Raw genomic sequence first — 72,089 nt, 5'->3', positions numbered from 1 at the left:
AAGCACGAGGTGTTTGTTAAACACATAATGCTGTCAGAAGCAACTGGGTATGCAGTTTTCAGTCTGAATTATGCAATATGGCTTTGTGCTCCAGTCTTCATGCAAACAAAACAATAGAGGTTTCAGCGGCTAAGTGCAACCAATCCATCTAAATTTACGGCGGGAGGACAGCGTTCTCAAGTTATTGATCCCAAACCGTTTTCAATCTTTCCGTGACCTTGACCTTTGACTAACCAGCTGGTCAACAATACGAGTTATATGAGAGTTTTTTTTTAGTTCAATGATCTTTTACCTAAATGGGTATAAACAAGAGGAGTCATCATCCGAATACGGTCCATCTTCCCGTACAGTTTGATGTAAGATTTTGTGAGAAATGCGAGGTATTAAAAATGTGACCCTGCCTACTATATCCTCTAGCGATTGCATATATACAATATGCCTTGCAGCTATTAAAAATTAAACGTATTGTGTGGTCCACTTTTTCTGTAACAAGGCTTGCCATGTTTTTTCATTATAATATGAGATTTACTATTAATTTTATAAAAGATTCTTAAGAATTCCAATGATGGTAATAGTAGTTGTTTTATAATTTCATAATTTCTTTGTTAGGTTTTAATTTATCGTCTGAAAACGACTTTGATGCTGTGTTTTATTGTCAAATTTCAGATTTGTTTTTCTTACAGAAAATACATTATTTGTAAATGGATAGTTATAAAAAAATCATTATAATTTTATCTTTATTAGCATAAAAACAACATTTTCGTAAAACCATTTCGATTCTATTAAATTGTGATATCAAGTTTTCATTTGGGAGAGATACACTCTAAAGCGACCTTAACTCCATCATCTGACAGATTTAGTTATTTCAGTTTGACCTGCGGCTGGGATATTGAACTCGTGGCCAGTGATCCATTTAAGTGTTTTATACCAGATTCTCTGTCAATAGGAATGATGTTTGTATAGCAAAGCAATGTTCTACATAGCGACTCCTTAAGATTTTGTTAATTCCGTATAATACAAAATACTTGAACAAACGTTAAATTTTATTTGTTTTTGTTTGTTTTGGGTTTAACGCCGTTTTTCAACAGTATTTCAGTCATGTAACGGCGGGATTAACTTTTATAGCAATTGTCCAAATACTTCCATTTAGGACGGGAAGTCAGAATAAGAAAACGTTACAACAGAGCTGTTTTGACATAAACATTTGACACTCTATTAAGAAAGGTGTTCCGTTAGAACCGTTGTTGTTTCGCCCCTTCGCATTGTAGATTGACAAGGGCGATAAGACGCGACGATTTGACTGCGCGATAACGCAATAACACGATGCGAGGACGCGCCATTTGCATCGCTCTTTTTCATCGTCCTTGCGTGAGTTAGCGTCCTGTTATTGCACTGTTGTACATTATATTTAACGGCGAAATATACGACGATGCGCGGACGATAGTGTGCAAAGAAAGCGAAAGAATGATTTATCTCAAATAAAATAACTAAACGAAATGTTAGTATCGTTTCCTCTTATCATTATTATCACGTACTTTTTCCGTTTTGGTTTAACGGGTCATGTAGTGGGTTCCAAAATATGCAATTCATATTCACGGCCTGGATGGCTTTGATGTTTGTCTTCTGTCTGTTTTGTTGGGGTCATTCATAATAAGTAATTCATTTAAAGTGTCATTTAGCCATAATTATGATTTATGTAAATATGGAAGCAGCTTTCTGTTTGTGGTAGCAGTGAGAAATCAGCTGACACGTGCACATCGACTGCGCCAAGGTATTTTGTCTTAGTTGTTTTTATGTTTTACTTTGTCTTTGTTTATTGTGCGTATAATAATGATGTAAACAAATGTAGGCAGTTTCTGTTCCAGGTAGGTGCGTCCTTGTGCTTTTGACGGGTTTCAGATTTGACATGTAATCATATAAAATATCACTAAATTACCAATAATGTTAGGTCAACATAATAGTAGAACATTCTTGAAACAAAGTAATTTATCACACTGGCCGTAGTTAATTATACGTCAGGATTTGATAAAGAGTGTAATAATTGATTGCTTCGATGAAGCAGATGGTTGAGTAAATATTTGTTTGTTTGTTTTGGGTTTAACGCCGTTTTTCGACAGTATTAAAGTTATGTAACGCGGGCATGTTCCTGAATTATGTACCAGTACAAACCTGACCTCTGCAAGTAACTGCAAACTTCCACACATGATTCAGAGGTGGGGGACGAATGATTTCAGACACAATGTCCTTTATCAAAACGTCACGGAGAACATACGGCCCTCCCGAGGATCGAACTCGTGACCCCGCGATCCGTAGATTTGCGCTCTCCCTATTGATCTTAGCGGGCGGGTTAGGTTGTGTGTATAATAAATCTTAGGTTTGTCACTTAAATGTAACCTAACATTTTCAAATAGTCACATTCACCATTTATTTTGTACGGAAACAAAACAGCATTTTACTTTCGAATAAACAACATTGCACGCGCAATCTGACGTCATTCACAGTAGAACATAACAAAAAGGCATCGTCCATTTTTTTTTTAATTGGGACACCAAGATTTCAAAAATAACATTAAATTATCACAAATAGTAATTTTTCTGAAGGTAAAGGTCGAGATTGAATCGGCAGGACAACTGTATATAAATTTTCCATTAATTCAACGATATTTTAAATAAAAAAATCGGGACTGTATTTTTATTGGAAAGCGAATTACATTTTAACGTGGGCGGGCCTTTTTTTCACGAATCTGCAAGAAGTCTGAATGTGGTTTATACACGTATCATACAGCCGTCTAAACTATAGAATCTTTAGTAAATGTTCAAGTAAAAGTGGTAATAGGTGTAAAAATTGGCAGTTTATCTTTAAACAGTATATTGCCTCTTTAGAATTTAATGATCTGTTGACAAATGTAAGTTACATGTCAGATAAAGCTTTTTGTAAAACTATTGAAGAAAAGTCCATGAATAATTATGTTAACACATGGAGAAATTCTGTCAATAATATAGCTGGTCCGAGTAGAAATGGTAGCAATAAGTTGAGGTCATATAGATTATTCAAACAGGAGTATGAAACTGAGTTTTTTTATCTCCACAAATAGTATTCCAGCCAAACATAAGCCATCATTTGCCAAATTCAAGTGTGGTGTAGCACCAATTAGGTTAGAAACTGGAAGGTACTAAAACTTACCAGTTAACTCTAGGGTGTGCCCAGTATGTAATGAATGTGTTGAAACAGAAAAACATGTGCTCCTTATATGGCCAGCATATGAATCTATAAGAAATATTTATTTCAAAAAGCATGTAATATTTGTCCAGAGTTTCACTCTTTCAATGATGATCAAAATTTTTATTTGTCCTGTCTAATAATAACATTGTTAAAGAAAGTGCCAAAACCTGTTTCTAAATATTAAAACATAGGTCTGATCTTTTGTATTTCTAATATTGTGTATTTATCTGTGGATTTAAAGTTCTAAGCTTACATGAACCCACAATGAATATAGGTTAACACTAGGGGCTATACATAAATTTATGTCTGTCAGCTCACCTTTTTAAGTAACTACAGTTTTATTATAGAGTGCATTTTATGTACAAATTTTGTGCCTTATATAAAAACTGTATTTGTTTTATCAATGCTAAAAAGTCTTTTGCTAATCAATCTAGTGATGATCTGATCATAACTGGATCATTATCTTAAAACCATTTTCTATCCTATGCATTTGCAATTCTTTTCCTTATTCAGTGTCTTACAGTATTGTTTCCTTTTTATGGCAGGTTTTAATTAAGATTAGCAAGGGAAATTTTGGCTTTTAGATTTTACAGTGGTTGATTAAATTACTGATATTCTATGATGTTCTTGTAGACTACAAAGTCTCTTATAACTCTATGTAGAGTGGCAATGTGCTTTCTCTTTAAACTAGTTTTTATCAGTGATATTTGTAAATTTGCATGTATTGTATTGTCACATTGAAGAGACTATAATAAAATAAAATATAATACAAACGAATAGCATTCATTTCTTTATTATTCCAAGAAATGTCTGTAAAGCGACATATTCTGTTATGTTTGTACGATATATCATGTTCTATTTTTTTTTTTACAGAATTGTTGATCTTAATTAAATTGTAATGTTAATCCGTTTTATTTTGAAATAAAAATACAGGCACATGAGTTTCGATCAATATATGCACTCAGACATTGGTTTCTGTTAGTGCGTTGGTTTTATCTTCAAATATTGTTTATATGCACATCACTCTTTCTTTTGGTCACTATTCTTTGCATCCTTTTACAAAAACATGAAAGTGCCAACAGAAAAATAAAATTGTTCAAAATATGTAGATATACATAGAGTAGTACACAAAAATGAAAAGTAGACTGTCTGGAAACATTTAGCTCACCAAATGGTATCATTGTTAAAAATGACTATAAGTGAAATGAAAATCTTAAAACGGTAATATAAGGCATATTGTAAGGAAACATAATTTGATAAAAGATACTTAGTCATATTAGTTTTTGTTCTCAGAACTCCTTTTTCCCTTTATATTTTGCATAATATTTATACGAATACTTACCTATATTACACAGTATACATTTTTGAGATTTTAAGAAAAGGCATTTAGAATAAAATGAACCAGAATGAATATAAGGGATCTATAGAATTTGTGTTTGAGAGGGTTGTAAGAAGAAGATAAGACATTCAGCAGTACCTTACATATGTACATGTTTGTCCGTTCTGTTATTGTCCATGAGAATTGACCTTGCACTCATTTATCTTCGCCAATATTTTCGGGCATTTTCGTTACTTTTGTACTGAAAATATCTATGCAACTAAAATAACCTAGATAATTAACATTGACACGGAAGCGCAGTGGTAAAGTGTCTGACTTCCACGCACGTTAACACGGGTTAGAAATCACCTCAGACATATATTTTTATTTCAATGTAATGTTTTTAACGCAGTTTTTCAACAGTATTTCAGTCATGTAACGGCGGGCAGTTAACCTAACTAGCGTTCCTGGATTCTGTACCAGTACAAACCTGTTCTCCGTAAGTAACTGCCAACTTCCCATCATGAATCAGAGGTGGAGGACTAATGATTTCAGACACAATGTCGTTCATCAAATAGTCACGGAGAACATACGCCCCGCCCGAGGATCGAACTCGCGACCCCGCGATCCGTAGACCAACGCTCTTACCTACTGAGCTAAACGGGCGGGCTCAATGTAATGTAATGTAATGTTATCAAAACTGCTTTTAATTCTTACATTATTTTATGTAACATATTTCACAAATTTTAACTGTTTTCTCTTGTAGTATTTATTTGCTGGATGTGCTGGTGACAAGTAATACATTTTTTTTTAAATCTTAAGTACATTCAAAGATTTTTGTTAATGGTTAAATTGAATACAAGTGTATTTCTTTCATGAACAATTATGATAAATTTGATCAGATAAGTGTGACAATTTTCCTGCCTATTAAGTTTGCAGATGAAATTGAAAAAAAAGATATGGTCAAACGTAGTACTCGAACCCAAAATCCCGAGTTTGACAGCTAAACGTGTTGTTCGCACAACTACCTGCACATGCGACATTATTTCAATAGATTTAAGTTTGCTATGCCCGGTTTCACTAAACAGGCGTATAATAAAGAAAAAAAATGTTGTGGATGGACTCTTTTTCGAAAAAAAAAAGAAAAAGAAGAAAACGTTTCATGCAAAGTTAACACTTCATTAGGACATTTATTTCATGTTACATATACTGATGTTTGCTATTTTACTAACAGAAACCACAAAACAAAAGTCCTGGTAGTTTTTCAAATCTGTTCGTTCCTACGATTCAATTGAATGTGGTGGTTTCATTTTCGGCGGACATCTCTTTTTCTTGTTGTTTCTCAGCACCCAGCGGTGTTTGCAGCCTATCACCACATTCACGCATGAGCTGTCATATTTGTAGTTGAATGTTAAACTGTTATATAGCAAAATAGATACTAAGATACTATAATGAAAAGTGAATGTAGATATCTTGAAAAATGATACAAAGGCTATTTCAATAGTATTACACGTTCCAGGTTCGACAACAGCTGCTAAAAGTTCAATTACACTCTTCAATCAAAAGTTTAAATTTGTAGGGGATGTAACGTAAAACTGCATGTTAACAAGGATGTTTTCAATAAAAGGTAAATCTGATAGTTGTCTTATTTATGGAATGCGGGGAGGGACATGCCAGTTGCTAGTTGCTACTTGCCAATTGCCACTTGCTATTTGCAAGTTGCTACTTGCCAGTTGCTACATGCCTGTTGCTACTTGCTAATTGCCAGTTGCCACTTGCTACTTGCCACTTGCTAACTTGAATGATCAGAAAATGAATTTTGCAGCTTTCGGCATGTGTCAGACATGTTTTGTATCCTTTTGATCATATACAATACTGATTACAATTTGGGGAGAGAGAAGATAAGACAGTAAACGAGCATATTTTACATCTATTTCATGTAAACTTTGGTATGAAAAATATGGAATGCGGTTAGGGACATGCTAGTTGCTACTTGCTAGTTACCACTTGCCACTTGCTAGTTGTTACTTGCCTGCCAGTTGTCAGTTGCTACATGTCAGTTGCTAGTTGCTACCTGCTAGTTGCCACTTGCTAACTTGAATGATCAGAATCTGAATCTTGCAGCTTTCGACAGACATGCTTAGTATCCTTTTGATTATATACAGCGATGATTATAACCGGGGGGTGGGTATGGGGGTGGGGTGGGGGGTGGGGGAGAAGATAAGACAGTAAACGGGCATATTTTACATCCATTTCATGTAAACCAGCAACTGGCAAGTAGCAAGTGCCATGTCACGACCCGCATTCCATACTTATTACTAAGATAAATTTGTCCAATAGAGCTGTTAATATGTCTTGCAGGAAAGTAATGCATTAGACCATTTACCGTCAGAGCAATTGAAGTACCCATTGTTTTGTAATTAACCAAAGAATTTTTAAGGATAAATTTGGCATAGTTCGTCTCTATCTTGCCTTTATTTTTTTGCGGGTGTCTGATTTCTAAACTGTTTTACCTTTTTAGCATAAACAGTTTATTGAATATGAACAGAGATGTTGTCACCGGCGCCTTAAAAGAAATGTACAATGATGTTTCTATTCGTAAGTCATGTGACCAGTACAGTGCATTGCATCTCTCCAAATTAGTCACAGATATCGGCAAATCGTACCTGGACTAACAAAGTATAAAAGCATAAAACTGTACAATGTTTAAACATACTAAAGTACAATACAAGGCAAATATAATAATATATTTCAAAACGTTGAGAATGAGCAAACTTTTCTTACGTTGTACAACTTAAACTACTAGAGCAAACGCATTTCACGCAATCGTCGTAATCCTTAACTACAGATCTGGGAAGCATTCTCATTCCTCTGTAGGTGCAAAACCTCACTGTCTTCCCGAACACTATAATAAATAAATATGTAAAACGTTTGATTTTCTTAGGACGGCCGGTACATTTTTATGCAATCCCGCAATCTTTATTTTTTGCTAATGGGCTGATAATTTTCAGTAGTTTCTAACAATTTGGAAATACCTGGACTTAAGCATGACATGTCAGCTTTTCATCTACGAAAAGATATTTGCACTTGGAATCAACACAAATCTCAGAGGGATCCGTAACGGAACAAGGTATATGGAGATTTTTGGAACTTCGTTGTCAAATCTTTCAAAAGGTCCTTTTTGATGTTGTCTAATAGTGTCAGTATATACCTCGAATGTCAGATATTCGTATTTGAGAGTTGCAGACCTAGACACTTCAGAAATATTTTCAAACTGAATTTCGTTTAATAAATGTTGATTCTAAAGAAGCGTGAAAGGGCCATCAGACGCTAATACGTTTTATTACGTTACGGCCGCAGAAAGGTAAAGTACATTATAGCCACTTTTGTTTCAAACGTCAGTTGTCGTACAAACGTGAAAAACATCTTGAAAAAAATAACCCCACTCATGTTTAGAAAAAAGTGATTTTTTTTTTAATATCCTTAGGACGACCGGCAGAGTTTTACACAACCTTACCAGGCATACGTATGTTTCTGACAACACAGAAAATGTCATTTTTTACCGGAAGTAAAGAAAATGAAAGTACACAGAACAAACTTGAAAACGAAAGTCGGACATTTCATAAATACTTTTAAAATGAATTTCGTGTAATAAATGTTGATTCTACGTAAACGTGGAAGGGACATCAGACGCTAATACGTTTTATTATGTTACGGCCACGGAAAGCATATATTTCTGTCTTGTTGTCATAGATGCTCTTGGAAAAGACGCCTTTGTTATAACTTAAATTGTGCAAAGTTATACGATTTATCCTTGATTTTCTGTTTAAACTTGCTTAAATGCATCCAGAGAAATATTTAGCAATTTTGTGAACATAACTGATCTTCTACGTAACATTTCAAACTGGTCCAGTTAAAATCACGTGCTTGGGTTTTATGTTCCGGTTGTGGAGTACAAGAGCCTCCTTGAATATGCCATTATGAATGTTCAGGATCAAATAAGATTTTGTTTGTATAGAAGCGATAATACACATTCTGTAACTATTTTCCCGTCAAATTTTGAAGTCGCTTCTTGTACCACATGACCTAATAACATAGTAATTCTGTTAGTGTTTCGTACGGTTCGGGCAAGCGCCTCGTGTGATCAGTGCCTGGCAAAACCTACGAGGGCCGAATGCATGATTGTAGATTAAGGGACTGTTTTAATAACCTGTCTTTCATGTACCTCTGCTAATCTGCTTAGCCATATTTTACTATAATGTTAAACACACGTTTGAAACGTCGAGATAATATTATTAGTTACACTGTTTGTTGGTGACAGGATACGGGATATACGCTGTCGAGGAAATCCATATGGATTTTCGAGACAGCGTATATCCCGTATCCTGTCACCAACAAGCAGTGTAACGATTTTATCTTGCCGACTACCTTTTACATCCTCGCTTTACTGATTGACACAATCTTTATATTAATAAAGCTACTTACAATGCAGACTGGAATCCTGAAATCTTCCCTGGTTTTCAGGCTTTGATTATATTTTATTAACACCAGCCATAAAATGAAAAATGAACTGTATTTTGTCAGAATCACAAAACACAGAAGCTCATTTATACAGGTTATGAACTGGTTTTGAAAAACTTTTACGTTCCATCCTTTCGAAAAATCATCAGATTAGACGATGATTAGACGATGTCAGAAATGTCAAAACTTCCGCTTTAGTCCCGTTTCCTGTTAATTGTTTTATCTTGCAGGTAGATTAAATGATCCTACAACAAACTTCTGTCTTACAAATGTGTTAATTCCTTTACTTTTCGATGATTTTACTAAAACAACATTTCAACCTGTCAACGGTCAATGTCAATCGTGGCCGTGCCATACAGAGTTACTGTTCTTCTATATAATTTGCACTCACTTCACCAACCTAAATTAGATAGGAAAAATAAGAGCGACAAGAAAACACTATTTTTTTTTATCTCGGAAATGATATCTATAGCTTGGGCTTATAATCTGACTTGTTTTAATTACCCTAGCGATGCGGCAGCCATTTTGTTTTTAATCAAAATTCATATCTGTAATGTACTAGCAGGATATGGAATATATCCTGTCTCCACGTGACGTCTGTTGACCAATAGAAATGCAAGAATCTTGTAGGAGGCGAGATAATACATTATTTCTGACGTCATATTTTGTGTCAGGACTAAAGCAAGTCGTCTATTTATCAAATGTTCACTAATACCCTAAAAAGCTAAGCTACAATATATACAATACATAAGTTTAACAGTTATAATTAATGAAGTCCCATTAATATGAAACTAAGTGTCATTTACTACCATATTACTTTTCAACAGTACAATGTTTAAGTTATGAAACAAAAAAGTAGCATGCATTCTGCCAAATGATCACTAATACCCTAAAAAGCTAGGCTACAACATATACAATACATAAGTTTAACAGTTATAATTAATGAAGTCCCATTAATATGAAACTAAGTGTCATTTACTACCATATTACTTTTCAACAGTACAATGTTTAAGTTATGAAACAAAAAAGTAGCATGCATTCTGCCAAATGATCACTAATACCCTAAAAAGCTAGGCTACAACATATACAATACATAAGTTTAACAGTTATAATTAATGAAGTCCCATTAATATGAAACTAAGTGTCATTTACTACCATATTACTTTTCAACAGACAATTTTTTAAGTTATAAAAAAAAACAGCATGCTTCTGCCAAATGATCACAAATCCCCTTAAAAGCTAGCTACAACAAATAAAATACAAAATTAAATTAAAATTAATAAACCCATTAATAAAACAAGTTCATTTACTACCATATTATTTTTTAAACATACAATTTTTAAAATTAGAAACAAAAAAGAGCATGCTTTGGAAATGACAAAATACCCAAAAAGCTAACCACAACAAACAAACATAATTTAACATTTAAAATTTAATACCCTTTAAAAAACTAGTTGTCATTTAAAACAATTCTTTTTTACCAAAAAAAAAAAAAAAAATTTTAAATTTTTATGAAAAAAAAGCACATGCATTTGCAAAATATACTATCCGAAAAAAATTAGGCTAAAAAAAAATACAAAATTTTAACAGTTAAAAAAAATTTTAAGCCCCATTTAAAACTAATTTTTAACCAATTATTTTCAACATAAATTTAATTTTTAAACAAAAAAGCCCTCCCCTTTTCCAAATGTCACTAATACCCTAAAAACGGGGAACAAAAAACTTTTAAAATAAAAATTATAATTAAGAAGTCCCATTAATATGAAACAAGTGTCTTTTACTACCATATTACTTTCAACAGTACAATTTTAAAGTTTGAAACAAAAAAGACATGCATTCGCCAAATGATCACTAATACCCTAAAAAGCAAGCACAACAATACAATCAAAGTTAACAGTTATAATTAAAAGTCCCTTTTAAAATGAAACAATTGTCTTTTACTCCAATTACTTTTCAACATACAATTTTAATTTTATGAAAAAAAAAAGAGCTCATCTCCAAATGTCAAATAACCCCCTTTAAAAAGCAAAAGGGCAAAATAACAAACATAAGTTTAACAAAAAATTTTTAATAAAGTCCTTAATAAAAACAAAGTGCATTTACACCTTTATTTTTCAACAGTACAATTTTACGTTATGAAACAAAAAAACATGCATTCTCCCAAATATCACAAACCCCTAAAAACAAAGCACAACTTTTAAAATACATAATTTTAAATTTTATAATTAATGAGTCCCTTAATATAAAACTAAGTGTCATTTTACACCATAAAACTTTTCAACAGTACAAGTTAAGTTATAAACAAAAAAAACATGCATTCTGAAATGATCACAAAACCCAAAAAGCAAACTAAAACAAACAATACTAATTTTAAAGTTTAAAAATTAATGAAGCCCTTTTAATATAAACTAAGGTCTTTTACTACCATATTACTTTCAACAGACAATGTTTAAGTAGAAAAAAAAAAGAAGCATGCATTTGGGAAATGATCACTAATACCCTAAAAACTAACACAAAAAATAAACATAATTAACATTTAAAATTTAATGAAGTCCCATTAATATAAAACTAAGGTCATTACTACCATATTTTTAAAAAGTACAATGTTTAAGTTAGAAAAAAAAAAGCATGCTTCTGCGAAATGACCCAAAATCCCCTAAAACTAGGTACAACTATCAAACATAGTTTAACAGTTATAATTAATGAAGTCCCATTAAATAAACAAAGTGCTTTACCCCATATTACTTTTTCAACAGTACAATGTTTAAGTATAAACAAAAAAAAAGCATGCATTCCCCAAATGACCATAATACCCAAAAAAGCAAGCTACAACATAACAAAACAAAAAATTAAATAAGTGAACGCTTTTTTTTGATAATCAATACCTTTTAAACTAACCAGTGTTTTTTGGATCGTACCAGACAAAACCTGTTCTCCGCAAGTAACGCCAACTTCCCCACAAATTATCAAGGGGGAGGATTAAAAAATTTTAACCACAAGTCTTTATCAAATAGTCAGGAAACAAACGCCCCGCGCGAACGAACTCGTGACCCCCCCCCCCATCCGAACCAAGCTCTTCCTACTGAGCGCGGGCGGGCCTATGTTAAATGAAGTCCCATTAATATAAACTAATGTCATTTTTTACCAAATTACTTTTCAACCATACAATGTTAAGTTATGAAACAAAAAAAACATGCATCTGCAAATACATTTACCCTAAAAAGCTAAGCGCAAAATACACAATACATAACTTTAACATTATAATTTAAAGAATCCAAAAATATAAACTAAGGGCATTTACAAACCAATTACTTTTTAACAGTACAATCTTAATTAGAAACAAAAATAGCATGCATTTTGCCCAAAAGATCACTAATAACCCCCAAAAAAACAACTACAACCCTACACAATCATAAGTTTAACATTATAATTAAAAAGTCCCATTAATGTAAAAAAGTGTCATTTTTCTACCAATACTGCAAAAAAAAAAGTTTTAAATTTTAAAACAAAAAAACGTCATGCATTTTGCCCAAAAGATCACTAATACCCAAAAAGCTAAGCTACAAAAATATCAATACTAATTTAACATTATAAATTAAGAATCCCCCTTAATTGAAACTAAGTTCACTTACCCATATTACTTTTTTAACAGTACAATGTTTTAAATTTTTAAAAAAAAAAAGTCATGCATTTTGCCAAATATCACAATACCCTAAAAGCAAAACTACAAAATAACAATCATAAGTTTAACAGTTTTAAATTAATGAAATCCCCCTTAAATGAAAAAATAATTCCCTTTTCTACCATATTTTCTTTTTTAAAAGTACAATGTTTTAAAATGAAAAAAAAAAGCAGCTGCTTCTGCCAATGATCACTAATCCCTAAAAACTAACTACAACTACACAAAACATAAGTTTTCAGTTTTAAATTATAATCCCCTTAAATTAAACTAAGGCAACAAAAATTTTTTTCAACAGTACAATGTTTTTAAATTATAAAAAAAATAGCATGCATTCTGCCAAATATCACTAAACCCTAAAAGAAAGCTACAACATATCAATCATAATTTTAAAAGTTTAATTATGAAGTTCCATTAATAGAAACTAAGGTCATTTTCACAATTTTTTTAACAGTACAAGTTTTGTTAAAAAAAAAAGAGCATATTTTTGCCAAATGATCACTTATCCTTAAAAGTAAGCTACAACCTATACAATACAAAGTTTTTAAAAGTTTTTAATTAATGAACCCCCTTAAAAAGAAACTAAAGGCATTTCTACCATTTATTTCAAATACAATGTTTTTAAATTAAAACAAAAAAGAGCATGCATTCGCCAAAAGATCACTATACCCTAAAAAGCTAAGCTAAACAAACAATACTAAGTTAACTTTTTAATTAAAGAAGCCCATTAATATGAAACTGTCATTTACCCCCATATTATTTTCAAAATAAATGTTTAAATTATGAAACAAAAAAAGCATGCATCGCCAAATGACATAATACCCTAAAAACTAAGCTACAAATAACAATACATAATTTTAACTTTAAAAAAATGAAATCCCCCTTAATATGAAACTTGTCTTTAACCATATTATTTTCAACAAAAAATGTTTTAATTATAAACAAAAAAAGCATGCTTTTGCAAATGACACTAATACCTAAAAAAAAAAGGGTAAAAATATACAATACATAATTTAACAGTATAAATTTAAAGAAGTCCCATTAAATATAAAAATAGTCATTTTATACCAATTTCAACAGTACAATGTTTTAAATTAAAAACAAAAAACCCATCTTCGCCAAATGACAAAATACCCTAAAAAGAGCTAAAAAATAAAACATCTAAGTAAAGTTTTTAATTAATGAATCCCATTAATAAACTAATTCCCCACTAACCCTATACTTTTCAACAGTACAATTTTAAGTTATGAAACAAAAAAAAGCATGCATTTGCCAAATATCACAATAACAAAAGCACAAACATATACAATACAAAGTTTTAAAAATAAATTAATGAAATCCCTTTATATGAAACTTTTCATTTTCTCAAAATTTTTTTCAACAGTACAATTTTTAATTATGAAAAAAAAAAGCATGCATTCTGCCAAAAATCACAATACCCCAAAAACTAGCTAAAATAATCAATACATAAATTTTAACATTAAATTTAAGAAGTCCCATTTAAAGAAACTAAGTGCATTTACCCAATATTACTTTCAACATACAAAGTTTTAATTAAGAAACAAAAAACACATTCTGCCCAAAAGACATAAAAACCCTAAAAAGTAAGCACAAATATACATACTAAGAAAAAAAAAATTTTTTAAAATTTAAAGAAGCCCATAAAAAGAAACAAGTGCATTACTACCTATACTTTTCAACAGTACAAAGTTTTGTTTTGAAAAAAAAAAGAGCATCTTCGCCAAATGACACAAAAACCCCCAAAAACAAGGGGTACAACATATACAATACATAAATTTAACATTATAATTAATGAATCCCATTATAAGAAACTAAATGTCTTTATACCAATTACTTTTTAACAGTACAAGTTTTTAAATTTTAAACAAAAATACAGCATTCTGCCAAATGAACACTTATACCCAAAAAGCTAAGCTCAAAAATCAAAAACAAAGTTTAACATTAAATTAAAGAAGTCCCCTTTAAAATGAAACTATGTCATTTTTACACCATATTTCTTTTCAACGTACATTTAAGTTATAAAAAAAAAAGAGCAGCATTTGCCAAAAATCACTAATACCAAAAACAAGCACAACAAACAATACATAAGTTTTAAAAGTTATAATTAATGAAATCCCCTTTAAAAGAAACTAATTCCCTTTTCTACCATTTACTTTCAACATACAATGTTTTTTTTAAAAAAACAAAAAGACAATTTTCCAAAGACACTAACCCAAAAAACTAGGCTAAACAATACAATCAAATTTTAACATTTTAAAAATTAAGAAGTCCCATTAATATGAAACAATGCATTTCTACCATATACTTTTTTAACGACAATGTTTAAGTTATGAAACAAAAAAACATCATTCTGCCAAAGACATAAAACTAAAAGCTAACTCAAAATACAAACATATTTAACAGTTAAATTAAAGAAGTCCCTTAATATGAAACAGTTCTTTTTCTACCCAAAAACTTTCAAAAGACAAAGTTTAATTAAAAAAAAAAAGCACATCATTTGCCCAAAAGACACTAATACCCAAAAAGAAAGCACAACATAAAAAACTAAGTTAACATTATAATTTAAAAAGTCCATTAAATGAAAAAAAATTGCTTTACACCCCATATTACTTTTCAACATACAATGTTTAAATTATGAAACAAAAAAGCACATGATTTTTTTCCCAAAAGATCACAAAACCCCAAAAAGCGGGGTAAAACATATACAATACATAAATTTAAAAGTTTATAAAGAAGTCCCATTAAAAGAAAAAAGTGCATTTACACCCAAAACTTTTCAAAATACAAGTTTAAATTTTTTGAAAAAAAAAATACACTTCGCCAAATGAACACTAATAATCAAAAAAAATAAGCTACAACATAAAACAATACATATTTAACAGTTTTTAATTAATGAAGTCCCATTTAAAAGAAACAAAAATTTATTTACTACCAAGTACTTTTTCAACATACATTTTTGTTATGAAACAAAAAAGACAGCATTTGCAAAATCACTAAACCCAAAAAAAAAAGGGGTACAACTATACAATACATAATTTAACATTATAATTAAGAAGTCCCATTAATAGAAAAATGTCTTTCTACCAATTACTTTTTAACAGTAAATGTTTAAGTTATGAAACAAAAAACAGCATGCACTGCCCAAAAAATCACAAACCCTAAAAACTGCTAAACAAACAATACATAAATTTAAAAATTATAATTATGAAGCCCATTAATTAAACAAGTGTCATTTACTACATATATTTTTAACAGTCAAAGTTTTAAAAATTTTGAAAACAAAAAAATACGCATTCGCAATGATCACTAATACCCCCAAAAAACTAACACAACATAACATACATAAGTTTAACAGTTATAATAATGAAGCCCCTTTTAAAAAAAACTAAGTGTCATTTACTACCAATTACATTTCAAAATACAATGTTTAAGTTAAAGAAACAAAAAAAAGCACATTTTGCAAAAAACCCCAATACCCTAAAACAAGCTACAACATATACAAACAAGTTTAACATTTAATTAATGAAATCCATTAATATAAAAATGTCATTTACACCATTACTTTTCAACAGTACAAGTTTAATTTTTAAAAAAAAAAAAGCATCAAACTCCAAAAGATCACATACCCAAAAAGAACTCAAAATACACAAACTAAGTTTTAAAAAGTTATAATTAATAATCCAATTTTAAATAAACTAAGTGTCATTTACTACATGACTTTTTAACAGACAAGTTTGTTAGAAACAAAAAAAGTACATGCATTCTGCAAATGATCAAAATACCCAAAAAGCAAAACTACAACAATTTTCAATAAAATTTAACATTTTTAAAATGAATCCCTTAAAAAACAAGTGCATTACTACCAATTTTTTTCAACATAAAATGTTTAAATTATGAAAAAAAAGACAGCATTTTCCAAAATCCTTTACCCAAAAAGCTAACTACAACAATATAAAAAAGTCCCCTTTTAAAATAAACTAAGTGGGCATTTTCTACCCTATTACTTTCAACATACAGTTTAATTTTTGAAAAAAAAAAGACAGCATTTTGCAAAAAAACCCTAATACCCTAAAAGTAACTACAACAAAACAAACATAAATTTAAAAGTTATAATTATGAAGTTCCATAAAAAAAACAATGTTTTACTACAAATTTTCTTTTAAAAAGTACAATGTTTAAGTATAAACAAAAAAAAGCATGCATCGCCAAAGATCACAAACCTTTAAAAAACTAACTCAAAAACAAAACATAATTTAACATTATAATTAAGAAGCCCATTAAAGAAACAAGTTTCATTTTTCACCAATTTTCTTTTCAACATACAATTTTTAATTTTTAAAAAAAAAAAGTACAGCATCCCAATGATCTAGCGACCTTCTTTAACATTTCTCAAGGTACAGCCTTCAAGTTTGAAGTACATGCATAGTTTTGTGTACCGAAAAGGACGTTGACCTTGAAATTGATCTAGTGACATACTTTCACTATATCAAGCTACAGCTTTCAAATTTGGACCACATGCACAGTTTTGTGTACCGAAATGAACTTTGACCTTGATTTTGACCTTGAGCTAGTCTTGAAATTTGAAACATTCGAAAATGGCTCAATGGTGGGCGCCAAGATCACTCTATGATCTCTTGTATAAAAATGTGCTGGCCGTTCTAAGGATATACCAGTACTTGTCCATACTTGTGAATAAAATATATCAGATATTTTTGATTCTATTCTTAACAAATGTTTATCGAGTTACCATTCCAAGATTGTTGAAATTATCACAGATCGTTAGTCAAAAATGCAGAGCCGAAATAGAAACATGTTCAAAAAACTTTCCATCCACTGGTCGGATTTTGAAATGATTTAAAAGAAATGTTAATTGAATGCCCCTATACAAAGGGAGTATTAAAATGATTAACATTAACATTAACATACCAAAATGTCCTCTACCATTATAATTTAAGCCTATCTAATTTCTAAACAAGTGGTTTCTAGCTTGCTGTTCGTAGTTTACCTTATATGGAATGATTAAGAAATCGTCTCTAAAATGCAGGCCAGTTTTTAAAGTTATTTGTTAGATATGCTTTCTCGATGACATTGTACCAAACTTTTTACCTATCACAGCTGCTAAACTCATGTGTGTAATCTAGTGTCATCATGACCCTCTTGTTATAATTTCAGGTCCACTTAACGATCGATACATGTGCCCTAAGATTAAAAGTACTGTGCAGTGTAAGGAAACATGTGTGTATAAGGATTCATTCAACTTTGATGAAAATTGCATTGAAGGTATATACGAAAGACTAGTGGTAACTCGCTGTTCACACTTCATATTTCACACATTCAAGTTCACACTTCGCACTTCTTTGTTAATTGTACAGTTTAGTATTCTATAGCATAATATACTGACTATTTTTCATAGTTTATACGTCAATCATACGTCAATAGCGCTCTTCTTGCATTACAACAAATGGAAAATTAGTATTGAGAGTACATCCTAATATGGAAGATGTAGACAATTTGTATATGTATCATATTACAAATTCTTGATCCAACAAGACATCTCTAAATGTATTAAATTCATTTTAATATTTCAAAATTTGGTTGTATTCGCGTAGGCCTAAATTGAGAGAAAATATATAACAGAACTATGTAATCAATACGTATATAGTGGTTATACGCCTGCGGAATAATCTCTCGATATAACAGATGAGTATTAAACATGCCTCTGTTATATATTATATTCTTACACGATCCGATTCATTTTCCTGTTAAACAAAGAAGGCTGAAAATAGTGAATTAGTGAATTATTATACAACAATTCACTGTTCTGACGTCACAATTATTACGTCACAGCGTCAAACGGCATAGCGGCGCGCTCGAAAAGAAACCGATTAAAAAAGGTTTAATATTTAATGAATGCCATCCAGGATGTACCTTAAAGTCTTTGGTAACGTGTTAGACTCGAAATAATATATCTCATTTAGTGATTATTTCTTGAATACAATTATTGTTTGTTGTTCAGATGCGTATTATTATATCACGCGGGCTGAGCCTTTTCGCATCTGAACTCCAAACAATGATTTATTCAGCGACAAATCACTAAATCAGATATATTATTTCTTAAACAAATAGATGAAATAGGAAAACACTACTTCACGGGTCATGTATGGCGCCAAATATAGTAGGACGACGTGACGTCAACGCGTAACCATGTTTAAATGATGTTAAATTACGAGAAGTAACATATTCCTCAAAATAATTTATGAGTATTGTTATATATTATTTAGAATCTAAAATGTCTCTTATATTATGTAATAAAATATGAATGGTTCAACGAATTATATAACTGTTGCAAGATATAAATTCATCCAGGTAAATATTTGACATATTTAAAAATTACAAAATGTATGTTTAACTAACCCTCATCTATTTTTAGAAACATAACGAATCTTCTAAAGCAACACTAAGTTTTTTTAAGTTATCTGAGGAACAAAGTGTTTTAAATTAAGCATACGTTTAGACAAACATATTGTTAGTAAATAAATTTCGTATGATTAAATAACTCGGTCAAATTTTATGGTAAACTAAAATAATGTGACATATTTCTTTCAAATAGCATTTCTAAAACTGTCATGCGAGAAAGGTTTTCCGACATGAACTTTTTCAATTTGACCCTGATAAGATTTTTTCACAAGGGGAATACTTCAAACATGACACGTCTGATCGAATGATTAACATAAGCATTTGCATATGTCTGACAAGTTTTTATTATGGAATTTCACTTCCTTTTTAATTTCCAATGTTAGTGATACTTTCTACTTCAGACTATGCAGTAAATTAACTATACTAAACAGCAAAAGAAGCTATCCAGTTTTATAACTGCGGTATTTTTATTTAAAAACTTTAATTTATAAATAACTTGTGTTTTTCGTATCACAGTACACTTGGAGAACTTCATCTGTAAATTTTTTTAAAAAATCAACCAACCATAAAGTAGTCACACAATAGTCGTTTTGCACGAAATTCACGTGCGCCTGTATTTAACATTTTTCTTTGTGAAATTTTATTGTCACTAGAAATACTGATAATTGGCTTACTCGTAAAACAGCATAAAGTTTAGAAAATATTGTTGGTTACGGCGTACGACTGAATCAAATTTAGCGCGAGCGCCCAATTGGGATGTTACAATGGCAACTGTCGCGCAGAGGATATAGTCTTTCGAACGGCTATTGTTGGACTACTGACCTCACGGTTGATTGATTTTTAAAAAATTATCACGTGAAGATCTTTAAGTATAAAAAAAACAATTCAAAATTGAAAAATTATTTTTTTTTATTTCAAAATATACCAATTATACATCTGGATAGTTCTTTTGCTGTTCAGTATATATATATATACTATTATGTATAAGTTATGTTTGCAGATTTGCCTCTTCCTACGACATCATCTAAGAAAGAAACGCAGAAAGTCGGCAGTGTTCTTGAGGATGATACGGATAGTTGCCAAACCGAGGATGGCAGTACAAGTAGATATAATAATTATCTGCTAATATAATTTGACACAGAGTTGTCAATAACAATAATTTGTTCAATAGAAAGTAAAAATAAGATATTGAATATATTATACAGTACGTACAATAAGTAAGCTGAACCTTGAAACGTTCAGTAATATTTATTTACATAATGTGCTGTGTGGTTTTCCCTTTTATTACACCTTTACTTGTGTATATTTAAAAATGCCTTGTTAATGAATTTAAAGTAAAACTTTCCGAAAATATTTGAAATCATTTTAGAAGACGTGAATTCGTAACATTTTTGTCATAATTCTAATAACATTTATTTAAAAGTCATAATGACCCGTCTACTATATTTAGAAACCAGTATTTAGAGCAAGCAGGAATGTTATAAGAAGTCTATTGGAAAACAATTAGCGTTCTTTAACCATTTTGTCTGCATGTAAGTAAACACATGCAATGTAATATAACAGAAATATTACTAATTATTCTTATCATTCTATCATATAGAAAACAATTATTGTATAATATAACATTTCAGTATAATATATTTTCAAACAACATGTATAACTGAGAATTTTAAGCGAGGGATGGGAGCATTGGTGTGGGCAGGGGTGGGAGATATTCTAGAGCCTAAACATGTGAGTAGGTTCAATGACAAGGTATACTACATCCTTCATATGACATATAAACATCCAAAGAAAACAATGAAACCGTACAGGTAACAGTAACCATGATACTTTTTAATATTTTGAAAAACTGACCGCTGATGCATCAATTTTCCTACTGGTTTACATTGGCAAACAACTACTTTAAAATGATACTAAAATATATTTCTGTTTAATTGTATTGATCTTATTTGGCAGATTTTATATTTCTTACCAAAACTAATATTACGCGTATATTAAAAGTGAATATAATAATGCCATTCAAACTATGGAAATGAACATGTAAACATTTTGTTTTATTTTTGCACAGCTACGATAACTCAAAATAGCACACTCTCTGACGCAAGAAATGACAAAGCAGTATGTCAAGACAGTTCTTTACGTCTCAAAGAAATCAGGTAAGGCGTTGTCTTCTTCTGGAATAAAATTTAAGTAGAAACCACCATTACGGTATTGTTCTCCTTTTATGTTAGTTTAGCGGTATGTAAAACAGATAATGTCTCGGATTGTTTTTTTATCAACGCATGCTTTTTCATGTTATAACCTATTCATAATTCCGAGGAGGTGGTTATAATATCAAATAAAGCATATTACGTGACGAATGTCGAAACCTTGTGATCGTTAAATGGGGAAGCGCTTGGCAATGTCTGGTAAATCAACCTACAAGCAAATGAACATGTATGTCATAACCTTTAAGAATATAATGAATGTATTTAGGCTGTTTATGTTTTGATTTAAGCGATTCGTCAACTTCTCCGCACAAAACAATCGAAACATAAACTTTGTACAACAAAATAAAAAATGAATAGATATTAGTCGGCTGAAATTAAGTGCAATTTATACGTGATTGGGGTGTGCACTGTTCCGATAATGGAGGCTAAGACTGTGTTTGATTCTGTGGTTAAGCTGATCACCTTGAATAAGGTAGTCATATACATGGTAATTGGGAAATGTTTAATCCGTTCTAAATGGTCTGTAATATTGTGGTGTTTTTTTTTCAAATAGGTTCTGCTAAGGGCTCAACTCATAATTTAATCACATTATGTGCGGAAGGAAAACGACTCGGTCAGGCTTATTATGTTCCCGTTTTGCGCAAATAATAAAAAAAAAACTTGTTAACACAAGAGAGGATACATTTTATTCTATATGTCAAATAAAGTTTGAATCCTAATTTAAAAGTAAAGCCCACGTTAGAAAGTGTGTTATTTAAGCTCAAAAAACTAGGACACAAGGTTTCCTCATAGCAAAAACTTTATTAACAATGTGCAGGCCATATTTTCTACTATGAAAACATGAAATAATATTTGTCGATATAAAATCTAGGTTAACTTACAGACTGGATTACTTGAGATCAACCATTAGATCACTAGGCCAATTCATAGAAAAATCCTGTGTTTAAAGTGATAAAGTTTCCGACAGATATATCAAACAATGTTAATATGTTTTTCTTTATTAAATCTTTAACAAGTTCGAAACTGGATCAGCTGGAGTCAAAATTCAGTCATAGAAAAACATTCATAACACTCTACATTTTCTACTTTCTATTTGTAAGAATATTTTATTTTGACTTTATGAAAAGTAGATTAAGTGAGGAATCGGGTTATCTGGGGTCAATAGATAATATCTCACTTGCTCAAATCAGGTTTCTCAGTAGTTTATTTAGGGAAAACCATTCTGACAAAGTTGATCTCATATATTTGGATCTTTTCAGATCGTCCAACACATGTTATGGTATTGGTACTGATTAGTTATGAAGCATGGGTGGTTCCAATACTCCCGCTTTCATAATTTTAGGTATTGTTTAATTACCCATTGCATATGGTCCCTGCTTTTTAATTTTATCTTTTGTCAGTTTCTTTTATATGAAGGCTTCGTAAACTCAGCCCTCGTGTTCACAAAATATTTTTCGGTCTCAGCTTAGTTTAAGTTTGAAATTTTGACATCAATTTTACTAAAACTGCAAGGTTAATTTCCAACCGTTACTGACAATCACTATTGAATAGTCGCTTGAAAATATTTATAAATTCAATTTTAGTTTTAAAAATGCTATTAAGATATAAATAACAAATAAAGTTTCATTATCAAACTCAGCCGAGACTGAAAATGCTTTCTGAACACGGGGCCTGATCCCCTTTCTGAATTCCAGTTTGTTTAGATCTGTCCATCGTTTTCTCGTTAAGAGCAAGCCCATCATTTTAAGTGGGAACCATATGCCGCTTTTGTATTTAATTACTAGTGCATAATTGAAGGTTTCATGTACTTCACCTTATGATCTGAACACATCTGATGTCGCTAAATTGGTTTTGGTCTTTGCTACATGGGTAAATGTTAAGTTTTGCTCAACACTATGTTAGAGGGCGTAGTCGGTAGCATGCATCTAATAATAAGAGAGGTACAGATAAAGTGTATCAAAACACTATATAAGTATAATTCTAAACAAAAAGGGGGCATAATTCAGGAAATGTTGGTGCAAGAGTTATGCACCTTGTCTCATATGATATGGGTGATAATATGGAATAACAACCTTAAGTTGTGGTTGATGATGTGAAACAATATTTCAAGTTTGAACCAAATGCATTTCTTAATAACTGAGATATAGTGAAAATGCATCAAAATTGTATTTTATGATGTTACATCTGTGTACCAAAAACTGTCAAGAACTGTCACTTGAGTGTTTAATGACTCCAATGGTGGATGAATATTCCACAATAGCTTGAGTCTGTGTTAAAAAATATCAAATAATAAGTGAGGTACAGATACAGTGTATCAAAAAACTATAAAAGTATAATTCTAAGCAAAATGGGTGCATAATTCAGGAAATTATAGTTCAAAAGTTATGCACCTTGTGTCATATGATGTGGGTGATAATATGGAATAGCTACCTAAGTTTGAAACAAATGCATTTCGCAATAAATGAGATCTAATGAAAATGTTGTCAGAGTTTTGTGCCTTGTGTCACATGATGCGGGTGATAAGGAGGAACATCTATTTTAAGTTTGAATCAAACCCATTTATTAATAACTGAGGTAGAGTGAAAGTGTATCAAAACTTTCACCTGAAATTCTAAGTAAAAAGTGGGGGCACAATTCATTAAATATTGATGCAACAGTTATGGCCCTTGCGTCATATGATATGGGCAATGATGTTAAATAACTATTTAAAGTTTGAATCAAATCCATTTAGTAATTCCAGGCACACAAAAGTTATGAAGCAAAAACCAAATATCTAACCTTTGACCTTGAATTGTGACTATGACCTTTGACCATCAGGCATAGGTGATTTCTTCAACACGTTTGAGAAAGGAATAATAATGTAATAATATGAAGTTTAATTAAAATCCTTTCAGGCATATAGATTTTGGACGCGACGGGACGTGACTGGACTGGAAGCCTTACTATTAAGAGGAGACGCGCATGTTATCTTCGAGATTATGTTGGATGATTTTTCAGAGTAATGTCCTTCGATTATTCAAAATTAGTATACTATAGTACCATTGCTTTTCCGGAGTATTCCTCAGGAGCCGCATACTGGATTCATCGAAACTTCATAGGAAGCTACACATTCTAGAGCAGATGTACATTTCGTCTCCTTTGTTCCGATAGGAAAAATTTTTTATGAGTTATTGTCCTTTAGTATTCAACATAATATACTATAGTACCGTTTCTAGTGCAAAGTCAGTGAATTACACTTTAGTTCCTTTAATATGCAGTATCATATTTCGTGGAGCATCGGCCGCATTTACCGGTATTTTCTTGTTTAATTATTTAGCTTTTGATATCCTAAACACACGTTGATTTTTACATTTCGAAACAATACAATATCAATTTAATTAGAACATCTACAAGAAACAATGGAAATTAGAACATCTGTCGGAACTCCAAGACAAGGCAACAATGACTTTACAAGTCTTTTGTGATTTCATTTAAATATAGTGATCTAGAATATTTTGTAAAATAATCACTTTCTAAGGAAATAAACGAAAAAAAGTTAATTTTTACAGGTCATAAAAACATGTGACAAAATAAATTCACAGCATTTTTTCATATTTAGAGTCGACATTTCTGGAAAGATTTTTCCCAACATTGTTGCTTTCCAAACGGAAAATACATAATTGTAACATACCGTTGTTTGTCTTATCGGACTGACGCAGGAATGCCTTTGTTGCCATCGTATCCTCTTTTGATAAACATTTTAACCAGTTTACAAAAATTTGATTAAAATAAAGGGTATGTTTAATTTTCTGAATTTTATAAACTACATCTCCATAGTATTCCGGGTGTGTCAGTTTGAAAAGTGTTTTAAGGGGCGTATTGTATTTTTCTAATAGTTCAGACGATCTGTAGTAAAATTTACTAAAAGCTTTCCGTAGCTTATGAAAACGGTAACCCTGTAGTAACAATTTCTTGTTGATATGAAGATTTCTGTCATTAAAATCATCTATCTTTGAGCAAGCTCTTGCAAAACGGATAAGCTGTGAAATATAGACACCGTATGATGTTGCTCGAGGGACATCTCCATCAAGATGGGGACAGTTGACAATTTCAAAATTAAAATCGTCCCTTTTATCATATACTTTCGTTTCTAGATTAGTATTCACACTTCTTAAATTTAGATCCAGAAATAACGCTTCTAAATCTGAAGTATTAGCCATGTTAAGCTGTAACTCTTTAGGGTAAATATATTTCACCATTTCTGAAAAAATATTGGTTGTCCGTATTTAAAATATCGTCAAGATACCTTGAGTTTCCATTAAAAGCTTCAATAATTTCAAATTGTGTCTCAGGGGTAAACTAAGCATGAAATCTCGTTCATGACAGTATAAGAATAAATCAGCAATGAGGGGGACACAGTTGGTTGGTTGTCTGTAAGTTTTATTGCCAAATTTGATAAATATATTATCTAGTAGAAAGTTTAGAGCTTCACGAACTTGATCACAACTCCATAGGTTGTATCCCTTAAATGCACTGTTAGAAAAGAATGCTCTAGTTTCATTGCAAGCCAGATAATTAACGTTTTCTCTTGCAAATGTTTTCTCAATTATAGCTACTAATTTGTCTTTAATAAGATTATGTGATAAATTAGTATAAAGTGTAGAAAAATCATAAGTACTTATCATCGAACATTTGAAGTGTTTTTTTTTAGCTTTTTGATAACATCTCCAGAGTTCTTGATGGACCAAAACAGATTAACACCCGAGTTCTCATAAACCTTGGAGCAATACTTCTGTACATGGTCTTCAATTGTAGTAAGACAGGAAGTCAAAAGTACAGAAATGTTTTTCTGTAGTGTATAAGGCTGAATTTGCAATGAATCGAGCTTTATATTGAGTTTTGTGAAGTTTAGGGATCCAATAAAGAGTAGGGAGCTTCAATTGACTGTCGTCAAGTGCGACATTAAAATTTATACAATGATTCGCATGACTTTTTGCAATAGTTTCCTCATCTAGTTGTGATAACTGGTAAGTTTTTGTATGTTTCAGTTTATTTTGTAATACTTCTGTGTAATAAATGCGTCATATAATAATAACATTATTTGAAGCTTTGTCTTCAGGAGTGGAAACAAAATTCGTATGTACCTTTGATAAAGTTTTCTTTAAACTTCGAAGTGAAAACTTGGGTTTAGGAGGTAATAAGGAAGGATTTGATTCATAAAATTTAACTCGAGTTTTAATGATTTTAAATATATTCCTTTTCCATTCAATGAGAGCGTTCTGAGCTGCATTTTTCTTCTATATTTTAATATAGTCATCAATAGGCTGAGTTATTTCAGAGAGACATTTTTCAAAGTTATTGGACGAGGGAATTCTATATTTTGGACCTTTGGAAAAAAAATATTTCTGATTCTTTTATCATAAAAAATCTTAAAATTACCCGTTATGACATGGCCAGCTGGTTGGTAACAGTATTTAGATTCTTTACAGTTACAACAATTTTTAGAACATTAAGTTCTATATCTAAATCCGAGACAATTTGATTGTAATTAAATATAAAGTTTCTAACTTGTTTATTATATTTGTAACATATTATAGGTGTACAACACTTTATATCTTTGTATTTTATTATCAAACATTTTCGAAATATTTGCTATTTATAAGTTTCAGTCATTCTAACGATGTGTACGGGAGAAAGCGACTGAAACAACAGCCGTATGCTAGAATAAAGTATTTGTTGTTATTTGATACAATTGTCATTAAAGGTGTGTTTTCCACATTGCCTAGTAAATAGATTCATTAGGTGGTTTATGTTTCAAAATTGACACAATTTTGTATGTACATGACTATTATACTAATTACCGTACTTCTACGATTTCAGAAAACATTTTCATATAGAAGGTTCAGAAAGTGGCATATTTTCCGGATCGGGATTTTGTATGGAAGATACCATCAGTAATGACGGAGTTTTGGACTACGAAAGAAAAACATCTGACATTGACAGAAGTAAAAGGACAAAAGAGTGGATTGAATCACATTCTAAATCCAGTGGGTAACATTATATACTTTCTTAATATGGAATTATTCATTTTTCAAGTATGAACAAATGTAAGGATTAGGTTTTGTAAAATATGGAATCACTTGCTAATAAATGTGTATTAAAAACACACATAAAATGAAGACACAATGTACGTTTGCACAACAAATTCCTGAGCTTTATACAGTTATTTAGATGTGTATGTAACAAAAATGCAATGTGTTTTAAATACATGTGGTGATTCTAAGAACATAAAACAGATTAACAGTCTAAACGCAAACGTATTACAGCTAATGACAAGAATTATAACAACAAAGATTTGTGCAGATATCGATTAAGCTGTAGGTTATTACATTTTCCTATTTTTCCTACACAAGAAAGTGGTAAATTGACTCCAGACGGTCATTGGTTTTGATTAAATGTAGAGCTGCTCTGTTTGAAAATAAAATCTGTAAAAAGATCCCTTGGAAGCAAAGAATGCAACCAAGGAGAACAAGTGAATGAAGTATTGCCATGCAATACAAAGTCCCCTACTGGAAGGCACCTAATTTTCTCTACTGCAGCATAACATAATGAACTGATATCTGTCAATGATGTGTAAACAATATTGTACTACATATACAATATGTTATAACAACACACTTGGATTAAAATGTGCATATATAAAAAACCCACAGCTGTTTTCATATGGAATTTTTTTGGCTGATTATAGAAATGTTATCATGTAAGTTATTTATAGTAACAACAAAGGGAAATTAATCTTTAAAAAAAAAAAATCAAAAAAAAATCTATATAATATAAGTCCACAAGAAACTCTTTACCAGGTAGAGATAGGTCAAAATACACCTAAAATTGGATGTAACATGCATGCTGTAAAGTGGTTTCGATTTTTCTCTACCACCAGTAATAAAAAGTTACAATAAAATCTATTTATAGTAAAAACAAAGGGACGTAATTCTAAAAACAAGGGTGCCTCATAGTGGTGAACATTTGGTCCAAGTTACATCAAAATCCCTCCATGCATGAAGAAGAAATGTTCCGTACAAAGTCATTCTTGAATTTGACCTTTGACCTCTAAATATGACCTTGACCTTAGACCTAGGGACCTGGTTCTTGCGCATGACATGTTGTCTCATCCAGGGGAATATTTGTGCCAACTGATATTTAAATCCTGCTTTGAATGACAAAGTTATAGACCGGACAGGAAAAAAATCCTCTTGACCTTTGATCTCAAAGTGTGACCTTGACCTTTAAGCTAGGGTACTGGGTGTTGCGCATGACACGTCGTCTCATCATGGGAAACATTTGTGCCAAGTAATATTAAAATCCCTTCATGGATGGCAGAGTTATGGATGGGACAGGAAAAAAACTCTGTTGACCTTTGACCCCAAATTGTGACCTTGACCTTTGAGCTAGGGGTCCGGGATTTGCGCATGACACGTCGTCTTATCATGGGGGACACTTGTGCTAAGTGATATTAAAATCCCTTAATGAATGTCAGAGTTATGGACCGGACACGAAACAGACCCTGTTCATGCTATGTTGACATTTGACTGCTAAGTGTGACCTTGACCTTTGAGCTAGGGGTCTGAAAGTTGTGCAAGACACATCGTCTTATTATGAGGTACATTTGTGCCAAGTAATATTAAAATCCCTTCATAGATGGGAGAGTTATGGACCGGACAGGAAAAAAGCCTTGTTGACCTTTGACCTCTAATTGTGACCTTGACCTTTAAGCTAGGGGTCCAGGTGTTGCGCACGACACGTCGTCTCCTCATGGGGAACATTTGTGCCAAGTAATATTAAAATCTCTTCATGGATGGGAGAGTTATGGACCGGACAGGAAAAAAGCCCTGTTGACCTTTGAGCTCCAATTGTGACCTTGACCTTTGAGCTAGGGGTCCGGACTTTGCGCATGACACATCATCTCATCATGGGGAACATTTGTGCCAAGTAATACTAAAATCCCTTCATGGATGACAGAGTTATGGACCGGACACGAAATTGCGGACGGACGGACGGACAGACGGGCGGACGGAATGACGGAAAAGTGCATTCCTATAGTCCCCGAAACTGGTTTTCAACCAGTAGGGGACTAATAATAGCAGGCTCGGTTTGATTTAGTCTGTTCATGACAGGTAATGAAACGTGCAACATCTCTCACGCCCCCTAGCACCGGCTTAAGCGGAACTCTATTACACATATGTTGAATGGACTCCATGATCCCAAAGGACCAGAAAATATAATAACACTAAATCCAAGTACGGGGATACTTTTTACAGCCGCGGCACTTAAATATTGCTGTTGTGATAGTTGATGAAATCTGTAAAAAGATCCTTTGGAAGCAAAGAATGCAACCAAGAAGAATAATAGCAGACTCGGTTTGATTGAATCTGTTCATTTCACTAAGTTAATGTACATAGACATCAACTAGCCGTGTCGGTGGAGGTCGGGAAACCAAGATAATACCAAAGTCACACATACGGCGCAAATAGCTACGTCTAGCTACGGATAGAAACGTAGTTCCCCGTATCGATCCGTACCTGAGCCGTACGGATTGGTACGAATTGATACGGATTACTACTTTAAGGTACGTCTCAGGTACGTATCAATACGGATAGATACGGATTACTACGTTTTTTTATCCGTGGCTAGACGTAGCCTTCCGCACCGTATGTGTGACTTGGGTATAAGCGGTACTTTATAAGTTAGATAATGTCTTTTTATTAGCACTATGCTATATTCATGAACATTTTAAAATGATTTTGAACTTGCTGAAACAATCGTCCCATTTTAACTTTCTATGTATTGAACAAGTGGTAATTTATCTTCCAATATGTACCAGTCACGTTTCTTTAATATTTTTTATCTTAGAGAAACAACGCACAGTTTACAGTTTTTTCAATGTTACACATAAAACTTGGTTGAACTTCCCTAGTGAAGTTCCGGTCTAGATTACAAAACCATTCTGATTAGCAGATGTGAAAATGTTATGTCAGTCGTCGTTTAACTACACGTGTACGCTAAAATGTGTATGTACAGCATAAATGTGTGATATGAATAACATAAACAGTATAGATGTATACCAATGCATTACTTCAAATTCAAAATCATATCTAAGGTGAATTTCATTCACCATTTCGAGTTTGTTTTATTGTTGAACTGTGAATGTTTTGTATTTAGTTTTTGTTTGTTTACATTTCGCCAAACATGTGCACACTGCTGTGACCTCTAGACCGGATGTTCATTAGGGAAGTTTACGCAAGTCTTCTTTTTTGTGACGTTGACGAAAGCATAAATTATGTGGAGTATCTCTGCAATGTGAAATATTGAGACAATGTGACTGGGGCACAATGGAAGATAAATTACCGCTTGTTTAGTATGAACTGTGCGTTTTAGGTGAGAAATGTACGATTGAAATGGGTAAGTGAACTTTCACGTTCATGACCATGGTTCTTATAGAATTTCCTAGGGGTAGGGTATAACATGTACAGGGGCATTTTCTTCCTGGTCTAGTTCCAGTGGTTTGTCCGTCATATTTCGTATCTTGAGCATAACTTAATAGTCATTCAAGGTATTGACTTTAAAGTTAGCCTATCATTAGATGACCATCAGACTAGGCTTGTAGGTCTAAGGTCAAGGTCCCAAATAACATATTTTATGGATATTTTATGGTCACAATGGAGCTCAAAGGTCAAGTTTGTCGTTCACGTTTCGTGTCTAGAGCATACTAGACAAATTCCGGTTAATATCGCTACTTTTAGTGATCCGTTAAAATTTCCATAATTTCTGGTCGTTTCCGAATATAGTTATGAAGTGGAAGACTGATGAGTATTTCCAGATCAGTATGTAGTTCAATGACTTTGAACAAAGCTGCTTATAGTGGGAAAAAAGGAAATCCTTACCCGTAGTAGGTGCTGAATAGATTAATTTATCTGAATCTTTATCTATTTGTTAATAGTATATTACATGTAGCGTTAAAATTTCATTTCTGTTATAAAACTATAATAATAAAGTATTCATTCTTTACCTTGATGAAAATGTCCACGAGAGTGAAACTTATGGATTAATAGAACTTGCCATGCATATGATTTTAGGTATATTTTAAAGAAACACATGATCTAGAGTATTCGCTTTCGAAATTATAAGCTAAACGAAATGCCATGAAATTCATGTGATCTACATTAAGGTGGGTGTGCAAATTGAAGTGATGTTAAAATTAGAACTGTTTCAGAGGTCAAAGAATGCCTTAGTATGAAATGTATCATATTTATAAACATATCTGAAACATAGGAAGTCATTGAAATACCTACAATCGGTGTGACGTCATGGTTGTAAATCATTGTTTACGGTCAGAGAAGATTCGTGCTAATGCAAAGCGTGAGAAATGAAAGATCTCTTACAACAGTTTAACTTGTTCATATCGGGACACAGTTCTAAAAATTGTGTGAATGTTGGTACCTCTCGGGAATTTTATATTAGATATTTGCGAATGAAGACTAATATCTTGAAAATTAAATATTTGAAAGGTTCGTCTAATAATATTATTATGTTATATAAATGTGCAGTAGTTAAATGAGTATGTATTAGTCATAAGGTCGGGCATAATATGCCTCCTCTCTGCGATTAGGTTTTAACCTATCGTCGTGAAACCATTTAATGATGACACTCAGCATTAACGGTTGTACACCTGAGGTTATGTCATTAGCTCACCTGAACATAACATGTGAACTACTGTGATTACTAGTTTTAAACTGGACTTGGACACATTGTATTTGACTAGACAAACAGTCTGGCAAAGTTTTTATGAAGATCAGATAAAAATGTAATCAAGGTTTTTCTATTATTTGAACCCAGTGTGACCTATTCTTGTCCTCCGATACACAAAACATGTATCCTGGTTTTAAATTTACGATTTCATAAAGACAAACATTCTGACCAGTTTCCACTTATATCTAGTGGAGAATAAAAATATTTTTCTTTGACTTGACCTAGTGACCTACGTTTTGAGAAGAGACAACCCAGTTTTAAACTCACTCAAATTTTATTAAGACAAACGTTTTAATCAACTTTCATTACGACTTGGTTAAAGTGTTAAGAGTGAAATGGACAACGACGGGCTATGGACACGTAGATAACGCTTATTTTCAGAACTTTGTGTTCAGTTGAGCTAGAAACAAAATCTCTGGTGGATGCCTTTTGATTTTGAATAACAGTCTTATAGCGTTTATGAAGGTAAGAGAAAGTCGGACGGGCGGACAAACAGACAAAGGCTACCTATTTCCTTGATAGCAGAGTTGGGGTATAAGGCTGAACTTATCACCAGTATGGACGCATGTTTCCTCCCGCACATTCATTTTTAATACAATGATTTATCTTGCAAAACCTATTATCCTAGCAATTCACAGTCTCTTGCAAATGTCTATTACTAAAGCAAATGGAAAGAAGGAAATAAAGAAATGCAACATAAATAAATCAACGAGTGTAGTCTCTGACTGCGGTGAACATATTTTGACGCGGATATTAAAAGTAATCAAAAGCTTGCTCATGTCACATCTCACAGAAATGTCTTGTTTCACCTGACGTGGATAACTGCAATGTGACGTTTGAACATGGTGGGGTTAAAAGTGAGGTTAGGTACACCACAAACCGGTTTAAACTTCCCTTGTGGTGGTTTTGCCACTGACCGTTCTGAGGTGGTGCCCCACAGTGCTCCTTTATTTGTTTGTTTAGTCCTTGTATGTTTGCTTTGTGTGTGTGTTGATTGTGTACGCGGTTGGGGAGGCTGCGGTTTTAGAACGGGGCTCTCCCTGTTGGATATTCTTCCTTGCCTTTTTGCTTTCATTGGTCCCAACAGGTAATTGTCAATAACCTTAGAACTCATTTGTGTTGTATAATATTTGCATGTACCCTGCTCGGTCTGTGTCAAATGCAACTGGGTGAAACAATGCGTCGGCAGTCCGGAGCAGGAACCTGACACCCCTCGATTTCATGGCGAATGTTGCATCGACCGATCTAACTGGCTGCCTTGCACATGTTCTTCCCTCTAATGTGTTAAATTCATACGGAGACATTCATCCCCAGAATTTGAAATTTGACCGTCGACACGAAAACAACACAAAAACTTTCCAGCCATCTCTCATAAAACGTAGTTATTATAAAGCCAGTGGCAAAGTGTTTAGTTTAATCATATTTTATTGCATATTTTCATTCTATACATACTATTCACATATCTAATACAGAAGTATGAAAATAGCAAATGAGTTGGACTTTAAGTTATACCAACATTATAAACAGCCCTTCCCACTGCGTCAAATAATTGTAGATTAAACTAATGGCGGTTTTTATAATTTAAAGAAATAAAGAAAAACACATAGAAAAATGTTTCAATTACACAAAAAAAAAAAAAGAAAAAAAAGTGGAAACAAAAAAGGGAAAAAATGATAATACAAAAACTATGGTTGTACTTCTGTTACAATGCCACCAACGCGACCGACCGCACCCCTCCACCCCACCCCTCCGCGATGCTCGACCCCTGTTGAACTAGGTACTACATGTAATATGTGACCAGGAAGCGCTATAATTATACTTGTTGATGAAATCGTCCTGTATTTTTTATGTATACCTGTACGTCATTAAAGATCTTTTCATTTTGTGAATCAGTCAAAGTATCCGCACCAAAAAGAAATTTGCATGGGCTTAATGGATGGAAAGAGCGAGTACTTTGAAAGAGTTGTAGTCTTGCATTTCGAAACCGGGTACATTTGAAAAAGAAGTGTTCTGAATCTTCAATTCCATCTCCACATGCGCAAATAGGATCTCTGAGATGGTTTGTAAAAAGGTCAAAATTTAAGTTGCTGCACCTATTTCTCATGCGTGCGTGATGAACTGAATGTAATCTTTCTCCGTATTAAAAGGTATTTAGGTACGTTTGGTGGTTTGAACATATTTTTTAACTGGGTTTTGAAAGAAGCAAGCGTCGGTGATTCACGGATACTATTATCGAGTTCGTTACATAGATTCAGTGATGACGGAACGACAGATTTAGAGTACATTTCAGTACGTCTTGATAGCGTGACGAAGTCAGAATTGTTTCTTAAGTTATATGGAGTCGAACCTTCAACAGAGTTGGGGAAAAGTTTCCTAAGGTATTCTGGCAATAGACCATTCTTATATTTGTAAATCAGATTCAGTTTTTGAATTTTTCTACGATCTGACAAGGAGACCCAACCTATTTTTTGTGTAAGACGTTCTATTGATACGGAACGCGTGAGACCTGTCACTATTCTGGCAGCTTCATATTGAATTTTGTCCAGAGAGTTCTTTTCATATTCCGTGCAACTGTCCCAAACAATTGATGCATATTCAATAAGAGGTCTTAAGTAAGCTATATAAATTTGATTTAGTGTAACGCGTTTCAGTTTGTATTTTAATTGACGCATAGATCCGAGCACTTTCGATGCTGATGCCAAAATATTATTGATATGGTCATGCCATTTGCCATCTTGGCTGAAAGTAATTCCTAGATGTTTATGATGGCCGACAAAACTAAGCGGTGTATTTTCAAAAATAAGGGATGGTGTCATGGAATTAGATAGTCCGAAAAAACATCACTTCTGTTCTAGCTTGATCAGCCATTGCTAAGGGTTTGAGAAGCGTTTATATTTCTATTCAAACGAACCGTCAGTTTAAAATTTATTTGTATTCACTAAAGCTGCATTAGAAGATTTGAGATTATAAAACAGTACAATGATATGTCAGATGTTCATTTATCGATTTAAGAATACAAATTAAATGTATATCAGGCCCGGATTGGGGTTGTGGGGCACCTGTTAAAAATGAAAGCAGCATCGGTGAGCCGAGTGGTGTTAGGTATGGAAGATGATAATCTCTCCTGTTAGGTTGGTCATGGCATGCATATATGTCCGCCTGGAAATGTTTGAAATATAGGTACGAAATGGCGACCTCTGCTGCATTGTTTGAATCCAGATTTTGAGGTACGGGAGGGGTTAATTCTTTCCTGACAGTGGGGTCACAGTGTCTCTCCCTTGTATTTTTTTAAATAAAGGTATTAAATGGTGGCCCCTGCTGCAATTTTTAATCTAAAATTTGAGGTACGAGATTGGGTAATACTTTTCGGGTGTAAAGGGGATATCCCCACGTAAATGTTTTAAAAAAGGGTATGAAATGGTGGCCTCTGATACAACTTTTGGTCCAAATTGTGTGAAAATATTATTACTCTGCCAAAATGTATGGGTGTCCCGGCCGGTGCATGGGTGGGCACGGTCAGAAGTATTTACTTTGATATTCGACGTATTCGGCCGAAATATATAAATGTTATAGGTCAATCCATATTCTTAAAAACTGATACTTTCTAGTTGTTTTGGCATACTTTTGCGTTATGTTGTGTTAAGTTCAGTAATTGTTGTGCGCATGTCTAAGGAAGGACGCCAATACGAAAACACGAACACTTCACAAATTCGTTATTTGTCGTGTTTTCGTGTTGGCGGGGTGTGTATTTATGTGTGTACTATCAACTCGTTGGACATACCCCCTGGTACACATATACTTCTTTCTTATTTTAACTCCAAACAATGCTTTTTATCTGGAACATAACTGAGAATAAATTATATCTATATTGTTATAAACATTATTGTAAACGTAATATTTATAACTATTTAAAAATATTCTCTAACATTAACTTCAAAAATAACGTATTATATAATTATATGTGAAAAAAATCGTTAAACTTAAATTCTGTTGTTTTTTTCAACAATGTTTGAGAAATACATTTATACTAAAATTATTATATTTTGATCAATCTGTTTCATTTCTAATTCATTTTTGTTACAGAGATATTATGCCCATACAAATTGTGTGAAAGTTTGATAAAAATCAAATATAAAATATGTTCTCTATCGTGTTCACAAGGACATTGTTGACGGACGACGGACGGACGACGGACGAAGGGCGATCACAAAAGCTCACCCTGTCACTACGTGACAGGTGAGCTAAAAAGACAATACTTTTCACCAAGGTCCAACCTTATTTGAACTGATTAGCACCTCTTTACTGTGATGCAATAAAATAATTGAATTAGCAGTATTTAAACCTATAAACAGTTCCTGTATGGTTATCTGTCCATACAGCCACTCTCCTATTTACTCTGAATGCGTGTTCTGAGAGAAAAAGAAGACGTTTCTCCATTGTTGGGTAATAGGGGGTATTCATGTCATTTCACCTACCAACGCAGCAGAAGATATTTTGTCATTTTTTTGTCAGGGGTCAAAATGTTTCTTTAAATCTTTAAAACAATTTACAGAGTCGCATTTTATCTGTGGAAATGTGCATGCTAACTAATATCTGACAACTGCTTCGCAACTTTGTGGCAAGAGAAGCTTGTGCATATCTAGCTTTTCCGATATCCCTGAAGCATAAAGTTTAAACATTAGCAGAAGTACCGGCTCCGCGAAGCGACGTCAACAGCGTTGCATTTGTGTTAGACGTTTAAAAAAGAAAACGAATTATTATTCTGTCCTAAACTGAAGAGTTGAAACTTCGTGGCATATAATGGTATTAAGTAATGTTCAGGTTTCTACATCAAAACATCAAAAGACTGCATATAGAAGTTAGCACAGTAGTAGATAAATTCGCTATATTTTCTGCATAGAATTTTCAATCTTCTGAGAGTAATTACACATAGCCAGGCCAATTTTTGAAAATATATCATTACTAACATTATACTCATCGATGACAAATAAATCACAAAAAACACCAAGAAAAGTAGAGGTCATGTTGTTTGTTTTCTAAAAGATTTTTGTCTGACATGTCTACAATATAGAACATCTTCCAAACTGACAGCTAAAATGTGGGAATGAACAAATGTATAATAATAATTTTATGTGTATACATTTCCATTAATGCAAACATCTTCTTGAAAGTGCTACAAAAATGTCAGGTTTAGGTTCACAATAAAGTAAAAACAGAAAATGGCTTACATTAGACATGAAGATGCCTCTTTTACGTGTGCTACTTGATTACCTTTTAATTACTATTAAAAAGACTCTTGAAGTTTACGGATGATTCAAGCGTCCCTCTTATTGTTTCGATTGCGGAATGAAAAATTAAGTTGGTGTTTGTTGAATATAGATAAACGTCAAAGATATTCTTTTGTAGAAGAAAACGGCGTATACACAATTACACGATTAACTAAACCCTTACATGACCAACTTTATCTGAAAAAATTTTGATAATTGAGAACAAGAGACATGAATATTCTCTGAAAACAATATTCTAGTTTTAGTAACATTGACATTGACCTTACAGTGACATTGACCCAAGTGTCCAAAAACAATCCCCTAGTTTTCCTTTCCAGTTGAACTACCTACATACAAAATTTCCATTGCAGTATCCCATTCCTGACTACAGTTATTCAGCGAAAATTATTTTTCTGTTTTTAGTAACAGTGACCCAAAACACAATAAAAAGCTATTTACTCATAATACGCTTGCTGTACACTAAGTTTGGTGTCAGTATATCAATGACAACTAAAGTTATAAACCGGAAACAACCTTTTTGATTATTCCACAAATAAAAGGTAAATAAAACAAATTAAAATCTATTGTTTTGATAACTGTGGTCTTGACCTTGACCATATGGCATCTAAATAATATTAAAAAAAATGAAAAAAGTTCATTCATGACCGGGATTAGAACGGTTACTCATCCATCGAGCGTCAAAATTTCTAAATTACAAATGGTACAACAGCCCTGTACGCCAAGTTTAATTTCACAGTATCAATCGGAACAAAAACTGAGCTGAACCATTTGTTTTTCTATTTTTGGTAACAGTGACATTGACCTTCACTTCATTGTTATTAAATTATTTCCCAACTTTGGTCTTACTATAAGCTACCTATAGACCGTATTTCATTTCATAGTTCAACCCATATTGTACTATTTTTTTAACCTGTCAAATATGCATACATTACACGCTCTGTTCATCCGATATTTTAATATTCGGCCCAACTTCGGTGCTATCCGTATGTTTTACGGAAACAAATTTTGGTAAAGTGTCTAAATATCATTATTAGTTTTGTAAGTGAAACACACTTACATCGATCGTATCTGTGGCTCAGTGGTTACAGCATTTGGCTTGAATGTGGGAAATCGCTGGTTCGAGCCCATTAGCGAGCACATTTTTTATTTTTAATTTTCAATTATTTACATGATTTATATGACTTCGCTGACAGCAGTACCGACACCGCGAATGAAACTGAATGATGAATTTAGCTAGTTGTAATTCATATTTATAAATTTGTATAGTCGTGAAATGAACTGTGAAAAAAATTACACAAAAAATATATAAATATAAATGTGAAATTAATAAAATGAAGGAAATACTGAATAAAAATGTACATTTACAGAGTGTTTGTTGAAATTTGTGGAGAAAAAAAACCTCAGATACTGAACGGTATCGATCTTACGAACTCCAGGTTTCAAGCTATTGACGATGACCACTGAGCTATCATGTCTTGCGTATATACGTATACACGCTTTAAAAATAAACTATTTTAATTGCTGGTTACTTTCCATATACAAAACGGAATGTACCGAAAATCAACCGAAGATTAAAATATTCTATGCACCGCCCATTTAATCAATATGCATTTGACAGTTCAATAAAATAGGACAATACCATGTATGACTTAGTAAAATCTCATGCATAACTTCTCATAATGAATAACAGTCATATAATGTATCATGACCCTAGGTCAAATACCTTTTGAAATATGCACGACAGAAAATTTAAAGCTATTATTTTGACTTATTTAAGGGCAACAACTCTGGTCTGACTGAGTTTAATACTAAACAAAACCTCAGAATCTCTACTATACATGATGGATTACACTGTTTCATGATTTCATGAGTCTAGGTCAAAAACTTTTTGACATACATGCGGTACAAACCTACCTCAAGCTATTTATGCATATGTTTGAATAATTCAATGACCAAAACTCTACTTTTTGAGATACATGCTGCGGCACAAACACTTTGGCCCTTTACGCATAATTTTGACAAAGTCAAGAGTCATAATTCTGGTCTGACTGAGTGTTATCCGAATCAAAACCCTAGATTGACCACTTCACATGCTGAATAATAGTAAATGCTTCACAACTCTTAATTCAATACTTTTTGATATACATGTATACGACACAAACTTTTAGGCCCTTTATGCGTATTTGTGGCTAAGGTAAGGACAATAACTCTTACTTAGTGAAATCCAAAACAAACTTAGGTGCACAACTATACATTCTAAATAATGAGTCCATAATGTTTTGTGACTCTATGTCAGACCTTACACATTTTAATCAACTATTTTAAGCCAAGGGTTATTCCTCTAAATGTCAAAACAATTCCAGGTTAACAACTTCACATGCTGAATAACAATCATGTAAAGTTTAGTGACCCTAGGTCAAGTAGTTTTTATACATGCAAGACATAAATTAGCACGGTTTGACAAGGGTAAATCTATTTGCCCTCACCAAAACACCTAAATATTTGGGGGGAAATACAGAAAACAGCTACGAGGGTTGTAACCAGCCACAATCTGTTTTGCTGTCACACATACTCAGGACAAATTAGGTGACGGAGTTCGCGTGCAATGCCCCTGAAAATAGTTGTGAACAGCTCAGATGCATATTAACGTATAATTAGAGATTTATATAATATTTTGTATGCTTACAAAGGCCCCGTGATTGTTTTCAAAATCAGGATGCTATGGTGGGGGTATGAGAGGTGCAGTAGGGGTACGGAGGTTCTGTTAAAAGAACTTTGTTTTTTTGCAGTCTGATGAAGGTTTGAGACAGGAAATCTCTGCAATACACTACAGTTTCATACGTGTTTTGTGTCATATTTAATGAAGAATACATTATATTCTAAGGACATATTTTAAATTCAAAAAGTTGATTAAAGAGTTCAAGTTAAAAGTATCTTCGTTAACATTTTAGATACTCGATGTTAAGGTAATATAATGATGAATTAGCCTTATTAGTTTTTACCAGAAAAGTTTTATTTTGGGCGAGAGAGCTTTGTAGAAATGCGTAACAAAGATGATTTTGGAGTTTTCGTAAGTCAAATTTTGAGCAAGATACAGTTATATGTAAAGTTTTATCAATACAAAACTGATATAGATAAAATAAGCATGGATGAGCAATTAAGATCACATAAGTGTGTTCTAAACCTCGCTCGGGGATTAGGATTATTCATATGGAGGAGTCATCAAATTGACTTTTGGAAAGTAGTTGGTTCTACCTAGGTTCCCAACCATTGCTGTAAAGATGTCCAGAGAAGCACCTTGGATTTTTTAAAACACCAATAATCTGAAAAATTACCGTGCCATCTAAACTGTTTTTATGACTCTAACCCCCCCCCCCCCCCCCCACCCCCCAAAAAAGAAAAAAAAGTTCAGTTTCAGTTTATATTTGGAAAATCGGCATATATCATGCTTTTGGCCAACAACAAATATTAACAAATGCTTTCCAACGAGGATTTACCACTTTCTGTGCATTCCTTCCTAACCCCATTACATCCGAGACTCCTATTTGCACCGTACAGATTAAAAAAAATACTTTCAAATTCGTTACAAATGCATAATACGTAAACGTTGATGCCGTTGTTCCTTAGAAGGGTGTTATATAAAGATCCATGTGTATATACTAAGCATCTTATGTAAGTACAAAAAAAAAATATTCAATGCTATGGCTGGAATATCATTCTCAAGTAAAACCAGGTTTTTTTACGAGATGCAAGGAAGATTGTCATCCCACTCTCAAAATATATATCCCGAACATAAAATTATAGGTCCCTTACTTTATTGTCATGGCATAATTTACGCACGATAGCAAACATTTTCTTAAAAACATTTAAAGTATGCATGTTTGCTGCGTTTTTAACAAAAGCTCCGCCAAGCGGGGCAATATACGCCCGAAGGGTTATATCAGAGGATGGAGCAAAATTTCAAGAACTTTACTCTTAAAACCAAAAGGACAGGAACAACAAAGAGAAGAAATTCAATAAAAAATCTAAGTCCACTAAAAAATCCTTACCAGGTACAGATATGTCAAAATACACCTACAAATTGGAGGTAACATCCGTGTTGTACCACAGAAAAGTAGTTTCGGTTTTTCTCCACGGTCAATAATAAAAATTTTAAAAAAGCTATTTATAGTAACATTAAAGGGAAGTAATTAAAAATAAAACTTTGTAAGCGAACAAAAAACGGATCTGCCCAATATAAACAAGAACACCGCAATGCAGAACAATATACACACAAAACAAAGTCATATGATTTTTGACCTCTAAGGGTGACCCTGATATGCGTGATAGTAAGAGAAAATATCACATTTAGTTTCTTGTACTCTTACTTATGCAATCATTTACACTATCCATATTTCGCCCACTAATATACCCATCTCTCTACACGAACGCACATATACATAAACATGCTAATCCACCATCTGCCCTTATATATTTAGTAGAAGCTTGTCGTAAATTACTTGCGCTATTTCAAAATAATTTCACATATATTTGTCCTTACAGGACTATAAACCGAAATCATTCAAGCAAGCGTTGTTGGCCGATCTACAACCATCGTGGCTCTCTTCTTCAAACACTTTTGATAGTTGTTTTTATACACGCGTTAGTAATCTTCAGCAATCCACGGCACAAAGTGAACTACCATGATCGCCCTGTGTCTGTCGTCCGTCGTCAGCAATGTTACAGTTAACACTGCAGTGTCCAGTCTTCATGTCACTTTTTTAACAGAAACATCTGTTTGATTCTGGGTCATATGGGATCAAATTTAAGGTAACTATGTCAAGTTATTCTATATGAGACCTAAGCGAAATGTCTTAATGTAGTCCAGGTGAAGTTTAATACTGGGTCATTAGGGTCAAAACCTGATAACGAGGTCAAATCACAAAAAAAATTGTTTACAATATAGAACACAATTTATCTTTCTGATTTATATAAAACCTGGTCAAAATGTTGTCTTTATAAAAATATACGTCCAGATCAAAACTAAGCCATTCGAGGTCAACAAGCAGGTCATTTAGTCAAATTCTATATGGGTATTGTTAACATTCCAGAAGTCTTTATTGTTTATATGATATGAGGGTTTCGTATTTAAGAAACCTGACCTGAATGTTTATTTTTTAAAACCTATGCTAAGTTTGAAACTGGGTAATCTTTGGTCAAAAGCTAGGACTCTTGCGTCTCTGCAATAAGAAATATTAAGAAAATGCGCCCGTTGCACGGTGGAAGACAAATTATCACTCGTTCAATATGCGTATTACCCATTTACCGAAATGCGCGTTTTAGGTAAAACATGCGCAATTGAAATGGGTTTGTACATTTTCCCGTTCAGACAAAACTGCCTGTACCACTAGTAACTTATGTTAACTAGGTGTCTTGATTTTTGTTCATTAGTCAGTTATGACTGGAAATATGCCGTAATTGCACCCTATCATTACGGAATGAATGAAAATGCATAAAGGGGAAATAATAATGAATATGCAAATTTTTCATTCCTTCTGAATGTTATCTATAGGTTGCACAAACCATTAGGGGTAGTGGCTGGGAACGAGGTCAATATACACTCACACCGATAGATATTCAAAATTGGGTATTATCGGACCAGATTTTAAATGGAAAACGGCTACATATCCCGACCTGGATACCCAGGCAAGCATGCTAAGAATCAGGAATCCGTTGTCTTGGTAGAGGACTAGGTTTTTGGTTGTTGATATTTAGGGCAACAAATTAGAAAGTATCAGATACTAGATTTCTTGCAAATTCATATGTGTAAACTTAATTTTCCGAGATATTTTGAAAGGAAACGCAATAGGCGATGTTACAATGGTTATGTGCTGCATTGTTAAATACGTCTCGTGTTCAATTTGTAGATCTTAATTTGTCAAAGAACATCTGAAAATGCTTTTTCACAGAACATATTTCCAGCTGAATATAAGTAAATTGACATTTGACACTTTAATAGTCTAGCATGGCCGATATTATGCTCTTGGATGTCCACGTTTGGTTTGGTTTCGCACAAGTCATATTATATTATAAAACGAACGGAGATATATTTCAGAAATAACAAAAAAAAAAACAAAAAAAAACAACAGTTTGATTTAAACCGAACGTAAATTTTCCAAAACCTACCTTTAGTCTTTTGGAACAATTATTTCAAGATTTGTGTCCGATGATACCTCGATCGACGTTATATCAATATAATGTATTTATATGTGTATTATTTTTCAATATATTGTATTTATTAGCTCACCTGTCACAAAGTGACAAGGTGAGCTTTTGTGATCGTGCGGTGTCCGTCGTCCGTCGTCCGTCCGTGCGTCCGTCCGTGTGTGCGTCCGTCCGTCCGTCCGTAAACTTTTGCTTGTGACCACTCTAGAGGTCACATTTTTCATGAGATCTTTATGAAAGTTGGTCAGAATGTTCATCTTGATGATATCTAGGTCAAGTTTGAAACTGGGTTACGTGCCATCCAAAACTAGGTCAGTAGGTCTAAAAATAGAAAAACCTTGTGACCTCTCTAGAGGCCATATATTTCATGAGATCTTCATGAAAATTGGTCAGAACGTTCACCTTGATGATATCTAGGTTAAGTTTGAAACTGGGTCACGTGCCTACAAAAACTAGGTCAGTAGGTCAAATAATAAAAAACCTTGTGACCTCTCTAAAGGCCATATTTTTCATGGGATCTGTATGAAAGTTGGTCTGAATATTTATCTTGATGATATCTAGGAAAAAGTTGAAACTGGGTCACATGCGGTCAAAAACTAGGTCAGTAGGTCTAAAAATAGAAAAACTTTGTGACCTCTTTAGAGGCCATATATTTCATGAGATCTTCATGAAAATTGGTCAGAATGTTCATCTTGATGATATCTAGGTCAGGTTTGAAGCTGGGTCATGTGCGATCAAAAATTAGGTCAGTACTGGTTCGAGTCGTAAATTCGGCCAGGTCGTAAATATTCGGCCACCCACTTTAAAGCTTTTTTTCGAGCCAGATGCTCGAGAATGCATCTGTGTCATCACAAGCAATTGCGTTAGCAACACAGTCGGCAAAAAACAACAAGTTGAGGCGAGTAGAAAAAAAGTTGTCCTTCCCTAAAGTTGTGTACTCTAAATAGCAAATATTTTGTCTCGCGGGTCGCGTGACGTCATCGCAAGCGCTCTTTTATGCTGAGGCCCAGCAAGAGTTAATTCAAATCTAAACTTTATAACACGAAAAGAACATGCGCTAACTAGCATACAACGCGTTTAAAACAAAATAAATGAATATAAAGTCTATCAATGTCATTGAATTTCCATGTCTACGTTGTTTTTCACGTTGACGTCATTTCCTTTTGAATTATCCATTTCAGGGCCGTAATACGTTTATTGCTTTGCCACGAAAAACGATATATAAAAAGGTGTTATAACAGCACATGAGCGCGAGAATCTCTTTACTCTCCTGTTAAAACACCTCCAAAAAATGACAAGAATAGCAGTTTTATGCTAGAATGTGTGACAAAAAGTGACGTAAAAATTGAACTACGTCATGCTACTGTAAGAAGGATGACAGGAACTTTTTTCATTTCTGATGGCAAATATTTCCCATGAGGAATGCTATTGAAAATTGATTGCAGTTTGTTGAAAAGGAACGATTTTGGCTGTAGCAATGATTTTTTTCCAAGACAATGTTAAAAATATAACCAACTTTATGTTTAAAAAGTGGCCGAATATTTACAACCTCTAGAAGGTAAAATATGGAGGCTAAACCCGTCCGTTATTTAAAGCGCTATTTTAATGTTTACCATACTGTAAACGGCCGTTAATGATAACAATCAATGTTGCTTGTATTAAAGCACAAATGGTAGAAATTGTATTCAAATTAATTGTATAAAGAAAGAAATATTTATGAAAAACCGCAAAAAGTGGCCGAATTTACGACTCAAACCAGTAGGTCTAAAAATAGAAAAACCTTGTGACCTCTCTAGAGGCCATATTTTTCATGGAATCTGTATGAAAGTTGGTCTGAATGTTCATCTTGATGATGTCTAGGTCAAATTTGAAAGTGGATCACATGCCATTAAAAACTAGGTCAGTAGGTCAAATAATAAAAAAACCGTGTGACCTCTCTAAAGGCCATATTTTTCATGGGATCTGTATGAAAATTAGTCTGAATGTTTATCTTGATGATATCTAGGTCAAGTTCGAAACAGGGTCATGTGCGATCAAAAACTAGGTCAGTAGGTCTAAAAATAGAAAAATATTGTGACCTCTCTAGAGGCCATACTTGTGAATGGATCTCCATAAAAATTGGTCAGAATGTTCACCTTGATGATATCTAGGTCAAGTTTTAAACTGGGTCACATGCCGTAAAAATCTAGGTCAGTAGTTCAAATGATAAAAACCTTGTGACCTCACTAGAGGCCATACTTTTCATGGGATCTGTATGAAAGTTGGTCTGAATGTTCATCTTGATGATATCTAGGTCAAGTTTGAAACTGGGTCAACTGCGGTCAAAAACTAAGTCAGTAGGTCTAAAATTATTAAAATCTATTGACCTCTCTAGAGGCCATATTTTTCAATGGATCTTCATGAAAATTGATCTGAATGTTCACCTTGATGATCTCTAGGTCAGTTTTGAAACTGGGTCATGTGCGGTCAAAAACTAGGCCAGTAGATATAAATATAGAAAAACCTTGTGACCTCTCTAGAGGCCATATTTTTCGTGAGATCTTCATGAAAATTAGTGAGAATGTTCACCTTGACGATATCTAGGTCAAGTTCAAAACAGGGTCACGTACCTTCGAAAACTAGGTCAATAGGTCAAATAATAGAAAAACCTTGTGACCTCTCTAGAGACCATACTTTTCAATGGATCTTCATGAAAATTGGTCAGAATTTTTATCTTGATAATATCTAGGTCAAGTTCAAAACTGGGTCACATGAGCTCAAAAACTAGGTCACTATGTCAAATAATAGAAAAAACGACGTCATACTCAAAACTGGGTCAAGTGGGAAGAGGTGAGCGATTCAGAACCATCATGGTCCTCTTGTTATCCGTTTTCATATTTAAATAATTTACCTTCAGAATCATTCGGTATTTCTACACAACCTGGTTCTGCTGCACACATGTCAACGGATGAAACTACAGGTGTTTTACAAGAGGAAAAAGGGACATTTAAAAAGTTTACAACACCATATCTGCCACACTGGTATGCAAGGAATTAAGAACTCCGTATTTTCTAAAGAAGAATGCTGAAATAGAGATTCCATATCTCAGTATATGTGCTATAAAAACATTGGTGTGATACAAATAAAAATATAATTATAAGACATAAAAGAAAATCATATATCTAAATACTTTATGTAAATATTTATTGATCTATCTATCTGCGTTAGTATAAATTAGTGTCTTGATGTACTTAATGTGTTAGTGGTATTTTTAGATATTTTTATTACATTTTTCTTGACTAACTATTCTTTCAGGACTTTTATCGTCAGCTGACAGTTGATTTTGATATTTAAAACATCGTATCAATATGTTTTTTCTTGTGTTTTTTTTTTGCGTCGCAGCTTTGTATTTTTGATACAGCCAGATTAATACAAATTCAAATATTTTAACATCTGACAAATAATTTCAACCTCATTTCAGTAAAAAACGGATGTTCTTTGTAATAAAATGCATGTTTTCTTAACTTCATAGCTGTGAAAACACGGAAAAGATAAAAAAAAAAATCTTTGTCAGACAATCTAAGTTTTAATGATGTCTAGTTGTACAGCAGTTATTACGATCTACCTAGACTGTTCCAATTATTTTGATTTGTCAAAAAAGCATGGTTGCCAGATTGCTTGGTCACATTTTCCCTCAAGGTATATATTAGGAACTTTAAAACATCTTCTTTCCAGAAACTGTTAGCCCGATTTAAATATAATTTCACACAAATGTTCCGTCGGTTTCTGTAACGGATTGTAAGATTGTTCAGATTAAATGATTTGTCAAAATGTCATAAACACCAGAGGGGGTTGTATCTTTTTATAGTATAGATCTATATGTATATAGGGGAAATTAAAAAAAAGTCTTGTGTTTCTTGATTGTTTCTTTACCATGATTGTTCAAAATAGTATGCTTAAAAAAAAACCACCAGAGATAAAATAATTTTAAGATTTTCAAACAGCATCTTCTAAAACTTGAAGTTCAATTTTGATATCATTCCAAGAAATGTTGCTTTGGTGACCATCTGTCAAGTCTTCATATTATCCGTTTCGGCGAAAGCATGGTTTCTAGATGTTAAAGGAGAAAAATCTTTAAAAGCCACCGCCTTCTAAACCACTCGTTTACAAAGTGCTAAAAGTGAACTGTTGCGATCACTCACCAGTCAGCCCGCCCGCTTAGCTCGATAGGGGGAGCGCAGATGTACGTATCGTGGGGTCGTGAGTTCGATCTTCGGGCGGAACGTATGTTTTCCTTGACGATTTGATAAAAAGCATTGTGTCAGAAATCATTCGTCATCCACCTCTGATTCATGATGGGAAGTTGGCAGTAACTTGCGGAGAACAGGATTGTACTGATACAGAATCCATGAACCCTGGTTAGGTTAACTGCGCGCCGTTACATACCTAAAATACTGTTGAAAAACGGCCAAAACAAACACTCACCAGTCGTCTTACATCGTATTTCCCTCCGTTCGTTCATCCATTAACACTTTTATTTCAAAAGACAACTCCTCAGAAACCACGCAGTGGAAGCTGATGAAACTTGGTAAAGATGTTTCCTGGATTGTTTTATATCAAAGGTTTTCAAACAATTCAATTCCATGGAGAATTCTGGTCGCCATTGAATTAAAAAGAATAAATCTTTCAGAAACCATTTGTCAAATTTTGCTATCTGCTTGAATGCGTTCTATGCTCTCAAATTATCTCCTTATTGATTTGAATAGTTTATTTCCCTTATATACAGACAGCGAAACTGAAATTCTGACGTTTAATAAAATTGTTCAAATTGTTTACGTTTCTAACATGGCTACCAAAGCTGAAAATGGAACATCGCCTCCTAAAGAGCTTGTTCTTACTCAGAAATATTCTTGGGGTAACCCTTGACTATTACAAAATGAAATGTTTCCAATTCTTTAAAAAAAAGCACAAAATGGCCTAAACAAATGATAAAAATTGGTCATTTGCTGGACGCTTATCAAATTTGGTCAAACGTTGTTTTTATGCACCTTTTTTCTTGCTTAAATGTTTTTCCTTAAAAATTGGTAGTTTATATCCGTGCTAATACAACTAAAGTAATAAAATGAACACACATTAAAATTGCAACACAGACAATTATGCAAATTGGTCGTTCGTATATATCCTTAACTAAAAGTTGACTTATAATATACATCGATTTTACGGCATTAGAAGTACGGCAAACGTGTTTCTGTCACCGAGAAAACAGAAACAGAAAGGGTAGATTTCCCGGAGGCACAGAACATCCCAAACACAGCCATTGAGTTATGCTTTGCAAAGTGGGCACGCAACAAAAAGAAACTGCAACGAAAAATATAGTAGACGGGTTGCTTCAAAATCCAATAGCAAGTAGATTTTAATTATAGGCAAAATACAAGAAAATCATCTTTCTTTAAGCTATGTAGTCGATTATAGATTTGATTCCAGAAATAACGCAGAAGTTCTACAGTGAAAATATTTCGTGATTTATATCGGACGACGATATCCGCATAATTCGTGCTGTTGAAATGGCGGCCAATAAATTGCGCCGTACTTTCTTCAATATTTTAAACGGTGTCTTCTCCCAGATAACCTTTTTAAATATATACATAGCCAATTTCATTCCTAAAGCTTTATATGGATGTGAAGTGTTTCACCCAAAACTCCTCTCTCGTTTTCTTGGAACAGTCTGATAGGCTTTGCCGAAATCAGCATGGAAGATTATGCTTGATAAAACATTTATATGCGTATACATAAACATACATGTATATATTTATCGTGTGGATGAAAATGAAAGACACGCAAGACTATAGATCATCTAATTCTTAGGACATTTTACGATAGGAACAAACCTTGTGACATTTTGGAATATATGTCGTGACGTACCGGCAATGGAAACATACTGTAACTTGTGTTGTTCCAAAAATGATTAGCTCTGATATTTAATGCTGTTTTACGTGTTTAATAGAAAATCAGCGTAATCAGATGTGTGATTCGTTACTAGGTCTTGTTGCATATAGAAGAAGCAAAATAAATGTAAAGTGCTGATGTTATCTTTATAGATTATTTACGTAAACAGGATTAAATTGAAATGCACCCTGGCCTATTTTTTCAATCATTTTGATATAAAAAATTAATTAAGTATCCATTTGATGGTGACACATGTTTCAAAAATGAATATCACAAAGTGCAGAGTTAGCGTTTCCATTTATTCTAGAGCCTGCTCTTCTCATGTTGAAAAGTTATCAATTAATCGTGATCCTGTACGAAATAAAATTGTACGGCATTAAAAGACCTGTTTTTTGTTCGGAATTAGTCATGATTATTTCAGATTTACACCTGTAGCTTTTATATAACAACATTGATATTTTTCAACTGTCACAGCTGCAAAACGACTGTAAAACAGTTTGTATTATATAAACTAGCTTGCAGCCATAAAAAGGAAAAAGTTACAGCTATGAATATGCCTAAAAGTTACAGCTTTATAAATGTTGCAGGTGTTAGAAAAAGTAATTCTCTAGAAAATATAGTAATTATTACAAAAATGGAAAAAAAGATCTAGTAAGAAAAACAGAACAGTATGACATATGCTTACAGTATAGCAATTGCAAAATTCAAGAGCAGGATAAAGAGAAGAAACTATGCATCAGATCTCGTTTGTTAAACTTTTCCTGTCATGAAAACAGATGACAATCTTTTCGTCATTTCTTTTAACTTATCAGCTTCAAATGTAGTGTAAACAGTTAATGCATTGTGCTTATACGTGTTCTTTTACAAATATATTAGATAACTAAGAACTCTCTCAATGGTTAAAATTCCAATATTTAAGAAAGGTGTCCATGTGAATTTCAGTCATATCTCACCACAATGCATTTTTTAAAGATAGTTGACAATACTGATGTTTCCCTTCAAAAAGGTTACAGCTGCGACATGACCATTTTACAGGTGAGAGTTTCAATCGTAATTTTACAGTGGTATCTCTGAAACATGCATGTTTTACATCTGTAAGTTTCAATTATGTTTCTGGTCATTTTCATCATACTTCATGTAAAACAGGTCCTATTTTCGTACAGGACGGTATGTCTGTGGTTCGAACTGGACAGGAGTATTTTATCCACCAGTGGGATTATATCCATTAGAAATGTGTGTTTTAATCAGAGTTGCAGATGTTTGGTATTTTCATTCATAAGATTTAGGTCATTCAGATTGTAGAACTATTTTTGTATTTTTATACCGCTGATGTTTTACAATTACTTGATAGTTTTATTTGAAACTTTTATATGAAAATAAGACATGGCCAGATTAGAGCCACCAAGTCCTGTAGGAAGGTTATTTCATCATTTTTGACTAATATGTCCTATTTTCACTTACTTATAAATGGATTTTTATTATGTATTACTACATTGTAGCTAATTTGAGGCTGGCCATTCAGCTAATCTTATAGTTGTTTTTAATGTTTTACATGCTACTTTTATATTTTAAGAAGATGGTCAGATAGAAGCCAGATATGAGATGGTCTAATTATTGATTTGTCATTGAGTTTTGTTGTAAACAGATTACGTAATCAGGATAATGCACATTCTTAAGTGACTAAAGTGCTCAGAGGTGTATAAACTGAGCAGGAACTGCCCTCAGAATTTTATTCTTCATCATATTTTCTAAACAACAGAAAATGCTCTAAAATAACTCATAAAATCTGCAATAAAGTGTCACTAATTGAAATATTTGTATCTGTATTCTACTTGGAAGGCATGCATGCAACCTTGAATCTTTGAATTTTTAAATGTTCTGTTAACATTTTAAAGCAAGTCAACACTAATTACCAGAAATGCATAATAACAAGACCAAGATAAGTTATTGTAGTTATTATTTGATTACATACATAAAGTACCATGTGGTCGCGAAGCCTAGATGCTGTTTGTGCGTTATTTATGAGAAAATTAGAAATGGCCAGATTAGAGCCACCTGTAGAAAGGTTAGGATTATCATTATTTTGACTAATGTGCCCTATTTATATGGATTTTTATTATGCATTATTACATAGCACTTAATTTTAGGCTGGCCATTTAGTTTATCTTATAGTTGTTTTTATGTTTTACATGTTACTTTTATAATTTAAAGAAATGCACTGCTCCTAAACTTAGCCCATTATGGCATCAGGAAATCTACTCATTCTTGGGTAAAAGCATTTCTGGGTAATAGAACTAAAAACATTGTGGCCGATGGGGCAACATCCAGCTCGTCTCCTTTACATAAATGACCTGCCTGCGTCTTTGTTTTCCAGCGTACGTCTTTTTACAGATATTCATGTAGTTTATAGGACTATAAATTGCCATAATGATTCAGCTCAGCTGCAAGGGGACCTTGACAGTTTATCATTATGGGAGCGGAAATGGAAGATGTCATTCAACAAATGCCACATACTGCATGTCTCTATTTCCTGAAAACCTATAAATACAGTCTACACCTTGCACAATCAGCCTCTGTCTGTTGTCAGTCAAGCCACCTATTTAGACGTGGAAGTATTAAATTCATCTTGACATGTTAATAAAGTTTCTCATAATGCTAATCAGAGCTTAATTTTCTTTACACGTAACATATATTCTTCAAAAAGTTCCACAAAGGCTGCTGCTTATAATACTACTGTAAGACCAACTTTAGAATACTGTTCTAGTATATTGGATCCTTTCCATCAGAAGGATAGAGATAAACTATAAAACATTCAAAGACAATCTGTAAGATTTTTAACAAATAATTATAGGATAAGATTAGCGTTAGTTCTTATGAAGATCCCATTATTCACTACGGCGCTTGTTCTGTTTGGTGCAGAGTCAACGCTATACGTCTACATAAAAGTGTATGCAAGTCACGGGGTGTGACTGTATATGCTTGCATGTTATTCCCTCCCTCTCTCTGGCGTACGGATTTGTTACAGTTGAATATCAACACGTTTGCATGCATGCCACTGGAAATGACTGTGAATGTAAATGGGCTAACGTAACATCACAGTAAAACCTTAGGCATCCTCGACCGTAAGGAATCTCTCAAAAGATGTACCTGGGGCGCGCGATGGGAGGTATCTTACTGGATATACATCCGCTGCCTTAAAATAATGACTTCTGGTTCTTACTGGAAGTGTGCGATAGGGTGATATAGTCAATAAGCTCATTCCAGAAGTCCAGGTCCTCTAAGCTTCTATCTATGTCTGTACGATAAACACACTGTATCTTTTTGATTTTCTATATCCGTATCATGTCGGTTGTAAGCTTTAGCTGGCCCACGTCATAATTTTCGTGCAATCTTAATTCTAAAATGTTTTTGAAGAAAATGTATTTTCCCTCTGACTAAATTGAGTTTTTCAGTAGTTAGTAAGTTTCTAATAATGCTCGCATGAATTCAATGACATAGGGCGATTTCCCAAATCGTGTTTGTACCTGTAATAGTTCTACAGAAGCGTGTTGGTCTTTATTTTCCTGAATTCCCCTCGTATCAATGAAAACATACGACTCAGATAATGTATATATCTGTATTGTCTACTGAGATAATGTCGGAAGAGCCCCGGATGGATAATCCTTTCCCAAACTTGCTGGATAAACTTTATATATATATATATATATATATATATATATATATATATATATATATATATATATATATATATAATTTCAGAATATAGCGCAGCAAAATTTCTGCAGTATGAATGTGCTAAAGATAAAGTTATGACAAAATGTATATATAAAGTTATGGCAAATTGAATATTTGCCGTAAATACGGTCACTGTACTGCTAGATGCATAAAAGAAACAGAATTAAACTTTACCATTGCAATGGCAGTTAAGATAAGTGAAAATGGTGACAAAAATGAATACTATAATTATATTTGTCACTTTATCATAGACAGCATACTGTTTGTTTGTCTATAAGTTTATTTATAGTCGCCATCGGTAACCCATATGGGAGACTCCTCCCGAAGACTGTTAGTAATCTTAGTGAGAGGATAGCGCAAGATACAGAAGACGCCCCAATTCCTGAAGCTTCCCTTGTTCTTTAGCATGCCAGGTGTAAAGCATCCATACACGGGACTCCAATCCCAATGTTAGTAATTTTAAGTTGGTGAAGCGGGGGCTCGGGTATTACCACTGGACCACTACGTCCGCTCTGCACAACATACTAAATAGTCTGGCTCCCGTTAGATACTTAAATACTCTCCTTTGAATTTCTATTTTGTAACTTTTGAAGTCTCAGCAATGTCCGTCCCGGTTCTGGTTATAGAAAAAAGAAATAATATCATTCAGGATTTGAATAGTTTGAGGAGTTTTCACATATGAACCAAACGTACATATTCATTGTGCGAGTCCTCTAGGAATTGATTTTTATCACTTTTAAGGATAAGATTAGCGTTAGTGATTGCAAGCAGTCCCATAAAAGACGCGTGCAAATATAGCTTTCAATCCTTATTATATAATTAGATTTTTACAGTATTTGTACAAAAATAATTTGTTTTCTTCCAGACCCACCTAAGTTACATCGCAATTCGCCTGTCAAATCAAACTGACGTCCCACCGAAATGAAGGAGATGACCATTTTTTTTGTTATTTTTTTTTCGTTTGAATAATATGGGTGGGGGGTGCGGGGGTGGGGGGGTGGGGGGTGGGGGGGGTGGCTGGCCCTATTACCTATTGTTAACGGATTGAAGCTATTGTTCTATTTTGTTCTGGCCCTCTCTTTCATTTAAGTTGCTCTACAGTTTGTTATTTTATATAGAATATCTTTGAATCCAGAAAAATATCACATTGTCCTGCCGGTTCAGTTTTGATCTTTTACTGTCAGAAAACGTTTTAGCTACAATATAATGGTAATCGATCTCCGAATTTGAAAAAAATCGTCAAACGACGCTCTTTTGTTTATGATATTTGGTGGACGACGACAGATTGCACAGCAGTTCGCGGAAAAGATACTATTGCACCAATGTTATTATACGACAATAAGCGTTTTTATACAACACATATAGTTAATGTAAGTATAAACAAAACGTAAAAAAATTGAAAACTTTTCAATATTTTGAAATTAGATCTGTTCACGTGTCCGGGTAAAGACAAAATCAAATATGACCATGATCAGTGTTTAAATTTAGTAAAAACGAACTACAATATTTAATTATAGGACATGTCTTAAATAACTCGACTGGTCCTACTTTTCCTCGTCATCCCATTTTATGCAGTATGCCATAAATAACTAACAGGATATTGAAATAGGCTATATGACAGTGCATGTTGTGCAGACTCTAGAACAGTGACAAAAGTCAATTACACGAAAGGGAAGTCAACACTAGAAATTACAATAAAGTGATCGTACAGAGTTGTTGATACTTACAAAAAGAAAAGAAGTCAATTTCCGCTTAAGATACTTTGGTAATTACCATAAACACACACATAAACCGTCGTTTACTACCAAGGTGTGTATATATAAGGCGATATGTATATACATAAGTTGTATACATAAAGTCAAAAGTTATTCTTTACATCCTCGAACAAACACTTGAACTTATTACAGGATCAACAAATATACTGTTAGAAATATAGCACATTTGCGGACCAAAAGGAAGAAAGAACATTAAAAGTGAAAGGATATTACATTAATTCATACAAGTCACTATATAAGAGAGACTGAAAGAAAGTGTTTCAGCATAAGGAACTATTATGTACAATGTTTGTGTTTACTTCTTTTAGTATCGCCAATATATATTTCATTGTCAGTACATTGAGAAACGGATCATTTAAAGATAGGAGCCTTTAATGTGCAAATATTTGGAGCCAGTAAAATGAAGGAGAGCGGCCTGGTTAAGGTGCTTGTGGACATTATAATGAGGTATGACATCGTTCTAATACAGGAAATACGTGATGCATCTGGAGATGCAATAGAACAACTGCTAGATAAAATCAATGAAAAAAGTCCTGAAAACACATTCGTAATGAAACTTAGTCCGAGACTTGGGCGAAGCAGTAGTAAAGAACAGTATGCCTTCCTTTATAGAGAAAAGTCGGGCTTAAAAGTGGATCGTGATTATGTCTTCGATGATGGTGGTGAAACACTAAATACACATACAACTACGGTTGATACATTTGAAAGAGAACCGTATGTTGTTTTGTTTGAGTCTTCATCAACAAAGTTAAAACGATTTGCCTTTGCAGGTTTGCACATTTCGCCGTCAAACGCAGTTAAAGATTGCAAGCACTTGAAAATGTGTTTGATGATATTAAAACAAAGCTGAACATCGACGATATAATGATCATGGGAGATTTCAATGCGGATTGTTCCTATGTTCCAAACTACAAATGGGAAACTATGCCGATAAAAAGAAATCCGTCATATACTTGGTGGATAGGCGATGAAGCAGATACAACGGTTGCAAGTACCAATTGTGCGTATGACAGATTCGTGTCCACAGGTCAAGGGTTCGAAACAGGTGTGGTCAATGGCAGCGCCAGTGTGTATACATTCGATAGAGCTTTTCAGTTAAACCAAACATTTTCATTAGATGTTAGTGACCATTATCCTATAGAATTTGAGCTTATAAACGACTCGGAGACAAGTGATGCCCAGCAAGACTGTGTGTCTAACATGCTATTATTAGTTATACAGTGTGTGATATTACGTCGTCAATTTTACCTTTTAAAACTATTTTAACTTTAATCCAAATTATTTGATAAATGCAATAGGCATTTTTTTATGTAAAAAAAAATGAACATAGGCAAATCCATACTTAAAGAAAGGCTAACATTTTTCAAATGCTTGTTTTGAGGGTGCATAATTAACTATCTTCAATCTGTCAGTTTGTTCAAAAAAGGAAGACCAATTTTTATTAGGTAAGAGGATTCAGGATTGGGATATAATGCAAATAAAATAAAAAAATTATAAAGATATAATGCTCTCAGGCTAATCAACGTGCAGCTTGTAAGGTCTGTTGACATTTTACTGAAGCACGGATGCAGTGAACAAAACGAGCAAATAAATAAACACAGTTGACCACCACCTTGGAACTTTGCACATTTCATCAGACTCGATAAAAAACCAGTCAGTTCTGCTATTACTTTGCTTTGTTGGCTTTCCTTGCTGCCCGTAATAATAAATGCTGTTATTCGTTCCAAGGAGAAATAAACTGAGACATCAGACTGGCAATGGAAGCATTGACATGTTTTTATTTGTCATATCTACTTATGCATTTTCATTCAGTAAGGCGGAGACATTATTTAAGTATCAATTTTAATAAGTCAAATCAAATTTATGTGTCTTTAAATGAACAGCGCAAATAAAACAATCTTTCATCAAAACATTATAGAATTCACAGGCCTTTCTGTTCATACAAATAAGAAGCAGTTTGTTTTATTAATTTCTATAAATTTATACAAAAGGCCATAATAGGCCTATGTCGCTCACATGAGGAGCAAAGTTTAGTCATTACCCTTTAAGCAGTTTATTAAAATTTATTTAACGTTTCTTCTTTTTTATTAGCTCCTCTGATTTTTGAAAAAATCTACGAGGTATTGTCGTCACTTGATCGTCGGCGTTGGTTACAATTTTTGTTTATGTCCGCCTTTTCTCAAAAAGCACAAGAGCTATAGCTTTGAAACTTTGCACACTTGTTTGTCATCATTATGTGACTAAGTAGGCCGAGAAACGTCCACCAAAGGAAAATATACGACAGGCATAACTAAACTTCTTTTTAATTACCTGTGTGCAGTTCTACTTGAATCAACAAACTTGGGAGGGTATGTGTACCCAAATGCTCTTGATTTTATTGGCCTTACACACTACACTTCATGGTGATAATCTAAGTTTCACTGGAATTCCTTTAAAACTGTTGAAGTAGCTCACAGAAAAAAATGGGTATGGGTGTTCTTTCTACACAGAAAAGAATGTGATAGGCACTACTACATTTTATGGTGATCATCTGTATCATGTATGGCGTTTCATTGGAATCCCTTTTTACCTGTGAAAATAGTTCGCTCTATAACTTTTGCAAACTAAAGGGGCTTTTGGTGTGCCAGTGCCAACATTCGCCCTCCCACCACAAAACAGTCTCGCACTACTAAACTTCATTGTGATGACCTGTTTGGAGTCATATCCCTAAAACCTGGAAGTAGTTCGTTCCGCTAACCAAAGACCACATGACTAACCGCTTGATTGACCGACCATAAGTTGACTTCTAAATTCGTTTTCTGGGATATAAAAATAAGCTGATCAATGGGACCTATGTGAACCTAAGATCACAATCACATATATATTTAACAAATTAACAAACCTGATCCAATAAGAACATAAATCACCAGGAAGTTAAATATAGAAAATATGCATAAACGTGATAAGTACTTCCTTGTTTTTACCATATTTGTACCAGTACGAACATGTTCTATCTTGCTACTGTTCTTAACCCTTAGCCTGCTAAATTTCTAAAATGGACTTTTCCATCATTCAGTTTGGGCAATACCATGTATTATTCGAAGGGGTGTTCACTGAAAATTTATTAACTGAATAGCGAACAGTGCAGACCATGATCAGCCTGCACGGATGTGCAGGCTGATCTTGGTCTGCACTGGTCGCAAAGGCAAAACCACTTGCCGCCAGCAGGCTAAAGGTTAAACCATACATTTTTAATATTATTGAAAAGGAAATAAAGGGTTAATAAGTCGACCGACGTTGTGGCAAATCGAATCAATGCTGAATTAATATTTGTTTTTTTTTTTTTATACATTTCAGTTGATGAATACTGTTGGTGAAACTAATACTGTTGGTGAAACGAATATTATTCTTTTTGTTGTAGACAAATATTCTGTTTCATTGTTCAAATTTTACAGCGATTGGGTTAATGAAATTTACTTTGACTACATAGTTAAAGTGCTGTTATTGCTATTCGTTTCAGACTCAACGTTTATTCAGTCCAAGTGTATACAAACTGTGTAAACTTTTATTTAAATATTTGTAAATATTTCATTCTGGTTTCAGATCCCTATACATATTATATTCTTTTCCATATTATTACATTACCAGTGTGTTTGTATAAAGTTATGTTGCGCAAGCAAGCTAGGTAGATGAAAATGTTAGGATATTTAAAATTACTCAATATGTGGTAAAATGTAAATATAATACCATAAAATATCAACAATTATGATGAAAGAAAAGATATAGGCAAAGCATAAAATGAATAAAAAACGAAGAATATGAATAAGTGCAATATTAAAAAACTCTAGACGTTTGCTTAAGAAAATGATTTTTTTTTAAATCCTCACAAATGATTTAGCATATAGCAATGTCGGTATATCGTGGTACGAAAAATGGAGGTCTGCATCAACTGCGCGACGTTTTCGATAAAGAGATGCATGAAAGGGCATGTTCGCAACATACCTGGTGAAAACAAGTCCTTACTGATTAGCTGAGCCTGTATCAGTTGAGTTTCAATAGACCTGCGTCACGAAACAAATACGATTGTTCGTTAGGCAAACCAAGATCTAACTTAAATGCAAAAGAAAACAATCATACACTTTTCTCATGGTCAGAACCATCTCTTTCATATTTTATATACAGTCAAAATTTCGAAAAAATATAGAAATGATTCTTGAGCCATATATGGAACTCTTCTGCTGATTTTTAAATCTTTTTTCATGCAGAACTAACAAAAGTATTTGTACTGCATAAAATTGTTTAGGTAAACAAACTAGCATGTTTTCTTATAAGACATTCACATCGTGATGGAGTATTCCGTATGTTCCTTACACACAACCGACTGCTTCGAGAATCTAATGAATTCTGTATACAAAACACCTCTACATAAAGTTGTATCAGTATATTTAATCCACTACAGATTGTTATTAAGATGTTACAAAATTTCATGCAAAATATGTATCAATTCTACAATATTACCATAGTATGAGACTTACGCATTACAAATACAGAAGACTTAAAACGAAACTACAAAAATATACTGAATAACCTTCACTGATATAACAGATTGAAAACAGTGTCATTGTCTCTTGTTTGCCATTAGTTTACAAGCAGTTTTAGATATACTGCATGAACTTCTTGATTTCAGGGCATGTTTGTATAATTGAACTAAAATCTGCACTGATATTCTTTACATTCTACTGTTTATAAAAGTTTAAATCTACAACAGCAAATAAAACCACATCATTGTGATCGATAAACATTTGTCTTGCGTATCAACAAACTTATTTGTAGGCTTTTTCAGTAGCAACCTACTAGCTGCACATTATAGGATTCTTTCACTAGTTGTAGTTGCAGATGGAAATCGGTAACGCGGTGCTGTCAATTTAACAAGTAAACAGTTAGCCGAAAGCAGGATATGCAAATCTGGACCTTCTACAATTGACTGAATCTTTTTCTTGCGTTTCAGTTTCAACCAAAATAGTAAAAATAAAATCAAACAAATGATTTTCTTATGGCATTTTTTCCTTGCATTAGCGTGTTAACAAAGCGCACGAAATTTTCGTGCGTAAAACGGAAGTACGTCCTGACGTTACGAAGACATTTAAACATATTTATATCGAAATCAACACCAAATCAGAAATTTACAAGTATACATATATTACACAAATACGGGAAAAAAACACCCCCCCCCCCCTCCAAAAAAGCAACGTTTTGGTTCTGCTTTTGTTTTATCAACTGCAGTGAAACGATGTGTTTTTTGCCATAGAAACAAAGAGGAACTCTTAATTCTGGTGTTTTGTAAAAGATAGCATTTATTCTTTCACCATTTGTACATACGTTTATCTTATTTTAATCTCTTTTCATTGTACTACATACTGTTTATGCTACTAAGAATTAATTTGTTCACAATACGTTATTTTGATTCATGTCTTTCACTTCACTGTCTATGTACATGTTAGGATGAATTTTTACATTATTATGTTAGAGGACCATATGTTAGACTGGCTATAGCCAAATATGTTATCAACTTTAAATGAAGTTATTGTTATTATTATTATAAGTACTGCACGAAGATGGAGTTTCCAGCAACGGATCACCGGAAGTCCTAGTCCGGAATGCAAGAGAATGGAGATAAATGGATTGAGAATGATACGGGACAATTTTAACTGTAATGGTTAATGATTGTGGTTAAAATTATTGTGTTCTACATTGTAACCTGATTAGTTGCTAACAATAATTGTAATTGGAAAAGATTTATATTTGTTTTAGATGAAGTTTTAGATGGAGTTTCCACTCTCATTAGTTGGAAGTTAGTCACACATGTTATCAGTGGTGTGCATTTTAATGTTTGTTTTCATTGGATGTCAACCGACGATCCCTTCCATGTGGCGGAGAAGACAAGGACCGCTCGTCAGAATTGTTTTTCAGGCAGCAAGAAATATCGAAGAGGTCGCTAAGTGTAGTCTCGGAATGACACTTTGCAACACTTGGGTAGTTCATCTCCTTTTTCATTGGTTTTGACGATAGCGTGTTTGACAGAGCTTTGTCTGGTTCTGGGTTGCCAGTCTGCATTGGATCTTGACATGTCTGAGAAAATGTCTTGCATTCTGAAATATAGAGAATCCTGTAAATGATCCATATACCCAATACTTTTCTTTACTCCTATGACATAAGATATTCGCTTCGAGGTCACGCTGATTATTGTAAAGGAGGATTTCATAAAACACTGTGTTGCTCAGAAAATGTCATTATATACTTAAAATATGGTAAATGTTACGTACTTTTCTGACATTGTTGTTTTATAATGAAACCGTTAGGAATATTGAAATTCTGATAATGTTCGTACGTGAAATTTTGCATTGTAGTTGTTAACGAAAAATATATTTCAGTATAAATATTTACTTTTTAACCATTTATTAACTTGTTTCAATTCTTAACTGAATACAGAAGACACAAATATTCGGAAACAGGATCCTAAGTTTATCAATATTATGGCTTCTAGTCACGATCAGCATATTCAAAAAGTCTGCGGGAATAAATTAAGCTGCAAACTGCTGTTAATTTATGGATGGCTTTGAGGAGACATATAACAAATTGTAAAGCCATTTGAAACACATTTTTCATTCCTTCAAATAATGGTTCATGTATTAAGAGACAGCACATCAGATCTCTTGCCACTAAACCCATTCTTTCTGAAAAAAATATTAAATACGCTTACATAAAATCAACCATTTAACTCTACAACCTCTACCACTTTTTTCAGTCTCTATAATAATCAAGACATCAAAACTCCTCGTCTATATAATTTTTTACCTGAAACATTTGCAAAGTGCGCCGCTTGTGCACCGGGTTCCCCATGTTTCCATCCGTAAATTTTATCTTGTTTTGGAATAAACAAGGGCATCAAATGGCACTTTGAATATCTTGCTGTCCGTCTTCTTACGCTTTTATCTGGAAGACAATTAGATAATGAACACTTTTCAACTTATGTTACAAATAATTCATGCAGTGTCAAGAATATAGCGCTGAAATCTGTTATCTTGTACATTCAAACGCAAAAGATTGATTGAAGCGTTTCTTTTTTCTTTTGTAAATTAACAATATTTATATCTCCTAAAACAGGGCGTTAAACACGAAATACGGAACGCATTTAAAGTTACTCGATAAAAGATATATACACCTTTTGGATGTTCTGGTCGTGAAGGTTTGAAGAACACATTTGTAGCTTTTGGAGTTTCGCACAAGTTATTATCAGGAAGCTTAGCCGTTCCGTCAGCAGTGCCAGTTTCATCATGATATTGTTTTACCAGTTTTCCTAAAGCAAGTCTATTCGGCATACCTGTTTTCACCTTGTCATCTGTTAAATATCAATAGCCATGTATGCAATCGTTTGACATATTACCTGAACTGTTTCAATAGTCTTCATGAGATACATTTTAACTTTTTGATCTACAGCGAAATAATTCATCATCAATAAAGTGTATGTGTATTTGTTATTTGCAGAGGAAAGGAATCCTCTTCAGAACCTTTTCCCGAGTAAGAGGTAATCTGCAAATCACCTTGGATTGATCATGAAAGACTAGGAGAAAGATAAATCAATGTACAGTGCAAAGAGCGTGACATTGTAAAATACAAACAGAAAACTTAAAGTGTTGATATTCTTACCTACTTTCACTGTTGTTAATATTATTAGATAGCAATTTCAAAACAGATTCGTACAGTTTATAATTTAGCTTAAATTCATCTGATTTATTGACCATGACCACTTGGCCGCAGAGACCAAGGATACAAAATGTCCAATCAAATAACATTTACCGGACGACCCTGAAGTCCCCAAACCAATGCCCTCGTCTTCAAAATTTGTGATTTCTCGAACCTCCGAATTTGAGAAGACACCTTCCGACCCAGAATATATACCGCTTTCCGAGTCCCTTACAGATCCATTGCTCAATTGCCTGAAATTGAAGGGATGATGCAAAGGAATGAAGCAAGTATTTGTTAAAGCTATATAGAAGAGAAAGTTACAGGACAGCGTTTCATTTTATCATTTAACAAGTTTTGTGGTCTTGTTAATGCTTTTATTTTCATTTTTCAATGATCTAACATTGTTTGGCAAGCCATCTATCGTAACTGCTTGTAATGTGTATTAACAAGTGTGTTTAGTCACATCTTCGATCCGAGTGTAAGTGATTTGAGTTTGTGGATAGAATTCATTCGTTTGATAGGTTACTTCGTATTCGCACCACTCCTTAATAACTTACTTCTCAAACTACTGAACATTCATACATCTTCAGAGTCTAGGTGAATGCAGTTTGGTTAAAGTAAGGCTTATGCATATCATTTACATTTTACAAATCGTTGCCAGCTTTCTATATAACTGTATATCACAAGATGTATAATATTTTAGTAATAAACTTTATAATGCAGGGTGATTTTAAAACTAGTAACACTCAGCCTACAAATAAGTTAGGCACATTCTGTTTAGAGTAGATAACTAAAATGTAAATGTGTTTAAAATACGTGAAATATAAAACAATTGTATCTTACCTTTTATAGCCTATCGTAGAAACGTTTGGCTTTGGATATTGTACAGAAGCTGACGTTTTATTGCAAAAATCCACATCTTTATGAACTGCTCCTTCAGTACCAGACAGTGTTTGGGGTAAAGTATCTGAATAAAAATACATTTAATACTTTTCTTAACTTTGTATTAATTAGTAAATAAAATGCAACAAAACGTATATGTATTTGAATTATAGAAGCAGACTGCTATGATATTATAAATATTTTCTTTATTACGCAGTGAAACAATTATTTAGTGGGAATTAAAATATATCTAACTTAAAAATGTAATTTGAAAACAGTTGCTTTACACAATATTTGTAAATAATTACGAAGTCTAAATCAAGATACACATATAAATCTAATTCAAAATACACTGATTAAGAAACTATTAGGGTTTACATAGTTCCTGCTTGTTTTCATCTTTGGTATAACTGTCTCATTTTTACAAAGGTGTCTTAAACTAATCAACTGTTTTAATAAAAGACAATAATTCAATGCGATCGATTTAAAACTGCTAGTTATACTTTGACCTTACAAGCAGTAATACTTGTCTTGGTTTGATGCATTTGGTGTGAATCTTTGTCATTTTGCTATGAAAAACACAAACAAATACTAAAACTGACACTGGTAGATGCTGGTCACCTTATGCTCAGCTTAGATTAGATTGGTATAGTAATACTTACAGTCGTACTCTGGCAGATCAAAATTCATTTGAAATTGATAATGGAATACACACTTATTTTCTTGCATTCTTTACAACAACCTAGGACATCCATATCTATTTGATAAGGAACCTGAAAATCCAGGACATCATAAAAACATCGTTAATGGGCTGCCTAACATTGGAAAACATATGTAGGTATTTGTTCTATTTTAAAGGAATGACTTTGGGAAGCAGCGAGAAAGGTACATATGACAGGGATCCTTAAAACAGTCTCCTTAAAGGATGAGCGGGTTTCATATATTTTTCCAATTAAAGTAAATGAACATCGGTTTACTTATATATTGGCCTCTTTTAAGGTAGGAGTGGAAAATGATTAAACAATATTTCTTTAATTGCATATTGATAAAATATAAATTTCAAATAATTTGCTTCATTCGTATGATGTTGATAAAACAAATTTAAGCTCATGATCTGGCAAGAAAATAAAGGGGAGCAGTTTGTGTTTTTTGTTTTTATTTAAATCCAATGAATTTAAATCGAATAGAAACTATTCCCGAAATAGTACTGTTTATAAATATAACCTAATATCTACATAAATAGAATGCACTTGCTAATCTTTATGCTTCAGTAATCCAGCCAATGATTGATTACTACACATTTGCAATAGCCAATCAGGTAAAAGTATAAGTTAAATTTAACGTTATTAGGGAAAATTCATTCATCAAAACCGGATACTTTCCGCACTTTTGTCATGGAATCGGGGCTTTTTATCTTTATTTGAGTCCATTTGGGTTTCACTGTGAGGAAACTGAATTTCTAAGAGGTTTTTTTCATTGTATACACTTAGCAAATGTAATTCAGAAATACCTAGATGTTTTTTTTTTTCCCTTTTTTTAGCTCATCTGATTTTTTGAAAAAAAAATGATGAGTTATTGCCCATCACTTGAGCAGTTGTCGGCGCGGCGTCGGCGTTGCTGGTTAAGTTTTATGTTTAGGTCAGCTTTTCTCCTAAACTATCAAAGCTATTGCTTTGAAACTTGGAATACTTGTTCATCATCATAAGCTGCCCCTGTATAGAAAGAACATAACTCATCTGCTTTTTGCAAGATTTATGGCCCCCTTTTGTACTTAGAAAATATCACATTTCTTGGTTAAGTTTTATGTTTAGGTCAACTTTTCTCCCTAAACTATCAAAGCTTTTGCTTTGAAACTTGGAATACTTGTTCACCATCATAAGCTGACCTGTACATCAAGAAACATAACTCCATCTTGCTTTTTGCAAGAATTATTGCCCCTTTTGGACTTAGAAAATCAGTTTTTCTTGTTAAGTTTTATGTTTAGGTCAGCTTTTATCCTAAACTATCAAAGCTTTTCCCTTTAAAAAAACTTGCAACACTTGTTCACCACATAAGCTGACCCTGTACAGCAAGAAAATAACTCCATCCTGCTTTTTGCAAGATTTATGGCCCCTTTGGACTTAGAAAATATCAGATTTCTTGGTTAAGTTTTATGTTTAGGTCAACTTTTCTCTTAAACTATCAAAGCTATTGCTTTAATTTGCAACTCTTGTTCACCATCATAAGCTGACCCTTTTCAGCAAGCAACATAACTCCATCTGCTTTTTGCAATAATTATGCCCCTTTTGGACTAAGAAAACTCATTTTCTTGGTTGAATATTATTTAAAGTCAACTTTTCTCATAAACTATCAAAGCTATTGCTTTAAAACTTGCAACAGTTTTTCACCATCATAAGTGGACACTGTACATCAAGAAACATAACTCTATCCTGCTTTTTGCAAGAGTGATGGCCCTGTTTAGACTTAGAAAATCATGGGTAGGACAATATTTCTATTATACAAAAAAAATCAGATGAGCGTCAGCACCCGCAAGGCGGTGCTCTTGTTTATTTATTATTCTAGCATTTCCCCCGTATCTCTTGTCTTTTTTTTTCTTTTAAGAATCTGCTTATTATTACTGTTGTCTAAACTTTCTCTAAAACTGTAAAAATTTTATTTATTGACTATCTTGCACCGGAACACTGTTAAATCATGCTAATTTACCTTTCTGTAATAACCCCATGTTGTACTATAATACCATGTACCTGGGTGAATAAAAGAAATGTTCTGTTCTGTTCTGTTCAGTAAAATATAAATGTTCCATTTGAACTATTTACACACTGATGTTTATGATATATATATTTTTGTGTACTAATTGTTCATTGACATTTATTCGATTATTGACTGCATCTTTAATCTGTGTTTACTTAGTCGTTTCCTGTTAAATACTGCCATATTTTTGTTTCACCAGGAATTAAGTTAATTTATGCACCGACTCCGAATTCTTCAGCGACTTTTTCTGGTTTTCCCTAATTGAGCAATTCAAGTGCCTTAACACGCTGTTCTAATGTCAAAACAGTTCTTTTTTATGTTTTTCATCAGCCATTTTTTGTAAACAAATAAGTTCTCGTCTCAAACAGCTTCACGCGAGATAAAGAACGGTAACTCTATCGTGTAAAATCTTGCGAGAAAGCATCTCAAAGTCGCTGAAAACGGTCTAAATATCGATTAGGGAGCCTGATTTCACAGTGGCTTGTCGCGTAAGGCAGGGGGTTGCTTAATTCAGACTCTTGTAATAGTAAATTGCGTCCGGAGCATAAAATAGGGTCGCATATGACAGAGAGTCGCTAAATTCAGGGGGTCGTTAAGGCAGTCTCGACTGTAATAACAAATTGATAACAGAAACTTTTTTGAGTTTATTCGTTTTACTCAATACATTCCTTTGAAACATTCATATTTACCGTATTTGAATGTCAGACATAGCTCAGGTAACTCTCAATGCAGTTTTACAATGTATATACTTAAATAAGTATGCTTGATATTATTTTAAAATTGAACTCTTTCAATGTGGTTATTTGCTTTTCATGGCTTTTATACGGCCGTTAATAGACGTATATTGTTCATGTGTTATCTGACCATTATCTATGTATACCTTACTTTGTGTCGCCGCAACTCACCAAGTTACAGTTTTCAAAGGATTCCCTTTTCAAACAAGTGTGTACACAAACAAGGTCTGAACCTGTGCACCGGGGATTGGAATATAGATTCAACATTTTGTATAGCAGTTTTTGTTATGTAATAGTTAACATAACATTACATAATTTTGTTAGCTTTAAAATGTCATAATACTTTATAGCCTCGTATAATACAAAAATTCAATAAACCTGTAGTGAAGACATGAATGTTCATAGAAGAACAAGTATTGACTTTGGTAAAAAAAAATTGTGTTACATATACAGGTGCAACACTTTATTGCATGTTGCTGCCCCTTTTTGCCCCTTTCAAACTTCATCAGTTTCATCAAAAATGTTCGGAAATGAGGTAACCATAACTTTTCCTGGCTTTTTTAGCAAATTATCTCCCTTTGCACTTGGTTTATTGTTTTCATATTACGTAACACTTAAAACATTGACAAAAATATTTTGGAACTTCAGACATACACTCAGTGTAGGCTGTCCTTTACAATGATTGGTTTGTGAGCTTGACTTTGACCTCATGCAAGATCCTTAGGGTCCTTGCATTTAATCAGTGTCAAAACTTGTAACTTCCAGTATTGATTGAATGCCCATTTCTCACATGCATGGATTTTTTTGCTCTCCATTGAAAAAAGAAATGACAGTACATAGAAGTCTTAGAATTCTGTTTTGCTCATTTCTGCCTATGCACCTTTGCTTGTTGAAAGGTCAAAGTCACGCTTAGAGATTTAAGGTGTAAAATTGGTACAGTGGACTTTGTCCAGACTCTAACTTCCTTATAGATTAGAATATTTTGTCATGTGCAAAAGTGCTTCATGCATTTCCATATGGTGTCATCATGGATATATTAAACTTAGGACAGTTGGACAGAGCTCCAGATAAGCTTTTGGTGCAATTGGGTATTTACCCATCACTTTTTGTCTGAATTAGGTATTGGAAATTTGAATTGGGTAAAAATAATATCATTACCCAGCCTTTTCAGAAGTAATTGGGTATTTGCTAAAACTCATTGGGTATTTTACCAATCTCGCAATAACAACTGAGTATTTTTTGCTTACAGTATACTGGTATATATCATTAAACAGATTGACTAAATACCAAAGTACTTATAATGGCCCCCTTCAAATGTTTAATACGAAAATGTTTTTTAAAAAATTGTAATGAATGTTCCATACTGTTGTTTTCTTTTTCACTTTAAATGCAGTTCGGAGATCAGTTCATCCACAATATCCCGAACGATGCGGTCACCGAAATATGCATTCTCCCAAAAGATGTCATCCAGTATTGGTGACACTACATCTCACAAAACAGTTAACTGTCACTGTTGAACAGCAAAATATCCCACTAATTTGTTTGTTTGTGCTGCAACAATGTTTTTTCTGCAACCTCTTTTACATTTTTTCGGCGTAAAATTGTTTACAAAGCGTCCAAATAACACTGATCAGTCAGCTGAATGGTCATGTGATTTTTCCGATAAATTTCAACCTGTTCTGCGGTAACGTATAACCAGTCAGTCAAAATCTAGCGTTAAAGTCTAGTACCCGTTCTAGTAATAAGGAAAATGCGATACGCAAGCGATTTTTTACGGATTGGGTAGTAGGAATTTTACTTGCGTTTCAGTATGCACGCTGTATGAATTCAATTGGGTTTTCTGCAATTTTAGTTGCGTAAATACGCAAATACGCAGCTTATCTGGAGCTCTGGTGAGATAAATGAGTGTCTTTGTACTTGTATTGCTTTAGGTTGCTGAGCAAAGCTGTTACAGAGGCTTCCTTGTGTGGCCCTGAAGATCCTGAAGATCCCGTGTTGAACGGGTGAAACCGGTTATTTATTTCTTTGTTTTTATTGATTTTTTTAAATGTTTATAGACAATATTAAAATGTAAAGACTTGAGCATCTTTCTCCACATCTTTTTTCCCATATATATATACAATGTATATATATATATATATATGCCTATATAAATTTTGTAAAAAAATAAGCTTGTATTTTCACATTTAAATATGAACAGGCAAAAAAATTCTGTATTGTACCTTTTAATTCTGTATTGGCTTCTGTATTGTATGCTCCCGGGACTAGTTTCTTTTAATATGCATTACCTCACACAGTTTTATAAATAGCACACATAAAACTTCACTTAGTTCAATTTTAGTATTGATAAAAATTGAATATTTCTTTCAATAACAAAACCACAAGCAAAAAGGTATAGGTATATAATAAAAGGGTCATTATAACAGTAGCTAAGACTAAGGTCTGGGATTTTTGTAATTCTGCTGTAGTAGATTTTGCAAGGTTGGATCACACTCTGCGCCTTGTGAGATCCGATCTGGCAAAAATCCACTCGAGCCGAATTACACCCATCCCAGATCAAGCAAACTGTTATAATAACCCTATTATATATCAAGATAATTATTACTTTGTCAAAAAACATAATCTTATTCAGTTGTTATATAGGGGAAATCATATTTCAAGATTTGTGCAAAACTGTATATGTTTGCTAACATTGCAAACAACTGATCACCTTTTCGAACGCTTGATTGTTGGGATAAATGCCCCACTGAATTTATTATTAGGCCAATACATGCATATCCATGATAAAATAACCTCATATATGCATGCTATTTTTGGATGTTCAGGTTTAAAGGGACCAAAAAGGTTAGTACAGGGATATTCTAAATGTCCCCAAGTGGTTCATGTCAAAATTTTGAGGTCAAAGATCACATTTTGTGTACTTTCTGCTTAATATGCTGAATAATAAGTAATATATGTGCATTTTACAACATTACAATGAAAATACTTGCATCTTTTTTCAATTTTGATTTATTTCTAATGGTCAATCGGCTCGAATTTGTGAATAGCAAAAAAATAGCAAAATTCAATGCCTTTTTAAAATTAAACAACTGCTTGTATTGTGCTATGAAAAATATGTTTGCTGAACTGAATAAACCCTTTCATTGGTAATCTTGTTAAACATAGGAAGTGGATATTTTTGCTTGGTAAAACCCAATTTTAATATCCTTCAAGTGTGACGATTTTGGTGCTCTTAGTTACAGCCATGAGTCATTGAGTAAATTTGGAATAATATACTCTGTGTCCTTTTCATTTTGCCATTTGTTAGAATTCTATCAAGAGTGGGTATTTTTATATATAGGCATAATAAATGAGTCATGTTCTATAACCAGCCATACTGCGCCCAGGACCCATGACCCTTATTTCTTGAAAATTGCTTGAAATGACAATAGCCCCCTTAATAAATCAGGGTTTTGCACATTTGAGAGGAGGGGAGCATACATGTTTTACAAACAATCCTGGTTTACAATGCCTATTCGATAGATTGGTTTTGGGACAACAGTGGGTTTAGCCCCAGTAAATTGGTTAAAACCCCCCAGTGTTAAGGGGTTCAACACTGACAGTGCCTCAATTGTAATCACTTTTGTACTGTCAACTGTATTTTCCCTTTGGGGTTTTTAAAAATGTTGATGGCTATCATGTCATTTCTGGATTCCATGTATTTGACATTTATTTTTCATGCATGACCAAACATTTCAGATTCCCTGCTGAAATTAACCAATTTGTTAATGGACTGGATAAAGTGGCTTCGTTGCACAAAGAGATCCTCCATCCACCTGAAGCATTTTCTAGTCTGTTTGTTCACAAGCGTTCATCTAAAGTTTGACACATTCAGTTTATTGTATGAAGTGAACTTCAGTCCAGAGGGTTCCAATAACCGAAGGTTGGAGAAGGATACAGTATACTGCTTGGAGGCATTCTTGATTGAATGTGATGGTAAAAATAAACTGCATATGAATATACTACTACCCGTACTTAGCTTTGAGGATATAATGAGTGTCTTTTCCCTATTGAATTTATTAAACGAGTAGAATAAAATAACAATTTTGTTCAAAATTTAATAAATTCAATGTGGAAAGTCACAAAGTAATATTCTTTTTATCACATGTTAGCCCTTTTTTGTTGAAACATCAAAAATTCGACTTTCTTTTACATATAAAAAAGACAATTTGACTGGCGTCACCCATACTATAAATGACGTCAATGTCAAAGCTTTATTACGCTAGTGTTTTATTCATTTTATTTAATGGCTTATTACACTCCGCGGACGTAAGACATGTGATAAAACTTCATAATGAGTGTACTATTATGATGGCTGTGAAACATTCTATGGGCACACTTAGGTTAAAACTTAGGTTTGCCCTAACCCTGCACATTCGTTTGTCAGAGTATTGACAGGACAATTTCTTGAATCATTTCCTTTGGGTGTTTCGTTATGAAGAGGGGAAAAGTGTATTATTGTCTGGTCCTGATGTAGCAAACAGTAATATTTCCAGACTAAGGGTGTGTGTAATTAAGTTTGTTCCAGTTTTCAACACAGGGTTATTTTTCAGATCACTATATCTACAGTGCTTAAAAAGTGTGACTTAACCCTTACCCTGCTAAATTTCTATAATGGACTGGTCCATCTTCCAGTTTGGGCAGTAACCATTTATCATTGAAGGGGTGTTTACTTAAAATTTACTGACTGAATAGCGAACAGTGCAGACCATGATCAGACTGCACGGATGTGCAGGCTGATCTTGGTCTACACTGGTCGCAAAGGCAGAAACAATCGTGTCCAGCATGGTAAGGGTTAAATAGTGTCCTTTTTAGAAAGTTAAATCAATAGATTTGTATGTTCAAATATTTTCTAGAT

At 33.3% G+C, this 72,089-nt stretch overlaps 2 protein-coding genes and 1 pseudogene across 5 annotated transcripts; 2 read left to right on the top strand and 1 right to left on the bottom strand.

The window, feature by feature from the left end:
- The first annotated feature begins 17,931 nt into the window (after positions 1–17,931).
- On the top strand, positions 17,932–51,402 carry LOC128555261 (uncharacterized). Of its 4 annotated transcripts, XR_008369923.1 has the most exons (6): positions 17,938–18,041; positions 20,179–20,280; positions 21,247–21,334; positions 27,248–27,414; positions 42,004–42,270; positions 46,562–51,402. XR_008369923.1 is itself a non-coding variant. In XM_053537119.1 (5 exons), the coding sequence occupies exons 1-5, from the start codon at positions 17,954–17,956 to the stop codon at positions 46,699–46,701; spliced, it is 585 nt and encodes a 194-aa protein (XP_053393094.1). In that variant the 5' UTR covers positions 17,938–17,953; the 3' UTR covers positions 46,702–51,402. The 4 variants fall into 4 exon arrangements, 1 of the variants encoding a protein (XP_053393094.1); XR_008369924.1 differs by lacking the exon at positions 42,004–42,270 and having other exon boundaries at positions 17,932–18,041; positions 20,629–21,334; XR_008369925.1 differs by lacking the exon at positions 42,004–42,270 and having other exon boundaries at positions 17,932–18,041; positions 20,179–20,710.
- A 3,644-nt stretch (positions 51,403–55,046) lies between these two features.
- On the top strand, positions 55,047–57,363 carry LOC128555260 (deoxyribonuclease-1-like; annotated as a pseudogene).
- Positions 57,364–59,505: 2,142 nt separating this feature from the next.
- On the bottom strand, positions 59,506–64,523 carry LOC128555259 (uncharacterized). The gene is made up of 6 exons (XM_053537117.1): positions 64,370–64,523; positions 63,669–63,792; positions 62,937–63,076; positions 62,302–62,478; positions 61,935–62,072; positions 59,506–61,228 (listed from the first exon to the last, which is right to left on the bottom strand). The coding sequence occupies exons 1-6, from the start codon at positions 64,434–64,436 to the stop codon at positions 60,963–60,965; spliced, it is 912 nt and encodes a 303-aa protein (XP_053393092.1). The 5' UTR covers positions 64,437–64,523; the 3' UTR covers positions 59,506–60,962.
- Positions 64,524–72,089: the final 7,566 nt, after the last annotated feature.

The sequence above is a fragment of the Mercenaria mercenaria genome, chromosome 2 (assembly GCF_021730395.1).
Source record: "Mercenaria mercenaria strain notata chromosome 2, MADL_Memer_1, whole genome shotgun sequence".
Classification (NCBI taxonomy): Eukaryota; Metazoa; Mollusca; class Bivalvia; order Venerida; family Veneridae; genus Mercenaria; species Mercenaria mercenaria.
This window is presented reverse-complemented; position numbering and strand designations above follow the sequence as displayed.

Bases quoted from the DNA above. Each gene is read 5' to 3' on its own strand.
- LOC128555261 (XM_053537119.1), top strand. From the start codon at position 17,954: ATGTGCCCTAAGATTAAAAGTACTGTGCAGTGTAAGGAAACATGTGTG. The intron at 18,042-20,178 runs GTATATACGAAA...TTATGTTTGCAG, and splicing joins TGATGAAAATTGCATTGAAG to ATTTGCCTCTTCCTACGACA. The intron at 20,281-21,246 runs GTAGATATAATA...ATTTTTGCACAG, and splicing joins AACCGAGGATGGCAGTACAA to CTACGATAACTCAAAATAGC.
- LOC128555259 (XM_053537117.1), bottom strand. From the start codon at position 64,436: ATGCAAGAAAATAAGTGTGTATTCCATTATCAATTTCAAATGAATTTT. The intron at 63,793-64,369 runs GTAAGTATTACT...ATTTTTATTCAG, and splicing joins TGATCTGCCAGAGTACGACT to ATACTTTACCCCAAACACTG. The intron at 62,479-62,936 runs GTAAATGTTATT...GATATTTAACAG, and splicing joins GGGGACTTCAGGGTCGTCCG to ATGACAAGGTGAAAACAGGT.